Source organism: Macrotis lagotis, chromosome 3, assembly GCF_037893015.1.
Source record: "Macrotis lagotis isolate mMagLag1 chromosome 3, bilby.v1.9.chrom.fasta, whole genome shotgun sequence".
Lineage (NCBI taxonomy): Eukaryota > Metazoa > Chordata > Mammalia > Peramelemorphia > Peramelidae > Macrotis > Macrotis lagotis.
In genome coordinates this window covers 167,309,815-167,381,903 of record NC_133660.1, presented here as the reverse complement: position 1 = coordinate 167,381,903, position 72,089 = coordinate 167,309,815, and the positions used below count along the sequence as shown (strand labels likewise).

The 72,089-nt window shown below is 34.9% G+C and overlaps 1 protein-coding gene across 1 annotated transcript; it reads left to right on the top strand.

Annotated features, from left to right (window-relative positions):
- Positions 1 to 15,487: 15,487 nt before the first annotated feature.
- Positions 15,488 to 70,248, top strand: LOC141517953 (phospholipid-transporting ATPase VD-like). The gene is made up of 3 exons (XM_074229505.1): positions 15,488 to 15,673; positions 53,495 to 53,822; positions 66,649 to 70,248. Exons 2-3 carry the CDS (start codon positions 53,503 to 53,505, stop codon positions 66,845 to 66,847), a joined length of 519 nt encoding a protein of 172 aa, XP_074085606.1. The 5' UTR covers positions 15,488 to 15,673; positions 53,495 to 53,502; the 3' UTR covers positions 66,848 to 70,248.
- The last annotated feature ends 1,841 nt before the right edge of the window (positions 70,249 to 72,089 follow it).

Sequence of the window (72,089 nt, the reverse complement as noted above, 5' to 3'; positions counted from 1 at the left end):
CTTTACATTGTTTACATGCCTGCAAATATATGGAAGGGTGACTTTTTTTTAGGTTTTTGCAAGGCAGATGGGGTTAAGTGGCTTGCCCAAGGCCACACAGCTAGGTAATTATTAAGTGCCTGAGACCGGATTTGAACCCAGGTACTCCTGACTCCAGAGCCAGTGCTTTATCCACTGTGCCACCTAGCTGCCCCTGGAGGGTGACTTTTAATGAAAGAATCAGAGCAGCATCAAATATGATAGCTTTGACAACAAAAACTAAGAATTGAACAAATTTACAATTATTAAAAAAAGTCAAATAACAACACTCTAGTTAAGATACCAGAAGATAAAATATCAGCTAATTTTGTGAAGTTTAAAGGACATTAATCTAATTCGGGAACCTTTGCTATGACACATTATCCTTTCCTGCATTGCTCTATGTAGGGTGTTTTTATTTAAGTTTTGGAAATCCTATCTTTGACTTTCTGGAAGAACTTTTGCAATAGTCTCAAAGATAATAAATGGAAAAAGACGGAGTATCATAGGACATAACTTTTAAAGTATACTAATAATAGATAAGATGAACAAATGAGAAACTTAGCCAAGAATAGCTTTTCTATGTTGTTTTATTTTTATTAATAAATGCCTACAATGACTTAGGTGTACTTCAAATAATGAAAAGGCATTATGAAGCACATACTATATACTAGCCACTATACTAAATACAGAGAGACAAAAACCCGCAATATTCCCTCCCTTCAAGAAGCTTCTATTTTATTGGGGGGAGGGGGAGAAAGCATATAAGTAATATGAATATATTTATGGATGTCTATGGGTGTATGTGTAAGTATATGTAAGTATACACAATATTTTGAGGGGGTTGCAAGACAATGGGGTTAAGTGACTTGCCCAGGGTCACATAGCTAGGGCCAGTTCTCTATTCACTGTGCCACCTAGCTACCGCCACAATATTTTTTAAAATTAATTTAAAATAACTGGAGAGAGGGGCATCTGGGATACAAGGAGGCAGGAGACAATCATATTCTATGTTTTACTGCCTTCAAGGAAAACTAATCCTTATTTAGGGAAATGCAGGTGGGGCACACAGGTAAGATTGTGTTACCTTCTCCCTCTCACACTTCTCAAAAACCTCCATTGGTTTCCTTTTGCCTCCAGGATCTTATATAAAATTCTCTGTTTGGTTTCCTTTACTCCTTTCATGCTGTCCTGATACACAAAACAAAGAAAAATATCTTTCCTAAAAGACTGTACATGATGCAGAGAACTTTATGAACTTCCCCCTTCCTAACAGTCCAGTCTCCTTACACCTATCTCTAATCCTGTGATCCAATTATATTGACTTCCTTCCTCTCCCTCTAATAAGATACTTCATCCCTAGAATCCACGCATTTTCACTGTCTGTCTCCTATGGCTACAACTTTCTCCTTCCTCATTTCTGCCTCTTGGGTTTCCTAGTTTTCTTCAAGTCTCAGCTAAAGACTTATCCTCTCTAAGAAGATTTTTACCCACTTCTCCATCATGCTACAGTCTTTTCTTTGATATTATTTCCAATTATTCATGTATACATCCTGTCTATCTGCAGTTGTTTGCATGTTGTCTCCCCTGTTGGAACTTAGAACTGTGGGGGGGGGGGAGACTTTTTTTCTTTCTATATATCCCCATTACTTAGAATAGACATTTGGCAGTAATAAATGCTTATTGACATGACAAAATATTTTATCCTCTGGATATGCTCTATGGGTCAGATCATTAATTGTAAGGTTGGGTAGATTCCAAAGTTGATGATTAGCCAGATTAAAAGATGTCATTAATAGTTCAGTGACATTAATAGTTCCAATGACTGGAAGGTTGCAGAATCCTTAGGTATCTTAGCATCAAGTGATGTTTAACAATTTTGTCAATGACTTAGATAAAGGTAGCATGTTTGTCAAATATGCAGATAAAACAAAACTGGGAGTGAAACTCACATTATATGGGGAAAGTTAAAATTCAAAAAATCTTGATGAACTAGAACATTGAAACATATATATTAAGATGAAATTTCAAAGGGATTAATACAAATGTAATGGTATATAAATCAGCATCCCAAATACAACATGGCAGATCTGGATTTCAGTAAATTAAACAGTAAGCTCTGAATTAATCAGCAGTGTAAGACAACAACCATGCAATCTAAGGCTCTATTAAGTAATCTCCATGAAGGACTAAAATAATGACAGTCCCATGATCTTTGGGTCTGACTACTCTTGGGAGTTTTGGAGGGGTTATTTTTCCTCATATTGCTAGATATTCAACATTTTTATTTTATTTTTTCCAACTACATGCAAATGTAGTTTTCAACATTCATCCATTTGCAATTTTGCTGAGTTCCACATTTTTTCTACCACCCTCTCTTCCTTCACCCTCTCTATGGCAGCAAGCAATCTAGTAAATGTTGAATATGTAGTATTTTGTATAACATATTTCCATATTACTCATGTTGTGAAAGAAGGAGAAAAAATCATAAAAATGAAAGAAAAAACATAAAAGAAATTTTACAAAGTGAACTCAGTATACTTTTCTCCATATTCAGACTCCATAGTGTGTTTTGTTGGGAGGTTTTTATGGAATTGCCTGCCATTTTTCCCATAAGAGGTCTCTCAGAGTTGTCTTTGATCATTAACAGTTGAGAGAAGCTGAGTCCATCATAGTGATCCATCTCACAATGTAACTGTTAATGTGTTCAGTGTTCTCCCTACTCATTTCATTCAGCATTAGCTCATGCAAATCTTTTCAGCTTTTCTGAAGGCTGAATGCTTATGACTTCCTACAGAACAATAGTACTCCATAATATTGATATACCATGCCTTGTTCAGTTATCCTTCAATTGATGGGCATTCCTTCTATACTTGGGAGTTTTACTGCATATTTAATTCTCAACTTCCAGATAAACTGAAGAGTATCAGGGATATCAGTCAAAATAATAAAGAACATTGAGATCATGTCATATAAAGATTATTTGAAGCAAATGGTCATATTTTGCCTCAAAAATAAAAAATATCTCTGGAGGTATAAGACTGGGGGATGTGACAGCCATTTTCAAGAGTTGGAAGGTTGATTTAGAAGAGAGAGACTAGACTTCCTTTGCTTGACCAACTCAACAGAGACACCTAGTAGTATTTGTTAGAATTTGAAAATGCCAAGTTTAGATTTAATTGATCTATCAGTCAAGTCCTCAACAAGTACTGAATAAATGGTCACTACATGCTTGACTTTTTGTTAAGAGCCAAGAATCAAAAAACAAAAATGAAACAATTGAAGGCAGAAATCCAGGAATCTAAGAAGCAAAAATGAATAGGAAGAGTGTTCTAGACATGAAGAACAGCCAATAAAAAAGCTCAGAGATGGGAAATGAAATATCATTTTCAAGAAGGTCAGTGTCACTGAATTACAGAACCTATGTGAAAGGGAAGAGATTCGAGAACACCAGAAAGGTAAAAAGGAATCCAATTATGAGGGGCTTTTAAAGTCAAACAGAGAATTTTATATTTAGTTTTATAGGTAATGGGGAGCTAGTGGAATTTATTGTATGCAGGAGGTATGATATGGTCAGATCTTTATTTTAGGAAGATCAACTTGATAGTTGAGTGGTGATGACAATGTCAAATGAGAAAGAGGGGCATAAAAAGAGATATCATGAAGAGGGAAACAATAGGATTTGACCAATGATTAGATATTAACAGTGAGTAAGGAATCAAGGATGACAATCAGATTGTGACTCTGGTTGATTGGTAGGATAGTGGTGTCTTTAACAATAATGTAGAACATTGTTGGTGGAGCTGTGAACTCATCAAACCTTTCTGGAGAGCAATTTGTAATTATGCCCAAAGGGCAACAAAAATGTGTATACCCTTTGATCTAGCAATACTACTACTGGGTCTATACTCTGAAGAGATTAAGAAAAAGGGTAAAAACATCACTTGTACAAAAATATTCATAGCAGACCTGTTTGTGGTGGCAAAGAATTGGAAATTAAGTAAATGTCCTTCAATTGGGGAATAGTTTAACAAATTGTAGTATATGTATGTCATGGAACACTGTTGTTCTATTGAAACTTGGAGGGATGGGAATTCAAGGAAGCCTGGAAGGATTTGCATGAACTGATGTTGAGTGAGATAAGCAGAACCAGAAGAACATTGTACACCCTGTTAGGGTATTAGGGTGTGTTGCTGTTAGCAACATGGGGGGTGATGTTCATCCTTGATGGACTTGCTCATTCCATCAGTGCAACAACCAGGGACAATTTTGGGCTATCTGTGATAGAGAATACCATCTGTATCCAGAGAAAGAATTGTGAAGTTTGAACTATTACTTTTAATTTAGAAAAAAAACCTTTTATCTTATTATGTAATTTTGCTATCTCTTGTATTTTATTTTTCTTCCTTAAGGATATGATTTCTCTCTCATTACATTCTACTTAGATCAATGTATATACCATGGAAACAATGTAAAAGACTAACAGACTGCCTTCTGTGGGGGGGGGTGGAGAGGGAAGAAAGATTAGGGGAAAAATTGTAAAACTCAAAATAAATAAATAAATATTTCTTAAAAACATAAAGTAGGAGTTAGAAAAAGGGTATGTTTTTGAAAGGAAAGTAATGACTTCAATTTTAGACATTGGGTTTAAGATGCTGTATTACATCCAGTTCAAGTTGTCTAAAAGGCAGTTGGAAATGTGAGACTAGGGGACCGGAGAAAGTAGATTTGAGGATTATCTGCATGGATATGATAATTAAGATAATAGGAGCTGATGAGATCACCAAGCAACAAAATACAAAGCATGGGTATCCAACCTTTTATCTCTTCCAGGCTGCATCACTCAACAAAAAATTGTCAAGGCCACACATAGAATTTAATATTTATTTACAACTTAATTGTAACCCATTTTACCAATGATTATAATAAAATATGACAATGACATAAAGTATAACAAAATATAATAAACTATAATAATAATAAAAATGAGTATAATAATAAATCATTTACTTATTAAACAAAAAATAAAAAGATGCCATTTTTAATGTGAACACGTAGTCTGCTCTTTTAATACCAGTGCTGGTTTGATAGATACTCATCTGAAATTTTTGTTTCATTTTTACTTTTTGTATGTTTAGTATTCCCTAAAAGAAAAATCATGAACAGGGTATGTTTATGAAATATCAGATATTTTTCTTTAGGCACAACTTATAAAAGTCCAGTAAAGATACTTGAATAAATTTTTCTTTAAGTTACATATCTGATTGCAGTTCTATATATTCTATTTGCAAGTTTGTAGACAATGTGTTGATGTCAACTGAGAATGGAGTAGCAAATATACTAAAATGTTTACTAAAATGCAGTTAGTGTTTTCTAAAATCTTGACATCTATTTTCAATGTCCTATGACAAAATAGTAATTAATGCTGCAAGCATTAGAAGACTCATCAAAATTATAGCAAATAGCTATCTGAAGACAGGGAAAGATTAAAAGCAAATGAGGATGACTATCAGGTCACATTAGAAACAAAGTGGACTAGACATTTTCTGATCCTCATAACTTCTCACATAAATTATGTGCCCCCCAAAAATCAACTTGAGCTCTAGCCTAGCTAGAATCCAAAATATGTTTTAAAAAACCAACTAGTAATCTTCATCTATGCTGAGCTCATTTAACTCCTTTCCACTATTTCACAAAGTAGTGAGGCTACATGGACACAACATGTTAACCCTCAAAACTCACTTCCATATTTCAGTTCCCCCATCTTATTTCCCATGCATGCCATGGAGACAACAGGCTATATAAAACTATGCCCTGGTCATGACCAACCGACAGTATGACCACAGTCCTTCAGGAACAAAAAGCCTGTCAGGGGTCACAAGGCCATAATGCCAGCACTACAGAGCTCTGAACTGCTGGGGTTAGTGGAAAGGGAGAGGGAAGAAGAGAGAACTCTACTTGATTGACCAAGAGGAGAAAAAGTGGGAGGGGGGAAGAATTATATAAAATCATATAAAATGAGAAGGGGGGGAAGGAACCAATAAGCAAAATTCTAAAGGGAAATGAATAACAAATGAGAGTAGAAGGATGAGGGGGTGAAGAGAAGCATAGTACTGAGAAGAGGACTACCTTATTAAAAAAAGAGTAAAGTAAGGAAAGGGAAAGAAGATAGTACTGTGTATATATCAGAAGATGGAAAAATCATAACTTGAAAAATAAATTAGAGATAGAAGAAAATATAAACCTAACCCTCATAACTTTAAATATGAATGGATTTTTTTAAAAATTCAATAAAATGAAAAAGAATACCAGGTTGTAGAAGAAAATAAAAACCTAATCCTCATAACTTTAAATATGAATAGATTTTTAAAAAATTCAATAAAATGAAACTGAATAGCAGATTGCAGAAGAAAATAAAAACCTGTGATCTGTGGCTTATAAGAAAAACATTTAAAAAAACAGGGACATACATAAAATAAAATTGAGGGAATGAGAGAAATTTTTAATATGTATTAAGTGAATCCAGAAAAGCAAGAGTTTCCATCATGCTGTCTGACAAAACAAAAAAAGAAACATTAAAAAATAAAAAGGATAAGCAAGGAAATTGTATTATGTTGAGCATCAATAATAAACTTATATCATTAATTAATATATACTCTAATTACCTTAGTATACAAATTCATAAAGGGAAGACATAGTGACAGGAGACCAATATTCCAAACAGAAAGATAAACAAAAGAAATAAATAGAATAGAACAAATTACTTACAGAAACTAAAGCTAAAAGACTTATTGCACCTTTCAAATGGGGGTAGCAAAAGAATATACTATTTTTCCCATTATACAGAGCTACTTCTCAAAAGATTCTGTTGTATTTCTGACATAAAAGGGAAGGGCAGAGCCAGCAACCCAAGGTTTGTGAAGACTTGTAGCATTTACTACATTCTCTCATCTAGTAAAAATTTTACTGTTCCCACAAATTACAACAGGTACAGATATAGAGTTTACCTGCATTACAAATGGTTTACATATTGTCCAACATTAATGATCCGTATATAACATGATTATTTACAGACAGTAAAACAAATGTAAACCCTTAAAAATGAAGAAGTTAGAGATGATAGAGGAGTTAATCTTTTGGAATGGAATAGAATGAAATAATTTGTACATAAGAGTGGTTTGCCTTGGCAAGAAGAAAGGGTACCTTTTCATATGAAATAGTGGTAGAAGATAGTTGAGTAATGTGAGGTTAAAAACTTGAGAAGAGAGAAAATGGCCTCAATTTTTCAGTAAAATATGAGACAAAATTCTTAACTAAGAAGTCAGGTTAAAGAGGTGCTGTGGGAGGTTTGAGGTAGGATGAAAAACTTGAAAAAGTCACTATGATGAGTGGGAGTAGTGATTCAATTAGGGAGAAGTAAAAAGATTGACGCACTGCAATGGGGGTCCAGTAGAGATTATATGACCTGGACTTGTAACCTACTCAGTCAGTAAAGCTTCTTGATTTTTTTCCATCTTGATTTAGCAGCATATAAATAGGATAAAGGCATTAGATGGTGGGAGTAATCAAAGGCTGGGATTTAAAAGGAAAAGCTATAGGAAGAAGGGAAAGGGAATTCAAGAGAAGAGGACTCCGATAGCTGAAGTCAACATGGGGAAGGAAAGAGAGAGCATAATCAGAATTGGGATGGTGACCTGTGAAAGAACTGAGGGTTTGAGGGATTAAAGATTCCCTTAGTATGATGAAGGTTTAGATTTGCAAGGCAGAGAGAGGGGTAAACTGACAACAGATTATGATCAGATAAAGGAATTTCATAGTTTAGGAACATGGATGTGGATCATTTGTGGATTATGGACCAGTCAAGGGTATCACTCTGTGTGTGTGTGTGTGTGTGTGTGTGTGTGTGTGTGTAACTGTGGTAGGATGGAAAAGCAAGGCAGGGGAAATAAATTGAAGAATAAAGAAGTTAGGGTATCTGAGAGACCATCAACGTTGATAACATTTGTATGTTGAAATCCCCTAGTACAAGGGATGCTAGTTAAGGGGAAAAATTATAAACCATGTATTAAACCAATTGAAAAATTAAGGAGAGAGACCTGGAGATCTCTAGACAATAGCTACTGTGTCTTGATTGTTTGATAAATATGTATTAAATGAACTTCAAAGAAGAAGTCATGGTGGTAAAGGAAGAGGCTGAAAATGGCAATAGGAAGCAAGGAGTGTTTGAACTTCCCTACTTTAAAAAAAGGTTTGTCCTAACAGATATGTAAGTTTTATAAGTAATATTTATTTTAGTAATTAATTATTCTGTTTATTTGATTCATATAATTGCTGAGAATATGAATTTTTAGCTACTTTATTAAAAGAAATACAAACCTATAACCAACAATAGGTCATATCAGTGAATATTTTTATATTATGAGAATATTCACTTTGAACTTCAATGTGAGGCAATATCTTCTACTCATGCAGGCCTGCATCTTCTCTGCAATTTATAGATTTAGTTACCTAGAGCATTGAGATTTTGTTTTACCTAGGTTACAAAACCAGAATGTGTCAGAGTAAGACTTGAAACCCCAGTTTTCCAAACTCCAAGGTCAGCTCACTATTTATTTCTCCATAATGCCTCTCGCCAATTGTTCACTTTTCATGTAGTTTCTTTAGTGGACTTACATCATTCCATACTTTATTTGAAATTACAAATTGCAAGATGGTGCAATAGACCTACAGTCATGAAGCCTTGAGTTGAAATCACTAGCTTGTGACCCTGGTCAAGTTGTTTAGCCTCTAAATGCCTGTTACCTCTCTGTAAAATGAGGATTGTGAGAATCAAATGAGATGATATTTGTAAAGTACTCAGCACAGTACTTATTACATAGTTGATATTTAATAAATTTTTGTTCCCTTCCCTACTATTACTTTTTTTCCTATAATTTGGCACAATTATATTCCCATTGGGAAAATAAATAGGTGCTATTCTTTAAACATTTATCTATTCTCTCCTATTTCTGGGTAATTGTGTAGACTGTCCCCCAAATCTAGAATGTATACCCTCTTTATCTCAAGTCTTTCCAAAAAAAATCTCATTTTCTTCCAGGACACAGCTTAGGTGCTACCCCTTCCCTTTATAGTTATAGGTTCTCTCTCACCCATATTTTTCTTGAGCTCTTTGTATCTCAACCTTGTACTCATCATAATGGGTCCTGCATTATAGTTATTTTTGTACATCATAACAAATAAACTCTAGAGGACAGAGTTTATACCTTTTCCTTGGTAATGTTAGTGCCTACTCAATAAGCTTACATTCGGAACCAACTACTACTCCTCATAATATGCTAGGGGTTGCATAGGCTGATGCAAAAATGAACTTGCATTTCACTAGAAGAAAGCAAGGTGTTCAGAGATGAGCAAATATAGGTTATAAACAAAACAAAATTTATAGTGATTTGGAGTGAAGCTAACAACTTGGGAACTCAGGAAAGGACTCTTGAAATACATAGCTGAGGGTTAATAGGTCCTAAAGTTTCAAGAAGTACAGAGAAGAAGGGAGAGAATCCCAGACATGGGACTGAATAGGAGGAGGCAGCTTGTTCAAAGATACAGAAAAGGGGAATAGAGTGTAATGCATAGGGAACAACAGTGCATGAGAAAAAGTAATGTTTAATTAGCTTGGAATCAAATGGTAAGGGATTTTAAAAGCCAAAAAGGAATTTTACATTTGATCCTAAAGGTTATGGAGAGCTGCTGAAGCTTCTTGAGGAAGCGTTATCACATGATGGAGTCTGTACTTTAGAATTATCAATTAAACAATCAATTAAAATAATCAATTAAATGGAGGGTAGATTAGGTGGAAGGGAAGAACCAGAAACTAAATCCCAAATCAATATTCCTAAAGTGAAAGCCTCACAAAACCATTTCTTTTCTCAAGAAGCTTTAGTGGTTTTTTCATCACCATTTTAAGGGCTGTTTTAGTAATCCTGGCCAGTTTTGTGGAGTGTCTGGATTAGGAATATTGTGGTGTGACTAGAGAGGAGAAGACAGATCTAAGAGAGATTGAAATAGAATTAACAAGATCTGGCAATTGGTTGGATATGAGGAATGATGGAAAGTCAAATTGAGGATGACTTCCTGGATTTGGAACCTAGGTAAAGGAAAAAATAATGATGCTCATGAAAGAAATTTGGAAATTACGAGGAAGGGTAAGTTTCGATGAAAAAATTCTAACTTCTCTTAAATCAGAGGGTTAGATTTGATGCCCTAAAATATTTTCCAGTTCTGTCATCTAAATCTTCAATATTCTAATCCTGTTCTCCTTCAGAACATTCTGTCATAAAAGCAGTAGATGAAATATCATACAGATCAGTTTGGCTGAAACCTAGGGTACCATTGGAAGACTAATTTGAAATAAGTTTAGGGAGGTAGTTTGGGGCCATATGGAGAATGAATTTGAATCCTAGATTGTAAGAGGTTGAGAAGTCAGTGGTGTAGAAGAGGTAGAAGTATAAACAGTAATTTAAAAAAAAAGAAATCTAATAATGAAAGGTAAAGATAGAAATAAGACAAGAATTTGAAGGCTTGATACGATCAATTGAAGGAATTTGGGATTGGGGAAAGAAGAGCTCAGGGAGGGAAAGAAAGAAACTGTAAGGAACTTTAGAGGTAATCTTGTGCATCCTACTCATGTTCTTAGTGCGGTACGTGAAACACAGAGGCAGTGTATAAGTGGCTTGGATGACCTTACACAGTTAATAAGGGCAAGGTTAACAAGAAATCTAGCTCCTATATCTCCAAGTCTAGCATTTTTTCTACTATACCAATGTCTTGCCTTTTTTTTTTAACTGAGGTTTTAAGTCATAAAGTAGGGAAAGGCAGGAACTAAGGATGGAGGGCCTCTGTTTTCTAATGAATTCAATTCAACAAATACTTTTTTTGGCCATCTACTCACCTAGTGACAATTCATTGTGGTTGCTTTTTTCAAATGAGAGATCAACCACAAAAACAAACCTATCATCAATAATCAAAATCAATTTTTAATATAGAAATTTGGAAAAAAGAAAGGCAATTAACTCAATGATAGGTAATGGAGCACAATGGAAAGAACTGTATTTGAAATCAGATGACTTTCATTCAAATCCACACTACCTGTGTGACTTAACATAGGTCCCTGGGTCTCAGTTTCCTCATCTGTAAAATAATAATATCCCTTGAAGGCAATGCCCACCACCTGACACAGTATCTGGCATATAATAGGTAAAGGATTGATGCTTGTTAAGTTTCAATTTAATTGAATTCAATAGAACATCATCAGGCATGAAGAGGAATCTGGAAAGAAACCACTGGTAAATAAAAAGGTGTTTAAGCCAAGAGCGCTAAAATAATTTTTCAAGAAAGAAAGAATAAATTTTTCCTCATGAGCTTTTTGAGAGACTTCATGATAAAGCAGGGAAATAAAAAGCTAGCTAGGTTTGTGAATAACAAGAAGCTTAATGTGCTTTAAGTTTAGAATTCACTAGGACATACTTCAGGCATGCATGTCCTATATCCTTCGTGTGTTTTTTTTAAACTCAAGAAAAAGCTCTGCAGATAAATGGTGGATCTTAAAGGTGACAGAGGTCAAAACAAATCCACAATTACTTAAATGGAAAGAAAATCTGTGTTGGTGAGTGGCAGACATATTATATAGCTTTGGGAAATGTTTGGGGGGGAGAGGAATCCAGATCAGTGTTTCCAAAGGTATAGGGAAATCCTTGTAAGTAATAAAGGTGCTAGGTGGAGAGAGTGCTGGGCCTGAAAAATCAGAAAGATGCAACTTCCTGAATTCAAATCTGACCCCTGACACTTATTAATTATGTGATCCTGGGTAAGTCACTTAATCCTGTTTAGTTCAATTTCAACTATAAAATGAACTCTATCATAGAACATTATTGGAAGATAAAATAAAAATTTCAATTAAAAAAGTGAACTGTAGAAGGAAATGGCAAATTGGTCCAGTATCTTTGCCAAGAATACCTCAAATGGGATCAGGAAGAGTCAGATATGCCTGAATTTAATGAACACCAAAAATTTATAATAATAATAATAATAATAATAATAATAATAATAATAATAATAATAATAACAGCTAATATTAGTATAGCACCTACTATGTTTTAGACACTACTAAACCTTTATAATGATTATCTCATTTGAACAGTATAATGACTCTGGGAGGTAGATGCTGTTATCCCCATTTTACAGATGAGGAAACTGAAATAAACAGAGCAAGCCTAGAATCATATAGCTAGTAAGTGTCTGTGACCAGACTTGAACTTCCGGTCTCCAAGCTGTATACAATAATCTACTGTGCCACCTAACTGCCTCTACTATGTAGCTAAGACATCTGCTTTGCAACATATACTTTTTTTTAAAGTTTTTGCTAGGTAATGGGGTTAAGTGGCTTGCCCAAGGCCACACAGGTAATTATTAAGTGCCTGAGGCCAGATTTGAACTCAGGTACTCCTAACTCCAGGGCCAGTGCTCTATCCACTGCGCCACCTAGCCACCCCTCAACATATACTTTTAATGTTGCTTTGGACACAAAGTAATGAGCCTAGTCACACAGCTAGTATGCATCAGAAGCCGACTTTCTCTTTCCAGGATACCATGCTGCCTTTCGTTCATATAGTTAATAGATAATTTCCCCTATGTGTTTATTTAAAACATTGAATAAACAAAGAATGTCAATACCAATTTGAATGTCTTGGTACAAATTTCCCTTTATTCAAAAAAAGCAAAATATCGGTGTCAAGATATGACCTGTCTTAATAGGCAAACTGGGCCCAACATCAATGCTGACAATTTGATGGGCACAGAATTCTTCTGAAATTGGTCTCTACTAGGAAACTGGACTAGGGTGATCATGACAAATGAGAGACTGCTCTGCTCTGTAATGCTTATGCCTTTCTTCCACACCCTTAAAGCTTGTGAGTGGGTGTGGGGTATGACTAGGTTATTGAAGTTAGGTTTTGTCTTCAGAGAGAGGTTTTCTTAAGCTGGGATCTTGGGAGCCACACCCCAGAACTTGTTTCTTCTTACATAGAGGAGGCACCTCCTTAAATGCTAAAACTTGTTCTTCCTCTGTCATCTGATCTAAAAAAAGCCTTAAGAAGTGAAATGGAAATATTGAATCTGATTTGCTTGAAGGACATTAATGAGGCCACAATTGGAGTCACAATTTCACTGTATCAGGTCTCTTCTGTTTCACTGATAATGCACTGAAATATAGAATAATGAATGGATGCTCAAGATCATTTGACCTAAAATTTAGGGTGAATCAATTAACCTCTAAATAATTTGATATTCTTTCCATTGTAACTTTATTTTTTCTATTATATGACTGGACCAAAAAGTTTAGGCTTAAACTAATTGCAGAATTGGCAGCTTCACATCTGGCAAAAACAGATCAAGGTTTGTTCTATGGTGTTTGTTCCAAATAGCTCTTTCCCATACCAAGTAAGTCTAAATTGTTGTTGAGTCATTTTCTGTCACATCCAACTCTTCCTGAACCCATTTGGGGTTTTATTGGCAAAGACACTGGATTGATTTGTTATTTTCTTCTCCAACTCATTTTATAGATGAGGAAACTGAGACAAACAGAGTTAAGTGGCTTGCCCCAGGTTATTCAGCTAGCAAGTGTCTGAGAGCATATTTGAACTAAAGCTTTCCTCATTCCAGGCCTGGCATTCTATGCACTGTGCCATTTGACTGCCTCATCTAAATAAGCATTTCTGAAAAAAGGAAACTGACCAAGAGGTTTTGATAGAACAGAAAAAAACATCACAGAATCAAAAATTTAGAGCTAGAAGAACCCTCAGAAACTACCTAGTCCAACTTACTCATTTAACTCCAGAGATACAATGATTTGCCTAAATACACATAGATAATAGTTGACAGAAATAGAATTTGAGCATAATTTATCTGACTTCAAATCTAGGATTGCAAGAAATTGGAACTTGCTTAGGAATATAACTTTGACCTTTTTGAACTAGTGGACAGAATGTTAGACTTGGAGTTAGAAAGACCTGAGTTTAAATTCAGCTTCAGACACTAACCAAATGACTGGACTAGTCACTTAACCCTGTTTGCCTCAATTTCCTCATCTGTGAAATGAACTGGGGAAGGAAATGGCAAACCACTCCGGTATCCTTGCTAACAAAACCCCAAATGAGGCCACAACTGAAAAAAAAAACAACTAAACAACAAGAAGAGATTTACTAGTTGTGTGACCTTGGACAAGTCAACTGAGTTTCAGATTCCTCATCTGTAACACAGGAATAATACCTGTAGCATTCAATAAGATCACAAAAGAAACTATATGTAAAGTCTTAAAGTGTTACTGTTGTTATTATAATTATACTTTAGAAGCCTAATAGACACAAGCAGAGTCATAGGTGAGACAATGTTTTCAAAGAGCAGAAAAATAGGTCAAAGCAGCAAAATATAGTGGAAAGAATACTAATTCTGGAGAAAGAAAGACCTGGGTTCAAATCCTACCTATGATGATTGATGCTTGTTATTGTTTATTTGTGTCTGACTCTTTGTGATCCCCATTTGGGATTTTCTTGGCAAAGATACAAGAGTGGTTTACTATTTTCTTCTCCAGTTTATTTTGCAGATGAGAAACTAAGACAAACGGAGTTCAGTGATTTCCCAGAGTCACGTGGCAAATAAGTGCCCGAGGATAAGCTTGAACTGAAGAAGAGAAATGTTCCTGACTCCAGACCCAGTGCTCTATCTACCACATCACCAAACTGCCCTGGCTGCAGGTTGGGTTCTTGGGATCACGAGGACTATCTGCAGTCGTCCTGATTCATAGCTGGCCACTGGGCCCAGATGACTCTGGAGAAGAAAGTGAGGCCGGTGACTTAGCACACAAGCTCCTCACTCAAATCCAATTCATGGCCTTGTCATGGCATCACCTCCTTGATGTCGGTGGTCTTCTTCTAGAAGGAAGGACAAAAAAAAAATCATCAGATGAGGGGGCTCAAGTAAATTGGCCTCTGATGTTCCTGACACTTCCAGATCCATATCACTTAATGGCATGACTCAGAATGTTAATAACAATAGCTCACATTTGAAGAACAAAACAAACAAAACCCCCACATTTAAACTTGGAGATCTGACTGCTATATTCTCCTAGAATTGCTTGCTAAAGTGTTTAGATTTCTGGATTCCTCCAATTTAAAACCCCTGCAATTCCTAATAGTAAACACTCAGATCCGTGCTGACCTATAATTTCTTTTTTTTTCTGAGTCACTTCCACACTCCTGCTAAGCTGGCACTAGGCAGGTGTGTAGTTTTGGTCAAATGGGGACCAGAAGAAAGAGCCAGAGCTCAGGGGCTGGAAGGGACGTCAGACGAAGCGTACGTAGCTCCCCGGTGATTGGTTGTGAGTGGTGCCGGCGGCTCTCTCCAGTGAGGAGGAGGAGGGAGCCGAGGATTAGAGGCCGGGCAGGAGCTCTGCTAGCTGGCTGGCTGGAGCCGCTGAATTTGGGGGGAGGGAGCCCGGGACATGGCTGTCAGGGGAAGATGATCCCACCTGCACGCATGCCTGGCTGATTCCTGCCCCCCTGGGACCCGGGACCACGATGCAGTAATGTGGCAGAGGCAGGGACCGGTAAGAGCAAAAACCCTTGGGCTACTCCCCCCCCTCCACCTTCCTGTTTCTCCTTTGTGCTCTTTGCATGTCTAAGCCCAGGGGGAAGAAAAACTGACACATGAGGGGACTTTTCTAAAAAAAAGCTGTGATCTTGTTCGAATTGAATCCCGGCAATTTGGAGTTTAGGACGACTTCTTAAAAACGAAACATGCCCCCCCTAGCTCGCATTTACATTCAGGTACTGGTCGTAGGGCTGCCACTGCAGGTCCTACACCAGCTGAGTAACCTTGGACTGGTGACTTAATCACCCGGTGCCTCGGTTTCCCCATTTGTTAAATAATCTAATATTATTACTGGGAAGTAAAGCGCCTGTGAATGTTTGTTGTTGATTTTTCAAGATGCTACAAAATCTTAGCTGAGACTATGGAGGTAAGTAAACAAAATGTCTCAATTGTAAAACTGCACAACTTCACAAGTGTGTCGAAATGGAAAGAAGTTAAAATTTTACCAATCTCTGTCTGATGATTTGAAAGGGATACTACAGAGTGGCAACCACCTAATGTTTCGTTCACTACAGAGCATTTTGAAGTAGTCCCTCAAAATAATTTTGTAAAATTAATTTGATTTTGATAAAGACAGAGGTGATCATTCCATTGTACTATGCCCTTGTTGAAAAAAACTAACTTCATAGCTAAATTACACTTAGAGATGATCATGGTCCCAAATTCTCCTTCTGTAACTGTTTCTCTGGATCTCAATTTCCTATGTGTAACAAGGAGTTTATCTCTAAGGCCCCCAATGGAGTAACTTAAAAATCTGTGAATTTCCAATGAAGAAACAATTTATTAGCAAAGAGAAGGTTCTAATGAGTATATTTTCATAGAGGCCCTGTTCCCACTTAAGACCTCCATTTACACCTTGAAAGCATAAATTTAAACTCCTATTAAAAATTCATTCCGATGACTTACCTTAGAAAGCAGTACAAATGAAACAATGACTTTAGGTCTTAGTCTTTTTTGACTTAATAGTATTTTTTCTTCCATTTACATGCAAAGATACTTTTTTCAATAGTTGTTTTTGTAATATTTTGAGTTCTAAATTTTTCTCTTCCTCTCTTCACTTCCCTTTCCCTTGTACAGCAAATAATCTGATTTAAATGTTAAACATATTTACACATTAGTCATGTTGTGAAAGAAGAATCAGAACAAAAGGGAAAAACCATTAGAAAGAAAAAGCAAAAAAATCAACAAAAAGTGAAATAGTATGCTTTGTACTGCATTGACTCCATAGTTCTGTCTCTGAAGTTGTCTTGGATCATTTATTATTGAGAAGAGTGTATACTGAGTGAATCATGGTTGATCATTGCACAATGCAATGCTCTCCTGGTTCTGTGCTCACTTAACTCAATATCAATTCATGTAAGTTTTTCCAGGTTTTTCCTAAAATCTGCCAGCTCATCATTTCTTATTGCACAATAAGTATCCCAATTCATATATCACAACTTGTTTAGCCATTCTCCAATTCTTTGCCAATTTGGTTTCATTCTTAGGAAGACCAGATCATTATGCTCAGAAAACAAACACTTCCACAGCCACAGACTGATCCAAAACTCTTAAACTGTCATAGAAATATGTGCTGTTGTTTTCACAGGTGACACTTAGCAAGAAACTAAAGGATTCTGCAAAACCTTTACCATTATTAGTGATGATGATAGTTCAAGCTATAGCAAAATGTTTCTGAAGAAAGGCCCATTTGAAATTTGTGATATGATCTTTTTTAGATTCTATGCAAATATAAAAGGAAACCATTCTGATGATAACTACCTGTTTGTCCTTGGGCACTTGAATTAATCACTCTAAGTCATAAATATAAAATAAGGGTACTGTACTATAAGGTCTGTGAGGTACCTTCTAAATCTCTATGATCTTATATCCTATAATTAAAAATTTAGAGATTTTGATGTAATCTAGTCTATAACTATTGACTAGGATCTTTGACCTTAAAAAACATTTGGTGTCAACCAATTCTTTTTATTTTTTTTAAATTTTATTTATTTAAGGCAATGTGTTAAGTGACTTGTCCAAGGTCACACAGCTAGGCCATTAAGTGCCTGAAGCTGGATTTAAACTCGAGCTGCCCCCAATTTTTTTTTCCAAAAATTGTACAGCATTTAAATTGCTCTTAAGGAAAGAAAAGAAATTCTTCAGAAATACAATTGAAATTTTTGACCTGCGTTTTTAAATGGCTTTTTTTTTGTTCAGTTGTTTCAGTCATATTTGACTCTTTCTGACCCCATTCTGAGTTGTTTTTTTTTTTTAGGTTTTTGCAAGGAAAATGGGGTTAAGTGGCTTGCCCAAGGCCACACAGCTAGGTAATTATTAAGTGTCTGAGGTCATATTTGAACTCAGGTACTCCTAACTCCAAGGCCGGTGCTCTATCTACTGCACCACCTAGCTGCCCCCTGAGTTTTCTTAACAGAGTTGCTGAAGTGGTTTGCCTTTTCCTTTTCCAGCTCATTTTATGGAAGAGGTAACTCTTACCTAGGTCACATGCTAGTAAATTTCTGAGGCTGAATTTGAATTCGATCTCCCTGACTCTAGATTTGTTCTGTCTATTGCACCACTCAGCTACCTTTTTCTTATGGATTAGGTAGCAGAAAATATTCATATTTTGATATAAAATTAGAATTCTTAGTTAAATAGGTGAAACCTTTTCACATTTGACTAATTCCATATCTTCCTATCTTTTTTTTTTCCCTTTGAAGGTTTAAATTTCTAATAATAGGATGAAAGTCTATGGTATAATAGTTGATTGGGAGCCTGCCTTCACTTAACCTAAGAGTCAGGAAGACCTGCATTCAGCTCACCTTTGACTCATATTGGCTGTGTAACCCTGAGAAAGTTACTTAATCCCTCACCACCCCTGTATAACTTGTTGCTCTAAAACTTCTTGCTGAATATAGTTCATGATCTGCACTGATAAAAAGTTGCCTTAAAAAGAATTCTTAACACCAATGAAACTACAAGTCTAGACAAAAAATTTCAAGTTATAAAATTTGTACAATTTTGATAAAACCCTTGGTAATAGTGCCATTGTTCTACACTTTTCTAGAATATATTTCTGTTCTTGTTTCAGTATCATGCTTTAGGAAGAATTTAGACAGAAGTGTCTTTAAAGCAGGGACTTAATTTTTTTTAATTAAATTTTTTTTTCAATTTCCAATCTCTCCCTCCATCCACTACCTCCCACACCCATTGAGAAGGCAAGAAATATGATACATACTATACATATGAAAGCATGCAAAGCATGTTTCCACATTATCTATTGATATTTTTGGTACTACTACTGGTCATATACCTGAAGGAAGTCAGAGTGAAAAGTTTCATAGACCCCAAAATATTTATTTACAGTAATCCTTTTTTGCATTAACAATGAGCTGGAAGCAGTATTGGGGCAAATCAATTGGAAATGACTGAACCAATTGATTTCTTTTCAATTTAATGGAAATAAGTAGGAAAGTTTTGAAAAATATATTTCATTCTATATTGAGTTCATCAATTCTCTTTCTGGAGATGAATAGTATTTTTCATCATGAGTACTTTGAAATTGTCATGGATCTATGTATTGATCAGAGTAGCCAAGTCCTTCACAGCTGATCATCATTTCAGCATCATTTAGTTTTAGAGGAAGGATTCTTTTATTTTTTTAATTTTTTTTTAGGTTTTTGCAAGGCGAATGGGGTTAAGTGGCTTGCCTAAGGCCACACAGCTAGGTAAATTATTAAGTGTCTGAGACCGGATTTGAATCCAGGTACTCCTGACTCCAGGGCCGGTGCTTTATCCACTGTGCCACCTAGCCACCCTAGAGGAAGGATTCTTAATCTTCAGTCTATTAACTTTTTTTGAAGAAATATTTTGGTAACTATTTCATTTTGATTGTTTACCTTTGTAATACTATGTAACTTATTTTATGCATTTAAACACATTTTTTTTGAGGAGTCTATAGGTCTCACCAGATTGTCAAAGTGGACTATTATACAAAAAATGTAAACCCCTGCTCTTGAAGTACTAGTTGAAAATATTAGGAATATCTGAGCTGACAAAGGGAAGTCTTAGTGTGGGGCAGGTGAGGAGTCATCAGATATTTGAAGAAGGCAGATCTAGGGGCTGTGAGCTGAAGTGACAGAGTTAGAGTTCTTGTCCATTATAACTTTTCAAAAGTTGATTGGAAGTAGCCTACTGCCTATTGTTGGGCTTCTAGGCTGTTTGTCTGAGTTGTTCTCCAGTTATCAGTTAACTAAATGCCTTCTGAGATCTCCTTCAACTTTAAGATAATGCTTTAAAAGTAGAAATGAAGCCTTCTCTTCAAAGTCAGAAGATGACTCTAATGCTATAAAAATAAGACTACTAAAAGCAAAATCTTGAGTGTTTTAAGGGATTCTTTTTTTGAGGTAGAGTTTTAAATGACAAAGAAAAAATATTGGTCATATTTAGAAAGAAGACGACATGCTCTCAGTTTGGGGCATCATTCATTCTGAACAATTTCAAGTGATATATAAGTTTTGCCCACTGATGTCATGCTGGACTCTGCATCAACTAGATGTTTTATCTAGTTTAAGACATTATAAGTCATCTATTCTGAAAGTTTTTTTTTAAAGTTTTTTTGCAAGGCAAACAGGGTTAAGTGGCTTGCCCAAGGCCACACAGCTAGGTAATTATTAAGTGTCTGAGACCAGATTTGAACCCAGGTACTCCTGACTTCAGGGACGGTGCTTTATCCACTATGCCACCTAGCTGCCCCTTTTCTGAAAGCTTCTTATAGCATTAGAAACACAAATATAAATATACACACTCACAGAGTCATTTTTTTCTATCTAAAATTTGTCAGCATAGCATAGCATTCTGGTACAAAGAGTGAACTTTAAATCGAACTAAAATCAATTTTACTACTATGATATTGTTTATTTATTTTAATTTTATTTATTTGAGGCAATGGGTTTAAGTGATTTGTCCAAGGTCACACAGCTAGGCAATTACATGTCTGAGGCTGGATTTGAACTCAGGTCCTCCTGACTCCAGGGTCAGTTTTCACTGTATGGTTTTTCACCTAGCAGACCCCCTCTCTACTATGATATTATGAAGAAAAATTATTTCACCTCAATACTTCTCAAAAATAATAACAGGTAGGAATAATTAGTGACTGAGGGAAGACATTAATTCCAATCCTTCTGCAAAATAGTTTTAAAATTATTGAGCTATTGATATTCTTTGATGTAGTGGTGGTACTACTACTGGTCATATACCTGAAGGATGTCAGACCCAAAAATATTTATTTACAGTAATCTTTTTTTCATTAACAAAGAGCTGGAAGCAATGTTGGGGCAAATCAATTAGAAATGACTGAACCAAATTGATATCTTTTCAGTTTAATGGATTGTTACTGCATTATAAGAAATGGCAAGTATGTAGGATTTAGAGAAACATGGAATTATGTGATACAAATTAGAATAAGTAAAACTATATGTGTAATAACTAAACTGCACCTCAGAGAAATGATGAAAAAATATAGTTTTCTCATGAAAGATTTGAGTGGAGAGGGGGAAATTTTGGATGATGGATATAGAATACAACCATATCAACTAGGTTTTTTGATTTTGCTTTGTTTTTCTTTTTTGCAAGGCACTGGGGTTAAGGGATTTGCCCGAGTTCACATAGCTATGTAATTATTAAGTGTCTGAGGCTGGGTTTGAACTCCCTGACTCCAGGGGTGGTTCCCTTATCTACTTCATCACCTAGCTGCCCCTATATCAACTGTTTTTGTTTTAATTTTTTCTTGGTTAAAAGAGGGTGTTCAGTAGTGAGGGTTGTTTTAGGTAAAATGACGATGGTACAAAAATAAAAGGTAAAAAGTAACCTAAAAATTGAGAGAATGGTAGTTGGCTTTTCCCATTTTATCAGTCTCAGCTTCCGTTAGAAATTGCCAATAGAAAAGGGAAATAAAAGTGAAACTAAAATAAAACCCAAATACTGTTTTTTGTTAGTAATTTTAAAATGTGATCATGATAAATGATTCTAATACTATAATAAACTTTTAAGTGAAATAAACTTTGAGGTTTTAATTTCTATTTTTCCCATTATGATTTGGAGCAGTTGTTTATGTGGTTGTTGGTTGCTGCAGTCCTCTTCAAATTATTTCTTCATGTCCTTTCACCATTTTTGGAGTATTTATAGGTATTTATGTCAATTCCCTTTGTCTTGGATGCCAGACCTATCTGCAATATCTGATACAGAAATGTTTTCCTTCTCAGTCTACCCTGTTATTGACGAAGGCAGAGCCTAGAAAACTAGTGAGTTTTGAGAATGAAGCACTGAAGAACAATTTCTTTCAATCTGTCATTCAAGAAGTAGACCAGTTTTAGAGAATCTCTTTATCAGATATATTTAGTCCTAGAATGACTATTTGGACCATGTTAATTCACCAATACTTTTTATTAAGTATAGAGGAGTCATGGCATGAGTTTGTAAAAAAAAACTCATCCATATGATTTAAAATTTTTGAATTATTAAAGCCAATACTTTAAGAATTTTAGAAGTGATGAACATCGATAAAAACTGATTGCAAAATAGTCTCAACAATTTTTGTCTTCAATATTCCAAAAGATCTGTTTCATTCTAAAAAATATTTCCTAGAATCTATTGTATACAAAGCATACTGATTGATACTGGGGGAATATACACATACACACACACACACACACACACATATAAAATGTGTCTGTGTATATACATATATATGCATATTTATTGACTTTATAGTCTAGAGGGGGATTAGATGCATTATATACTACTTCTTGAGAGGTACATTCAAAAAGGGGATATAAAGTCTGATTAGAGAAAGTTAATGACTAGGGAACTCAGGAATAGTTTCAAGGAGGAGCTGTTATTTGTGTTGGGTTTTAAAGGATGAAGAGGAATTCAATAAGCAGAGGGAAGCAGAAGACAGAAGAAAAGTTTGGACAGTATAGGATACTTACAAGACATTCAAGAATCTAGATGAACTAGATCAGAGAGTATGTGGGGGAAAATAATACAAGATTAGAAAAGTATGGTATTGCCAGATTGTGGAGGGTCTTCGTATCAGGGGAAAGAATATGGTTTTCACTGTATAAGGAATAGGCAATCTGTGAAGGGTTTTGACCACAAGAATGACATGACAAGATAAATTATATAAATCTGACAGTTATGTGAGGAATATATTATATAAGGGAAGAAATTAAGAAAGGGGGAAGACTTGTTGGAAAATTATTGTAATCCAGATGCCTAGAAGTAAGAGAATGAACTAAACTGATGCTGTTGGGAATAGATATGAATAAGAGAGGTATTATGAAGCCACATATATATGGGATTTGAGAACTGTATAGATATAAGAGATGAAAGAGAAGAGTGTAGGATATGGATGAAAGGGTGCTACCAATGACAACATACTCTTAAGGGGGTAGGGGGAGTTTGTAAAGTAAGCTCAGTTTCACACATGTTAAGTTCATAAGACATTAAGGTAGAATTGTCTTATAAGCAACTAGAGATGTGTGTATCTGAATCTCAAAAGAGCAGTTAGGATTAGAGATTTGTGACATTTACACTGTATAAAGGTGGCAGAGTTTTAAACCTGAAGGAGGGAAAGAGCTAAGGAAGAGAGTCTAGGTTTTAAAGAAAACTCAAGGATAGAACTCTGAGGAATAATAACCCTGTGGCATAAGAAAATGAAAAGTCAGTAAAGAAGACTGTGAAGAGAGAAGACTGTGTTAGAGAGAAGAAAACTGAGAGGGTAATATCTTTGAATAGAAGAAAAGAAAAAAGAATATTTAGTATTTGGTTAATAAATGTCAGATGTTTCCTAGGAGTTAATAAGGATGAATATTGAGAAAGAATGATCAGATATGATAATTAGGATAGTATATTGGTAACTTTGGAGGGAGTAGTTCAGTTAAATATGAGATCAGAAGTCAAATTGAAATGGTTAAGGAGGCAGTGATTAGGAAGAGAGTAGTAGCATATGTAGACAGTGTTTATGTAAGACAGTGTTTTTTTCCTAGAAGTTTGCCCTGGGGGGATAAACAACAACAGTAACTGAATGAATTGAAAGGGTCAAAGGAGTGATTTTAGACTTGAAATACAATAAATATGGTTGTTGTCAGAGGGACTACAAGCTTCAAAAGGATAGAGCTTATCTTTTATTTAAAATTTATATCTCCTCTATAATGTTCTACACCCAGTGGGTGCTTAATCTAGATTTAATGCTTGAATGTAAAAAACTCAATGGAGAAGGAGGGATTGAAGATACATGAGAGTTTGATGCAGCTAAACTGGAAATAATTTCTCTTCTGATTCTCTTTATTTATTTATTTATTTTTTAGAGTTTTCAAGGCAATGGGGTTAAGTGGTTTGCCCAAGGCCACACAGCTTTTTTTGCAAATTGTAAAGTAAATGTGTTTAGAAGACCTCTAAGGTCCTTTCCAAATCTAAATCTATCATACTATGTATCAGGGACACAGGTAAAAGGATGAGATTTTGAAAGACTATTTTCTTGCAGAGGGGAAGGAGGAGTAGATATTGATACAAAAAAAGTCTTGAGAAGGAAAATGAAGGGTACCTCAATTTTTCAGGATTCTTATTTACATATGTTATATATCTGAGACTGGAGTTAAACTCAGGTAGTGGGGACGGTAAAAAGAAGGAAGAGTGGGCAGAGAAAGAAGCACAACTAAAGGAGGTTGACTGAGAGCAAGATGATAATGGGATGTTGCTAACCATAGTTTGTCAAAGAATTAATGTTTAACAAGTTAGCCACTCCTAGTTTTCACTATTCTCTTTGATACAGAATAAAGCTTCATATTTGTTTTTTTCTCAATACAGAAATGATATAATGGTTATTTACTTTTAAAAAGGGACATGTTTGATTTTAGTTTATAGTTTTAAATGGAAAAAGCATTATGTTGAATATTCAATTCAATAGACATACATTAAGTGCCTAATATGAACTGAGCATTGTGCTAGCTTTTGAGAACACAAGTCTGGAAAATTTCATAGTTTCTGTAATCAAGAAGGACATAGAACATGTGCACTTGAGTATGATGTAAGAATAAAATGATTAGGGCAAATGAGAAATTCAATAAAAGTGCTATAAGAATATTTGAGGTGGAGGTGATCAATTTTGGTCACAATAACTGTCCCATGTTGACTAAAACATAGTATACATAAAGGAAATTATAAATTCTTTTTATCTGATTTAGATCCACAATATTATATTTTCTGTGATTTCAAGACCCAGTTCAAGCACCATCTTCTTCAGAAGCCTTCCTAATCTTAACTCAGATTCTCTGCTCTGTCTGTCTCTCCCACTCTGACTCTGTTCTTTCTGTCCCCAGTTTCTTTCTTTTCTAACTTTGTCTCTCTGGCTCTCTATCTTTGTGTCTCTGTGTCTTGTCTGTCTCTGTCACAAATACATATCTGTGTCTCTATGTCTCTCTCTGATACACAGGTGCGTGCGGGCACACACCTACACCTGCTGCCAAAGACTATTGATTTCATTTTTGCAACCTCTTTCCAATCCTCTACCTTCTCTTCTGACACTGGTGCAGATCTTTATCATCTTTACACCTAGACTTCCCATTCCAATCTAATTTCCATTCAACCACTAATGTTTTGATTTTCCTAAGCACAGGTCATCTTACTCAATAAACAACAGTGACTCCTTATTGCCTCTAAAATAAAATACAAAATCATCTGACATTCAAAGCCCCTCATAATTTAACCCCCTCTTCTCCAGTCTTCTTATACCTTACTCTGTGCCACATACTCTTCATTGTTCTTTCATGAACAAAATCTCCATCTCTCCACTTTGGGCATTTTCTTTGTCCCCTTCTCTCTGGAATGCTCTCCCTCCTTGTCTTTACCTATTGACCCTGCATTCTTTTAAGTCCCAGCTAAAATCCCATTTTCTCAGGAAGTCTTTCCTAATCCTTAATTCTTCTCTTCATCTTAAATCTCTCCCAACTAAAATCTGGCTCCTCCTCCTCACCTTCTCTGATGAAACAGCCTCCCTGACTATCCTTACCAGTCCTGGCTTCACTTTCATTCATTCCCCTTGGCTTACTGGTCAAGGTGAGGGAGTTAGAATATTACTTGCTCCCCATTGCCACTTTAGGTTCTCCCCCTTCTTCCTTCAATCTGTCACCTTTTTTTTTTTTTGAGGTCCAAGCTATTCATATCTACCATCCAATCAAATCCGGGTAGCTGTTGTCTACAGAATCCCAGGTCACTCTTTTTTCTTCCTTAATGAGTTAGATAACTGACTCACATTTTTTCTCTCATCCCCAAATCCTGACCTTATACTAAGGGGCTTCAATATTCTTATTGGTACTCCCTCAAACACTCTTAACCACTCAGTTCCTCAACCTATTCACCCCAATGAGCTACATCCTCCATCCCAATTATAATTATATCCTCAATTTTACCATCACCCACATATGTATCACCTCTGTGTGCAAGAATTCTGAAATCCCCTTATCTGACCATAATATATGGACTTTTTATCTCTCTCTCTCTCTCTCTCTCTCTCTCTCTCTCTCTCTCTCTCTCTCTCTCTCTCTCTCTGCCTTCCTTTACAAAACCCTCTCTTTCTCCACACTGTGACTTCTAATGCCTTAACCTTTCAATTCATTCCTGGGACATCTTCCCCTATACTAGCCAGTCTCTTCTTCTCCCCTCTTCTTGATCTCTTGGCAAACCATTTTACCTCTACATCATTCTACTTTCTTGAATCCCTAATCCCCTTATATCATCAATTATATCCATCCAAGTCTTAACCTTATATCACTCCCACCATTCATCATCTTGACTCCTATACACATATTCCTGAATGAAAGTACAGAAAAATCATGAAACCATTCTTACTGGATCTACTATAATTTGATGTTACATACTGGTTGCCAGATAATTCAACTATACATAGTTTATAGTTGGCTCTTCCATGTCATTCCTCTTCAATCCTGCCCCAGCCCCTACTCTCTCAGTTGAGAACCTTGCCTCATATTTTATGGGGGGGGGGGAGACCATTCTCTGTGACCTCTCTCTTCTCTCATTTTCCTAATCTCCTATCATTAAGGTACCTTATGCTTCTTTCTAATTCTTCATCCCTGTTTTACATGATGAAATGGCTTTTTGCCTTAACAAAGCTAACCTCTGTACTATTTGTTCAAGCAATCCCATTCCGAAACATCTCCTCCAATAAATTGTCCTTTTTTCACTCCCACATTTTCACTTATTTTCAATCTTTTCTTGTTTACTGGATATATTCTACTGTCTACAAGCATGCCCATGTCTCTCCCTTCCTTGATCTTTCCATTCTTTTTAATTATCATTTTTTTCTTATGCCAGATTCCTTAAAAAAGACCCTTTATCCTAGGTGCCTCCACTTTATTTTCTCTCACTCTCTTGTTAAGTCTTTATAATCTGATTTCCAGTATTATTATTATTATTATTATTATTAATTTAAGGCAGTGGGGTTAAGTGATTTGTCCAAAGTCACACAACTAGGCAATTATTAAGTATCTGAGTTCCAATTTGAACTCAGGTCCTCTTGACTCCAGGGCCAGGGCTCTATCTACTATACCACCTAGTTGCCCCCTAGTCTTATTATTTCACTGAAACTCCTCTTTCCAAAGTTATTAATGATCTCTTTGTTGTCAGATCCAACAGCCTTTTCTCAATCCTCTTTCTCCTTGACCTCTCTTTGGTTAATCATTATTTATCATTCTCTCCTCAGTATTCTCTTCTCTAGGTTTTTGGGATATTGCTTTCTCCTTGTTCTCATTCTGCTTACCCCTCCTCTGTATCCTTTGTTGGATCCTCTTCTGCATCATGCCCTCTGACCATAGATGTTTCTCAGGGCTTTCCTGGGCCCTCTTTTCTTTTCCTTATACCATTTCACTTAGTGATGTCATCAACTCCTATGCAACTAACATCTCTTTGCTGACAGTTCACAAATCTATCTTTCCTACTTCAGCTTCTCAGGTAACTTCCAATATCACCTCTCCGATTGCCTTTTGAATATCTCAACCTGAATGTCTTGTAGACATCTTTAACCCAAATATCTAAAATCAAAACTCTTTATGTTTCCTTTTCCTTTTAAATCTTGCCCCCCCCCATACACACACACCTTATCTATAACTGTAGAGAAAACCTCTATTCTCCCTTCCCTAAGGCTTGAAATCTAGGAATTATCCTAGAGGCCTTACTGTATCTCACTCCTAATATGCAATCTATTGCTAAGACTTGTGCAGCATCACTTGGTATATGTCCCTTTCTCTCAATACAGGCCTTTATCACTTTACATCTGTGATATTGCACATATTTCAATAGCCTATTATTGGTGGATCTGCCTGCCTCAAATCTCTTCCCACTCGAATTCATCCTGCATTCAGTCACTAAAGTGATTTTTCTAAAGCTCAAGTGTGATCATGTCACCATTCCACTTAAACTCTAGTGTCTTCTTGTTGCTCTAGGATATGTTACAGAATACTCTGACCTTCAAAGTTCTTCATAACTTCACCTGCTTCTGCCTTTTCAATTTCTTTATATCTTTACCTACCCTTAGTCTTTAATCCAGTGACAGTGGCCTCCTGGCTGTTCCACAAAGGCAATATTGTCTCTTGGGTCCAGTCATTTTTCTTTAACCAAAAATGCTTAGAATACTAGTGTTTTCTCTTCCCCCCTTTCCCCACTCTCTCCCTCTCCTTCCCACCTTCCCTCTCTTTCTCCATCCCACTCTTCTTCCCTCCTTATCCCTCCTTCTCTCTCTCTCTCTCTCTCTCTCTCTCTCTCTCCTTCCCTCTGGCCCCCTCAATTAAAACCCTTCTCCAAGAAGCCTTCTTAATTTCTATCTTCTCTAACCTTAAGCCCCACCTTCTTAAATCTAGTGTTTTCCTTCTGTTAATGATTTGCTATTTATCCCATATAAAGCTTGCTTATCCATATTTGTTTGCTGATTGTCTCTGCCATTACAGTGTAAGTTCCTTAGGGGCAAGAGACTGTCTTTTGTCTCTTTTTGGTACCCAGTAGTTAGTACACTGCTTATTGACTAACATATAGTACCCTCCCTCCCCCCACAATATCTTATATTAACTTTTATGCATTTGTGTATAATTATACATACTTTATATATCTCCATCCACTCCCACTGGAATGTAAATTTCTTGAGGTGAGGAAAAATTTAGCTTTTGCCTTATATCTTTAATACCTGGCCTACAATAGGTACTTAAATGATTATTAATTGATTTCATCTAGTTAATGCTCTTGCTACCCAAGACCTGCCCCAAATATATAGGCTTTACATTTTAAAAAGTTTCTGTAAAGAAGCCTTGGTCACTAAGATCATACATTATGAATTGGAAGGGATCCCAGAAGTGGTTTGAGTGAAGAGAAATGCCCTAAATCACACAGCTACTAAGTGAAAGAACCAGAATTTGAACCTATGTCCTACAATCCTATATCCAGCATTCTTTCAACTCGGCACTCTTTCAACTGTATCCAAAATTAAGTTTTGCAACAAAAACAAAATGAAAAAATTCTGTTATTTAAATAAAAAATAATGTTATAGTAAATAGAATATATAAATTTGGTTGAGCTGTACAATATTGTTCCAAAACCATTTTTATAAAAGCCAGCTAGTAAACAGAAAGTAAGTTTAACATTTTCTTTTATTTTGTCATGTAGCATTGCCTATGACTTTCAGAACAAAATTACTCTTTTCCAAGTCTTAACTGCTGGACCAAAAGATTTTCTTTCCTGAAAATTAACATTCTGGTCATGACATTAGATGGTGGACAGAGAGCAATCCGTCTCTCACCTAGCTAGCTGACATGTTTCATTTTAGTCCTTCTAGAGCTTGTACTGTGTTAGCTCAGACAGAGCTACATGTCTACATGGTGACACAGCATTACTGTAGAAATTAAATGGAAGATTTAACAATTTCTAAAAATCTGATGAGTGCAGATTCAAGTAGTCTTCTCTCTGAGCCAATAGCACTACATATAAACTAAAAACATACAAATACCTGTTTATATTTTTAATTTTTAATTTTTTTGCTTTTGCAAAGCAAAGTGACTGGCCCAAGGTCACATAGCTAAGTAATTATTAAGTGTCTGAGGCCAGATTTGAACTCAGACTCTCCTGACTCCAGGGCTGGTGTTCTATCTACTGTGCCACCTAGCTGCCCTTTTGTTTATTTTTTAAAAAAATTTTGAGAGGGCTTAGCTAGTGTTTACTTCTTTAATTTATGGAATAAAACAAGCATTTTCACAACACAGTTAAAAAGTTGACTGAGTGAAAAAAATTTACTATTCACAACTTACTATTCCTTTCAAATTAATAAATAAATAACAAAATTATCATTTAAGTTTCTTTTTTCTTCCTTTTTTTCTCCTCCCCCCCCAGAGATGGCTACCATTGGACATAAATTATACACACACATACATGCACACACATATACACACATACACACATATATTTATATATAGTATGTGTGTATATATACATATATATGTGACTATGCATAGATACACATATATATGTATGTATGTATATTATATATATGTAAAATTATCCTATACTTATTTCTGTTTATTGATTCTTTCTCTGTTTTGTTTTTAAAGGGCTGTTTTTGTTTCTGTAGAGCCTAGGGAAAGGAGATACCTCAAACTCTCTTGGGTGCTAGTTAGATCATTAGACTATAACCTCTGAGCTGACTATAAAACTCACAACTTAGCTTAATAAAGAAACAATATTCAATACCAAAAGCAAAGAACAAAGCCAGATTTAATTCAGATATATAAATGACTAGATCTTTTTTGTGTAGATTGACAAGATTCCCTTTTTAAAATAAACTGTTTCATCGGAGTTTTATGAATGAAGATTTTAAGAAGCATTTTTTTCATAGTATGATCATTTAAAATTTCCTTTCTGGGCAAAATATCAGTAGATGCTAAAAAAATCTCTTGGAAAAAATTCAAATTAGGAGCAGAGAAATAAATTGATTTTTTCTTAATTGGATAAATAATATTCATCTAAAATTAAGAGTCAATATTATATGTAATAGGGAAAATCTAGAGGTTTTTCCTGTAAGATCAGGTTTAAAGCAAGTATAGCCATTATTAGCACTATTATTGGATATAGTGCCAGAAATTTTAGCTATAATAATAAGATGGAAATAAAAGAAAATGGAGAATGAATATTAAGCAAAAAATTATTTTTTTTCTGAAATGATAGTTCATCTAGAAAATACTAAAAGTTTAATTAAAATTACTTGAAACAATAAATATTTAGAACATAAAATAGACCCACATAAATCATCAACATTTCAGTATTTTGCCAGGATTACCTAGGAGGAGAAGATAGAGTAATTTCATTTAAAATAACCACAGAATTTATTTGAAACTACCTACAAAGATGCCCCCGTGGAGTATATGACTACACCAACATACTTTATAGAAATAACAGGAGAAATATTAACTGCTCATGGTTAGTCCATTTTAAAACAATGAACATCAAAATACTATCTAAATAATTAACATAAATAAGTAAATACAGTAGCAACTTGATCATTTAAATCCAAAGACCCCCAACTATTAGATTAAGGACTCACTGTATTTGATTTAAAAAAATAAACTACTAGGGGAATTGGCAAGTAGTCTAGCAGAAATTTGGTGCAGGTTAAGATCTCACACCATATACCAAAATAGCCCACTAGACACACCATCTTTATATAAAAGGTCACATTAAAAAAATGGAGAAGAAAGGAAGAAAAATACCTAATGCAACTCAAGATAGAGGAAGAATACATGATCAAGAAGAGAATAGGAAGGAGCTTAGGTAATTTTGATTATATAAAATTGAGTTTTTACACAAATAGAAATAATGCTATTATAATTAGAATGGAGAGAAATAAGTGGGAAAATATTTTCAACAAGTTTTCCTGATAAAGGTCTAATGTCCAAGATATATAGGAAACTGATTCAAAAATATAGAATAAGAGCCATCCCTAATAGAAAAATGATCAAAGAATAGGAACAGGTTATTTTCAAAGGAAGAAAAGCAAGCTATCAAAAATCATATGAATAAATTCTACAATTACTATTAATTAGATAAAAGTAAATTAAAACATAACTGAAGTTGTTTTACCTATTCACACCCATTGTCAAAATTTGGCAGATGGGAAAAAAAGGAAAAATTACTGTTGGTGGGGGAGCTGCCAGAAAACACACACAAATGAACTATATTTTGTAAAACCGCAAACTGCTTGATTTTTTGGAAGGCAATTTAGAACAATGCTCTAAAATTCAGTAAAGTGTGTATACCCTTTGACTATAGGCTTTAACTCAGAGATAAAGGAACTCATATGTACAAAAACACATAGTACCTCTTTTTATACTGGCAAAGACCTAGAAACTAAAGTAATGTCCATCTATTGGAAAATGAACATATTATGGAATATAATCATGCAATAAAAAAGTGACAGAAGAACAGGTTTTTTGAGAAATTTGGGAAAGCTTGTATAAAATAATGGAGAGCCAAGTGAATGGAGTCTGAAGAACAATTTACAAGATAATAACTATAAAAGCAAACAATTTTGAAATACTTGAGAACTGTGAACCATACACTGACTGATTATGATTCCAAAGAAATTATGATGAAACATGCTACCCATTTCCTAACAGAGAAGTAAGTAGTAGAGCCAAGATCAAAATGATACATGCAGGCCATGTGAATTTGTTTTGTTTGTCTACAAATATTTCTCTTAAAGACTGTTTATTTTTTTTTCTCAGTGTAGTGGGTAGGTTTAGGGGGAAGTGATAGGATTGTAAAAATCAACAGAAAAGAGGATGATTGAAATATTTTTTTAACTGCACAGACAAGAATAGAAGGAAAACCAGAAGGAAATATATAAACAAGTTAACTTTTGAAAAGTTTGAGTTGAATTTATAATATTTTAAAAGAAAAAAACAAGCTGTATCTAATAAAGATTCTTAGTTTCAAGTACAATCTTTTTTAACTGTTCTACTTTGTATATGGAAATGCTCATTTTATTTGATGTGTAAGTTCTAAGTAAAGATGAATAAAATTTTAAAAGAAAATATCTTTATAAATAATAGGAAAATTACAAAAAAAAATTCCTTATAACTGTTAACTAAATACATGCTCTATTAGATTGAAATACACTATTTTCTCTCACCTTATTTTTCTTGAGGTTTCTATTTTTGTGGGGGAGAGGGGGAATTATATTCATTTTTACATGACTATTGTAATAATGTGAAAATAAATAATTAAAATAAAAATAGATTTTGTAATAATTTTTTTCTTACTGTGAGTTTAACTTTCTTTTGGTTTTAGAGGTCTGTGTTCTATAGGTTTGAGTTGCTCAACTAACACACATTTTTATTTTGTAATTAATGTTGACTCCACAAATTTATAGTTCACTCTTCAATGTAGTATATTTATTAGAACATCTGTGTCTGCAAAATAAGTTTATGTTTTGGGGATCTTAAATCACTAGATTTTGAAAACATTCCTTCTCCCCAATTAACTTGTTGATGGGAAAATATCTTTCTAGTTCTCTTAAGATGACTTTATAAGTAAATTCTATCCACTGACTGTATTGATAAATTTATCATTGTATTGGTAAAAATGAGCAAAAACCTTAGATTTGATTAAGTACAAGTATGTGATGTTCAGATCTACTAGATTATTTCTCTTAACTTCTCTGCATGCAGAAAAATGGAAATTGTATTTTTCAACTATCAACTATTAGGATGTTCTTTTGTTTGTTTTCCTTCATTCATCAAGTGTGTTATAGTAACACACTTACCTTTTGTATTGATTGTATCTCTAGGGAGGTAGTAATCAAATAGACTGCTAGCATGAAGTCAAGAAGATTGAGTTCAAATTTCATCTCTAATACTATCTAGCCTTGTGATCTTGTGCATGTCACTTCATGTGGCTTGGGAAACTAACTCCCTAGGACTTTATTACTAAGTTATATATAGAAGGATTATGATCTAAGTTGGTGAAAGGTATTCTACTGTAAGGACTTTCCTACAGTGAAGAAGTCAATTATATTCAGCATGTACTATATTAAGCAAATGCTATGATTAACAATGGGAATGCAAAGACAATACTACAACAGTCTCTTTCCTCAAAGAATTTAATTGGGATGGGGGAGGAGTTGATGGTTAGAATACAATATGAAATGCATTCAAATAAATAAATGTAATAAAAATAATTTCAAGAAGGGAAATGCTACTTGGGGATCAGGAAGGGGCTCTATAGGAAGTGAAATATTCATTGAATGAAGTCAGGAATTCTTCAAAAAATAATGGAGGTGGAAGAAAAAAAATCCCTGGGGCGGCTAGCTGGCTCAGTGGATAGAGCGCAGGCCCTGGAGTCAGGAGTCCCTGAGTTCAAATTTGACCGCAGACACTTAATAATTACCTAGCTGTGTGGTCTTGGGCAAGCCACTTAACTCCATTTGCCTTGCAAAAACTTGAAAAAAAAGAAAAAAAAGAAAAATACCTGATCCTTTACAAGTTACACTTATAAAGAGAGAGCTAATGCAAATTTTTCTCTAATGTAGAATGTCCTACTTACAGATTTGTCTCCGAATATGCTCTCTTCAGTGTAGGTGTGCTATAATTTCCCTGTATTATCATATTCTGCATTAAAAACAGCTGTGATTTTATTCTTTCCTTTTTTTATTGAGTAAACTTATATTAATATCATTTCTCCCTGTAGACATAAACCTTATGTACCCTTTTGTGTCAATGATACAAGACCCGTTTGAGAAAAAATGATTAAAGATCATGGAAGTAAAATATCAAGAATGCTTTGTCAAGTTGGCTTTCAGCATCCTTTTTACAGGAGACAGGAACATTTTTAATGTTACTAATTTTTACTGGGAAGTATTTTTTTTATTCAAATGTTGTTTTTCGAACTAAAAAGAACTATTATGGATGGTCTTTAGATCCAATCGGGAGAACTTAAATAACAAAACCCAATTCTGTTGAGTAGAATTTTAAACTTTTGCATCTATTAATACTAATCATCATTATTATGCAATGTTCGTTTCAGTAGGCATAATTATCCTATTTAAATTATACTTCATAAAGCTTGTAACATGTAATATATGTTTATAAAGGGATGTATATAAAAACATGTGATGCAGAAATATGTTTGTAATTCTGTATGGACATAAACAATGATAATAGGTGATATTTATATGGTGTTTTAAGAGTTGCAAAAGTACATTCATTATTCCATTTGATATAGTCCTGTGAGTGTTGAACTACAAAACATACCTCCATTTTATAAATGAGGACACTGAGTGAGTCCCTAGAGACTCAGCATTTTAGAGCTAAACGATAACCTCAAGGTTCAGTTTAAACTGTGTTCTTCTCAACTATGAGAGCCACTGGCCGATTGGAAAGAGCATCTCTTTTCAGACAGGATATAATGATTTATCAAATACAGGGAAAGCATCTCAGTGGGAATAATCCCTAGCCAGAGACCTGTCTAAATATTTAATGTTTTGTACTTTTTAGCCCTACTACCTAAATTTACCCAAGAACACTGTGGGACAGAACCTCCTTACACTACTCGAAATAACTCATTTAAAATCTAGACAGTGAATAAATGGACAAATGAAAAAACATTTATCAAGAACTTCTATTTGTGAGAAGCACTGTCTTTTCACTAGGGATTCTAGTTCAAAAGTCAAGACAATTATTGCCTTCCAGGACTTTGCATTTTAATAGAAAAATTTTACAGTGATAAGGCTTAGTGGCCCTGGGAGAAGCACTTTGATCCAGAAATTTACCTGAATAACAAATGGGGTCATGGGTGGTAGATTAACAATTTTATTCTAGGAATACTCACAAAGTTCAATTGATCATATTTCCATAATTGGAAGGGTAGAAAAGGGAAAGGCTATTGTTATTATCAAGGTGACTGTAGAGAAGATGGCTTGAGAGCAGGGAAAGAAGTGAATCATGACTAGAAACTCCCTGAAATAATGCACCAAGTTAGTCAATCATTGATTAAAATGGGAAGAGTTCTAGGATCAATATTCTGGATGAAAATGAAAAAAGTTGAAATCTCTTGGGTATCACTTCTGATCTGGGTGGTAAGGTGGTTGGTATGACTGTTAAGAATATTGAGAATATAAGAACTTCAAAAGAACAGAATCACTTTGGCTAGAAGCAAAGGTGAAGATATTTCAAAGGGTGACTCTATATCCCATTCAGACATCAGTCTAACCATTAATCTAATTTTATCGCTATGCTTCATCACTGAAAGGGAAGGGAATAAGTAGTCATATAATATATATTATGTTCCAGACACTGTGATAAGTACTTTACAAATATATCACTTGATCCTCACAAAACCTCTGAGAGAAAGGTGCTGTTATTATCTGATTCTTCAAATGAGGAACCTGAGACAAACAGGTTAAGTGACTTGCTCAGAGTCATAAATCTTAGCATCTGAGGTTAGACTTGGACTTAAGTCTTCTCAGCCACAGCACACTGTTCTATCCACCATACCACCTAGCCACTTCCTATAAGTCTTCTATGTTCATTAATTTCTTTTCCTCTTCACTGGTTATTTATTAAATATCTCCTGTAATATATGAACATTAATTAGTTCCATGAAAACATATATTTAAGAATAAATGTGATGAGTTGCATTAAGGCTAATAGTTCATTCCAATGGAAGAATGTTATATATGGTATAATGGCTGGGGAGGAGGGGTAGGCATAGTACTGAGCCTAACAATTAAAATCAGGGAGTTAGAACTACTCTTACATTCTGGAGGGGCTGAGCTGAGCAAAGTAGATAGGATAGGCAGCCTCAGAAATCAGGAGTAAAGGACAACCCCAGGAATAACAGAGGGTATACAAGCAGGACAAAATAAAATACCAAATGACCAGAGGCACTGGAGAGGCCAACTTAAACAGCTCAAGCTTATTGAATTGTGCTGATGTTGGGGTGGGAGTGGAAAAGAAAGAATGTCAGACTGAGCCCAGTCACTCTGGGAGAAGAATGCCTTAACAGAGCTATCTAGAAGCAGAGGTTGAGGGCATATTGGAATAGGGCTATGCTGGGAACTTTGGGCCACTAGAGCCCTGGGTTTAGTTGAATGAGATCATTAGTGTGGCCTTAGATTAGGGGAATTCTGGAAAGAACCAGAAGTGAGGCAGATCTGGTAGAGAAAACTGACTACTAGGGTTTAGGCTCCAGACAGGAAGCAACTATAGTGCCCTTAGGGACACTGAAGGCAAATGGGGGAAGCATGGATTGATCTGAACAAATTAGGGATGAAAAACACAGAATTAGTATGCAGCAGTTAATTGATGGATAAGTTTGGGTTTTGATGGGTTTTGTCAATTTACAGGAGTAATTTAGTTTTAATATATTTGTTGTTATAAAAATATCCCTGGCCAACTTCATGTAGGTTATGTCCATGATGCTAGCAGCATATAGTAGATTATATCCAGTTGATATTATAAAAAGAAGGATGGCACGTAATTATAAATGAGTCTAGACAGAATGAAGTCTAACATTTCAAAATTCTTTATCAATGTACTATAGGACACTGGTTTAAATACTTCATGGTTGTAATTCAATAAGAGGATAGTAGAAGTAGCACTAGACTCCTTTACTGCATCAGATCACTGTTAGGTTAATCAGAGGGGCTTCATCTGTGGAAAATAGGGCAAGTCAAGAGACCAAATTCAAATGACCCTCCTCCACAAAGATTGAGATTGAGTCTAGGATAGAAAGTGGATAAATCTTTTGATCTCTTTCACTTTAATTTTTCTTATCTATAAAATGGAAATGATTCTAATTGTGATTGTCATTTTGTATAGCCTTCCTGGTTCTTAGTTCACCATGCATCATTTCATATGTCATCATGCTTTTCTTTGTTCTTCATACTCATTTCCTATGGCATGTAATATAAATTGTTTATCTGTTTCCCAATTAATTGTTTCCAGTTTTTCACTAATATGTGAAATATTTTAGTGAATATTTAAATCTTTTATAAATGTCAGAATTTTCATCATCTTTAAAAATGGGGACGATGCCTCCTAATTCATAATATTGTTTCTAGAATCAAATGGGATAATGTATAAAATGCCTTGTTATCTTTAAGTCCTCTGGAAACATTTTCTGTATTCAAGTATGATAATATTTGCTGCCATACCTATTGATGGATGCACAATGAAGTTTTTCTTATATCTCCCATTCTAGTTGTGATGAAATCATTGGTTTTTTTGCAAGGCAATTGGGGTTAAGTGACTTGCCCAAGGTCACACAGCTAAGTAATTAATAAGTGTCTGAGGTCAGATTTGAACTCAGATCCTTCTGACTCTAGGGCCAGCACTCTATCCACTATGCCACTTAGTTGCCACTAGTTATAATGAAATCTAACTTCCCCTCAAATCTGAGTCTTTAACTGCCAGGACAGAACTGTTCACCAAAAAGTTTAATGAAGGAAAACTTCAACTAAAGATAACAGAACTCAGTTTGTCAAAACAATAGCTAGTTTACTTTCCTTTATAACTGAAAGACAATTCAGTTCATGGAAATTTAAGCTTATTCAGGGATTAAGGGATTTGGGCATCTCAATTGAGGTAACTGTCCTTGGGGCCAAAGTATTATTTATAATTGATCCCTTGCTATTATCGTTCTCACACACATTTAGTGTAGTAAACAGTTTTCAAACTTTGTACTGAGCAAGAAATTGGCTACCCGAACTCCTTTGTTGAATTGCTATTTTTAGAATTTGCTAATTTGCCTCAGTCTGACCTAATGCTCTAGTAATAAAGATAATTGAGTTGGAGACTCAAGTACTAGGATGCCATTGGAGGGAGGGGAATGAAAGTTAGGAATAATAATAATAATAATATTTGTCCTCTTTCTTTCTTTCTTTCTTTCTTTCTTTCTTTCTTTCTTTCTTTCTTTCTTTCTTTCTTTCTTTCTTTCTTTTTGGTTTTTGGAAGGCAATGGGGTTAAGTGACTTGCCCAATGTCACAGAGCTAAGTGTCTGAGGTCACATTTGAATTCAGGTCCTCCTGACTCCAGGTCCAGTGCTCTATACACTGTGCCACCTAGCTGCCCCTTATCCTTCATCTTCGAAAAAGACCAGGACATCAGGGGATATGCCAAGGGGGTGCTGTGCTAAGTCACCAGTCTCACTTTCTCTTCCAGAACCTTCTGGGTCCAGTGGCCAGATATTAATAAGGATGACTGGAGATGTCCCTGGATACAAGGAAATCAGTGTTAAGTGACTTGCCCAAGGTCACACAGCTAGTGAGAGTCAAGTGACTAAGGCAGGATTTGAACTCCCATTCTCCTGACTCCATGACCAGTGCTCTATCTTCTGTGGCCCAGTCGTCAGGTGGCCCAGTCATCACCATAAAATATTGAAATTGGAATTTGAAACTTTTAAATCTTATATTTTGGCAATTTTTAACATATTTAGAATTAAGTTGTGGACTAAATGCTGCCAGATTACTTAGATGTCAGAAATTTAACCATTCTTAAACCAATTGATTAGTATTTATTTATTCATTTATGGAATTATATTGATGTCTTTTTTTAAAATATCACATTCATTTTCTAATAACCTTCCCATCTCCATTAAATCCTCCTATTATGTCAAGGGGAAGAATTTTTCCCCCCACTAAATTAGGGAGAGAGATGATCCTTTAAGATAAAATTTACAATTTTGGTCACATAGAACTGAAAAGCTTCTACCCAAATAGAATACATTTGGGACCAGAAGGAAGCAATTAACTTGGAACAATCCTTCACAGTAAACTTCTCCAATAGAAGTTTAGTATTAAAATGCATAAAGAATAGTTATAAATATATAAAAATAAGAGCAATTTCCAATAGATAAGTGGTCAAAGAATGTGAACAGGCAGTTCTCAAATGAATAAATACAAGCTTGCAGTAGCAATAGGCAGAAAAATGTTACACATCACTAAGAATAAGAAAAATGCAATTAAAATGATCCTGAGGTTCTATATCATACTTAGCAAGTTGATAAAAATGACATAAAAGGAGAGTGCCTATTGTTGGAGAGGGGTTGGGAAAATGGGCACACTAATGCATTATTGGTGAACCTATGAATTGATGAAACATTAAGGAAAATACTTTGGAACCATGCTTCAAAAGTCACCCTCAGAAATAATATTACAAGGTATTTACCCAAAGAGGTTAGACAAAGGATGTAGATCTATATAATCAAGGATCTTTATGAAAGTCCTTTTTACTACACAATATGGCAAAGAACTGGAAAAAAAATTGCTGCCTAACAATTGAGAAATGACTGAACAAATTACAGCAAAGATGATTTTATCATATCATAGGGATTCAATTTAATAAACATTTATTAAGTAACTACTGGTACCAGGTACTACCAGGTACTATCCTAAGTGCTGGAAACAAATGAGGGGAAAAAAGACAACCCCTTGTGGTGGGGAGGAAGAAAACACAAAAAGAGGCTGGGAAGGAGAGAGAAACACCAGGGCTATCCAGCATGGAGGCATCTTGTTCTGTGAAGTTAAAGCCAGGCAGAGCTGCAAGATGCAAAGTTGAGTAAGAAATAAGAAATATGACAGATTCTGAGAAATATGAAAAAAAACTTTTCTGAACTGATGTAAAGCAAAATGAACAGAACTAAGAGGACAATATACATGATGACCGCAATTCACTGATAGGAAACAATTCTGAAAAACCTTAGAATTTTAACTAAAGTCGTGACAAATCTTGTCTTTAAAAGACTGAGCTTGAAGCAAATTTTAAACATTTTGGTACAATGGTAATGAATAGAGGTCTAGATTCAGATATGCATTCTCAGAGAAGGCTAGTCTTTTGATTTGTTTTGCTTGACTATGCATATTTGCTAAAATTGAGAACTTCTTAGATATTGGGGATAAAGAGATGAATTATTGTACACTGATATGTATGGGGTATAGGATAGAACCTTCCCTAAAGCATTTTAAAAGTTGTACAGAGGAAAAAAGAGGGTAATCTAAGGAAGGGATCAAAAAGAGTCATTATTGCTACCTGAAGTAGAAGAAAAATTCATTATGGGCACCAATTTATGAGAAAAAAAGATTAAATTCTAATTTAAATTTTATTAAATTCTAAACTTCTCTGGTTAGAGATGGAGAGAAATGTAAGGGGATGCAAGGTTGATCTTGCTTTTGAAAATTTGCCTGTCCAAACCACTTCCTGTTTACATCTAATAGAGTTCAAAGTAAAAATCAAAAATAAAATTTCATAATTAAGATGAAAGAGTAGTATATAAGTTTTGTTTCATCAAATAGATATTTCCAGGCAGTGTAACCAGAAGGAATGAGACAGAGAGTTTAATTGCCTCTGTGCCACTCCTTCAGATGTAGCATGGTAGCTGGGAACAATAGAATTTGCCCAGTTTATGGCTATATATGCTGCAAGAATTTCAATTAAAAAAACACTAAAAAGAAGTTCATACATGGTAGGAGGAGATGGAAGTTGGGAAAAATCTAACCCACCTTTATCCTTTCCTTTGCCTTATGTCATACTTCTAAATAAGGAGAGAACTGAACCTAATATAGGAATATTTGCATAAAAATTAGCTTATCATTAACCTACAGGGCCAAATACTGAAAACCTTTGAGTTCTTAGGCACCCCACCCCAAAAGAGGTATCAACACTGCAGAAATCTATTCAATTGGTCAGTGGAAGGAGATCTGAATCAAGACCTGGGTACATGTAAAGTCTTTTTTTTAAACTTTGACTGTGACCATAGATGAATGACTTAATCTGATTGAAATTGAGTTTCCTCATGTATAAAATTGGTATAATAGTATCAACTCTATGAATTAAAAAATAAAAAACAAAAAAAAACCTCTTCATTGAAACATAGAAAAACCTATTAAGAAAACCTACCAACAGTGAATGCAGGATATATAACATTCTGGATCTTTAGTCCCCCATTTTTCTACCAAGGGAAGGAAAGTGCCTTTCATCATCTATTCTCCAAGGTCAACACTGGTCAAATAATTAATCAGAATTTGATTGCTGTGTTTGTTTACATTATGGCAGACATTGTGTACATTGTCCTCTTGATTTTATTCAGCATCAGTTCATACAGATATTTTCCCATGCTTTGCTGAATTTCTCGTATTTGTCATTTTTTATTGTGATCAGACATGATTCCATCCATATGTGGAATTTCCCCTACCATTTCATGTCAGCATGGTCTTGGCAATTTATGGTCCTGGAAAGTTGCCTAGAGTACTTGGAGTCCAAATGACTTGCCCATGGTCACACAACTAGTTTGTGACAGAAGCATATGTCCAAAAAAATCACATATTACTAGGCATAGCTTCAGAAGAAGCTACACTTAATATCAATTAGCAAAAAACACAACTTAAGATAGTGTTATTATTTTTGGATTTTGAGTAACCCCCTTATGCTAGCAAAAATCAATTTCTGTATGTTTCTTCTGATTTAGAAAAGTTTGAGTATGGACCCTAATAGCAGAATTTAGGCAGCTAGGCAGCACAGTGGATATAGACTGTTGGGTCTGGAGTCAGAAAGACTCATCTTCCTGAGTTCAGATCTGATCTCAGATACTTACTAGTTATATGACTGTGCAAATCACTTAACCCTATTTGCCTTAGTTTCTTCCTCTGTAAAATGAGCTAAAGAAGAAAATGGCAAAACTACTCGAATACCTTTGCCAAAAAAAAAAAAGTGAGGTCATAAAAAATTAGACACAATAATAGTAACAGCAACAACAGTTCTGTGCAGTGAATAGAAAGCCAGAAAGACCTGGGTTTAAACAAATTCTGTCTCTGAAACATACTACCTGTGATTTTTCTTGACTATGAATGTGATCATGTCACTCCCTTTTACCCCCAAGATCAAATATAAATTATGTTACATAAAAGAGAATACCCACTGGAGGATTCTTGAAATATTTACTCTGACAAATCAAGATATCTTTGACAAGTGGGTAAATTGGGGTGTAGATTCCTGAATGTCCCTTTTGTACTGAAGATTTTAGGGGTTGCCATTAGACAACCATGTGATGCCTTAAATATTACTAATTGCATCAAGCAAATTTCTAGTGAAATGGCATGGAAAGGATGGAAAAAAAAATACCTATGAGATATTTGTCTTCATTATGAGACCAAAAGCTTAAAAGGGCAATGTAGGTGAGTTTAATTTATATTCAGGATTGAGATATATAAAAAGAATGACATGGTCATTTATGTTTTCATTGGTTTATATTTTTATGATTTGCTACCAATAATATAGGAAAATAGCAAATCACAAGGGGAATCCTTATCCTTGTATCACTTGAATAGATGTCTGTAGCATCTCCAGTACCCAAGATACCATATCATGAAATATTAGGGGTACATTAAGAGTGATAATGACTCATCACACTCAATTTGGATCAATGTACAACATGGAAACAAAGTAACGACCAATAGATTGCTCTCTGTGGGGGGGGGGAGGGAAGTAAGATGGGGGAAAAATTGTAAAACTCAAATAATATCTTTAATAAAAAAAAGTGATAATGACTGCTATAGCTCTTGGAAGACTCACAGAGATTGTTTTTTAAACTAGCCCTTGAACAATTTTAATCATCGATCCACATATCTCTTGAATTACCTGGCTAAATTCAACTGATTATTTGGGTATGTCTTTGTTCTTTAGACTCATGTCTGATGAGGAAAATTTAAAAGGCCCAAGTTGGTAGTATTTTTGCCCTAAGAAGTGTAAATAATGAAACAGGAATGGCTAATGATTATCCTTCCAGGTGGAAAGTGAAAACTATTTAACTCTAGGCTGGGAGTTAGGATCCCAGTCTTGCATTAGAAAAGCTCATTCTGGGGCAGCTAGGTAGTGCAGTGGGTAGAGCACTGGCCCCGGTAGGTGGAGGACCTGAGTTCAAATGCAGCCTCTGACACTTAATAATTACCTAGCTGTATAACCTTGGAGGAGTCACTTAACCCCTCCTCCCCTACTCCTGCAAAAACCAAAAAAAAAAAAAAAACTCATTCTTTCCTTTGTGATTCCTAGAGCCTCTGGTCTTAAAGTCAAAGCTTTTTGTTTGCTTGTTTTTGTTATTATTCAGTTATAGACAACTCTTCTTAACCCCATTTGGGGTTTTCTTGGCAAAGATACTAAAGTGGTTTCCCCCTCTGGCATATTTGCAGATGAAGAAACTGAGCTAAACAGTGTTAACTGACTTGCCCAGTTTCATACAGCTCATAAGTGTCTGAAGCCAGATTTGAACTCCTGGGAATGAGTCTTGATGACTTCAGGTCAAAGACTCTTTCTACCATATCACCTAATGACCTCATGAAGGAAGGTACACAAAGAAACCCAAGGACAGGATCAGATAGAAATATTTATTAGGAATAAGATTAGATCAATCAGATTCAGAATATAAGAACACTCAGAAATGCATGTCAAGTCACACTAATCTGAAGAGTAAGCTGCTATTGAGGGAAGGGGGGAGAGAAGTGTGGTTATAGGATATTTGGTTTTTTTAGCACTCCAAGCATCTGTTCAAACATATGCCCATGAGAAAGTGGGAGGGAGGGAGAGTGTGAAAGAGAAAAATTAATATCTATATTTAATTATATATATATATATATATATATATATATATATCCACTTATCTGTTTAGAGTTTATCTCTTGTGGTCTTCATTGAGCTTTGGATTAGAACTAAGGAACTGTAGATGTCATTACCACTATTTCAGTTCAACTCAGTAAACATTAAACATCTTTTCTGTGCCAAACATTATGCTGGGGAAACAAATAAAGAGGGGGTTAGGGGAAGGGAGACAGTCCTTTCACTCACCTTGCTTGCAATCTAATGGGAGAAGTTAACATACACAAGGAAGCTAGAAAGGAGAGAGACATCAGAGGCTACCCAGTGTGGAGCCTCTTGTTCCATTGAGTTGAAACCTGATTGAGGTGTAGATGCAAAAATGGAGTGAGCTTGAATTCTGATTTCTGCCCTCTGTATAAGAAGGCTTTGAGAGGCATAGAGTCAGAGGTTGAAGGAAGTGTTATTTCCAAGGCTTGAGTTAGTGGCAAGATGCTGAAATTTAAGATGATGAGCTTAACCTGGGAGGGATATCTTGACCAGGCAGAGCTACAGATGCAAATACTGCCACAGCCTCACTTCTGGTCCATGTGTCTGTCCAGGAAGAACCTACCATTTCACCTTTTTCTGGTATCTTTTCTCCATTCTTTCCTCTTCTCCTTAAAAACTCTGACTATAAAGGTAAATTTCACCCTCTAGTTATCTTCCCTCACTGGGAAGAAGTAGAACTAGTAGGATCCTTTATGACGCAGGTATTCTTACATGCTGAGGACTGAAATACTTGGCTGTTGAAAGCGTTTCCATCCTAGTCAGTTATGAATTTTTTGTGATATATTCTGAAATCCTCTTGTCCAACCATAATCTATTGGCTTTTTACCTCTCCCTCTGCCTTCCCATTAAAAAAAAAAACCTTGCTCTCCATCCATACAGAATCTCCAATCCCTTGACACTTCAAATGTCTTCCAGTCAATCTCCCCTACACTAGCCACTTCTGTGCTCCCTATCTTGAACTCTTGGTCTTTTTTTTTTTGGCCTCATGGTCTTTAAATCCTATCAGAGCAGGCTCTCATTACTTCCTGTCTTATTGCATTAGCCTGATGATGAGTCTATCTCCCTACTCTGATTCATTCCCCATTCAGACACAAAAGTGGTTTTCCTAAATACAGGTCTGATCCCATTTCTCTCTCTCTCTCTCTCTCTCTCTCTCTCTCTCTCTCTCTCTCTCTCTCACACACACACACACACACACACACACACACACACACACACACACAAAACCACTTAATAAACTTCCAGGAACAAATACAAAATGTTCTTTTTGTGTTCTTTTTGCCCTTTAGAAGCCCTTTATAACCTGGCCTCTCACCTTGCTGGCCATCAGAGTCAATACTCTGATCTAGTGATAGCCCCTCTCACTTCCTGACTGTTCCCCACATAAGACAGTCCATCTCTTGACTGGATATTTTCTCTGACTGTCCCCATGTCTGTAACTCTATCTCTTCATCTACTCTATTAAACTCCTGGACTTCTTTAACCAAACCAAAATCCCATCTTCTAGGAAGCTTTTCCTAACTCCCTCTTCATTCTAGTATTTACATTAGTTAATTATTTCCTATTTATCCTGCATATACTTTTCTTTATATATTGCTTCCACTATTAGATTGTAAACTCCTTGAGGGCAGGACTCCCCTTTATCTCTTTTTGTATTATTAATGCTTAGCACAGTACTTGGTTAATATATGTTTACTGAATGAATGAATGAATCAATGTGTTAAGACTTTGATTCATCAGATACTGACTCCCATACACAATTCTTTAGCTCAAGTAGTATACAAAGACAACAGTCAAGGGGTTTAACTAAAGAAGGGGCTCCTAATATGTGCCAGACACTGTGCTAAGTTTACAGTTCTGAGAGGTGGGTATTGTTATTTCCATTTTGCAACTGAGGAAATTGAGGTAAGTAGAGGTTGAGTGACATAGTTGGGGTCATACAGCTCATAAGTGTCTGAGGCCACATTTGAACTTAGCTCTTTCTAGTTCTAATATTCTTTAATTTAATTTAATAATTTATTAATAATTTAATATTTTCAGTTTTAATATTCTTTATTATGTACTGCTAGCTACCTCTGAGAAAGGGAGTAACTAGGAGAGAGAGAATAATAATAATTGATAAAATATGGGGGTGGAGAAAAGGCATATAAGGAGGCACAGAACTTTGAAAGAAATGGGGGTTTCTGAGTGGCAGAGATAAGGACGGACTCATCCATTAGAAGAAAAGGGAAAGGCTAAGGACAGCTCAAAATAGGATTCAGAAGGACAAGTAAATCAATTTAATAAGCTTGAATTTTGAGTTTATGAAGAAGAATATATGAAATACAGTAATTCTGGAAAGGTGATGGGTTCTAGGTTGTAGAAACCTTTAAATGTTCTTTTGAAAGTAAAAGCCCCTAAATTATATATAGTGTAGATTTTTGTTGTTGTGTTGTTACTCTTCATGACCCCATTTGAGGTTTTCTTGACAAAGGTACTGGAATCTTTTTGCATTTCCTTCTCCAGTTCAATTTAGAGATGAGACTGAGACAAATAGTGAGGTGCTCGGGTTCACACAGCTAGTACCCATCTGAGGCTAGATTTGAACTCCGGGCCTTCTTGAGTCCAGGCCTAGCCTACTATACACTTGCACCATCTAGTTGGTCAAATAAGTGATAATGATGTACAAAATAAGTAAGGAAATAGCACTGCCTCTGGTGAATTCAATTCAACTGGCACAGATAAACTCCATTTTTGAGTTCTGAAAGAACTGGTAGGAATGATCTCCATCAGTGATATTTGAAAGAGTGTAAAGAATGATATTGGAATAAGTCCCAGTTTTCAGACCTGAGAAGACAAAGGTAACTGAAATACAGTACCCAAATGCTAGAGTTTTATTCCTGGCAAAATCAATAACGGGTTGTCTAGTAAAACTCAAGAAAAAAGAACCAGGGATCACAAAGAAGCACCACAACTTGATCAAGAACAAAGCTCTACTAGTTTAATGAGAGTGATACTAAACTGATAAGAGTTTATTTCAGTCACCTCCCTTGTTCAGGTCTTCATTACTTTTTTCCTTGAGGATTGTGATAGTGGATACCATGCTATGAAAATGGTGCTCCCTACCTATCCAGTCTGTTCACTCATTTGCCAAAAATGATTTTCCTAAAGCACTTGGTGATGTCACTCCCCTACTCAATAAATACAAGTGATTCTTTTTTTTTTTTAGATTTTTCAAGGCAATGGGGTTAAGTAGCTTGCCCAAGGCCACACAGCTAGGTAATTATTAAGTGTCTGAGACCAGATTTGAACTCAGGTACTGCTGACTCCAAGGCCAGTGCTCTATCCACTGCACCACCTAGAGATTCTTTTTATTTTTTAGAAAGATTTCATTTATTTTGAATTTTATGATTTTTCCCCTAATCTTGCTTCCCTCCCCCACCCCCCAGAGAAGGCAGTCTGTTAATCTTTACATTGTTTCCACAGTATTCATTGATCTAAGTTGAAAGTGATGAGAAAGAAATCATAACCTTAAGGAAGAAACATAAAGTGTGAGATATAGCAGAATTACATAACATTTTAAAAAAATTAAAGATGATAGTCTTTGGTCTTTGTTCAAACTCCACAATTCTTTCTCAGGCTACAAATGGCAGTTACCGCAAAATTGTACCTGATTGTTGCCCTGTTGGTATGAGCAAGTCCATTCAGGTTGATCATAGCAACTCTGTGGTGGTAAAGAATTGGAAACTGAGTGAATGTCCATCAATTGGGGAATGGCTTAATAAAATAATTAATACAAGTGATTCTTAAGTATCTCTAAAATCAAACCAAAAAAATCTCTTTTTCCTATTAAAGTTGTTCAAGCCCCAAAGCTACCTGTCAGGCCTCCTTCGCTCGCTCTTTGGTTGAGCCAAGCACATCTTCTTGCTGATCCTCTCACTCACGATTCTGTCTCCCATCTCTTGCCTTAATATTGGCTGTTCCCAGTGTCTCTGGAATTGTAATGCATTCCTTTCTCATCTCTGCCTTCTTGAATCCTCTGGATTTTTTAACACTTTGCTCAAGCAACACCTTCCACATGAAGCCTTTACTGATTTTAAAACTTCTTGTGCCCCTAATCCCAAATAACCTTGTCTTTGTTTTGTTTATATTCTGCATAAACTGTTTTAAGTACTAGGCATGTTTCCCAATGAAGCTCCTTGAAGCTCAAAGATTGCTTCATTATGGTCTCTGAATTCTTAGGGGTTTTTTTTTTAAGTTTTTGCAAGGCAATGGGGTTAAGTGGCTTGCCCAAGGCCACACAGCTAGGTAATTATTAAGTGTCTGAGGCCCCATATGAACTCAGGTACTTCTGACTCCAGGGCTGGTGCTCTATCCACTGCAACACCTAGCCGCCCCTGAATTCTTAGTTCTTAACACAATGTCTGCATATAAGTAGGTGCTTAAAAATACTTACTGATTGATATATCATCTCAGATTATTTTGAATTTGCCTTTAGAGAAATAGCCACTTCCAATTTGTGGTCTCATCTTGGATTCAAAATGGATCATTTCCTTTCTGCTAAAAATCATCTAAGAGGCATAATAATGTAATTTGTAGCACCTTTGGAGTGATACACAGAATTATTGAATTTTAGAATTGGACCTTAATTGCCATCTAATTCAACTTATATGCACAGCCTTACTTGGAAAATGCTACCCAGAGGTCAATGATTTACTATTATTCTGTTTATCTGGAACCATCTTTGATCCTGAAGGTATTATGATTATTCATTCATAGTTGTACATGAGTGTGTGCAAAAAAGCAGTACATTTTATTATTGCCCGTGAAATCACGTAAGTGGTGCATATATAGGCAGAATTAATCTTTTAATCAAAAGCTACACATATTGTTGGTAGAGGTTAAATTTTCCAAGTACCATTTTTGATTTAGATGATCCAAAATGTAATGGAGGAAATTTTATGCATGAATCTTAAAAATGATTTCCTATATGGAGACCAAACCAATAATCCTGAGGCTAACAGTGACACTCCCCCCTCCCCTCCCCTACTATTTATTCCCCCTACTAAATCTTTCTCAGTCTTGTGATTAAGAGGTCAGAGTTATTGAGGATTTGTGCAGCAGTAGAGGCCACATCTATGTCTTTTGTGAACAGGACAATGAATTCTCTCATAATTGGTCCCAATTATGCTTTTTGGTTAGAAAAATTTCTGCCTGAAATAAAAGAAAGATTGTTCATAATCCATCTGTATATGGCAGTGACTATATGAGGCTTTAGGACATTTTGAAATGAAACTGCGTCATATTAGTAGATTAACTTAAGGGTCTTGGTTTTATAACACTGTTAAATTATAGTTTATGAACTATTTTATATAACATTAGGAAATAGGAAACAGCTCCCAGATCCATTCAAAAAAAGGATAAAAAGGGAATGAACTTAAAAGCAATAGGCGAAATTAAGGTTAGGTAACTTTTGGATTAGAATACCCAAGCTATCAGTGCATCAGCTAAAGGCAAAGAGTCCTCAAAAGTATTGGTGATATCTTTCCTATAGGAAGATGAATGTAAATATGATGCATGTACAGATCCTAATTCAGATGAAAATTTAATACTTTTGGATCTCTGAATACTTTTTCCTTCTTGAGCATTAGTTTGCTTTTCAACCAAGGTATATTTCATCAAGCTTTATATATCTGTATACATATGTGATCATTTACCTACTTTTCAGGTTTCTTTTTTTATTCTATTGTCATACCTAAAACACTCATGGAAAATTAGATGGGGCAGGACTGGTGTCAGAAGAGTTAAAATCCATCTTCAGATTTTAGCTATTTGATCCTTGACAAGTCACTTAACTCTATTTGCCTCAGTTTCCTCATCTGTAAATTGAGCTGGAGAAGGAAGTGTCAAACTACTCTAGTATCTTTGCCAAGAAAATTCCAAAAGGTAACATTGTTGGACACCACTGAAAAATGACTTCACAACTACTTAGCAATCACCTTTCTTATTTTAATAGAGCATGTCCTAGTTGCCTTATTAAGAAATAAATATTATATAAATTAGTACAATATTTTATATAAAAGCAAAGGTTTGTAAAGAATGATATGTAAATCAGAAATAGTACATAGATGAACTGGGTCAAGGATCCAATATCAAACCTGAAAACTAGAAACAAGTTTCAAATGTAAGTAATCACTTATAGCCTTCTTTTACCTGCTTTTGTCTCCACTAAATATACACTTCTTGGCTGCCTAGAATGTATCAATTCTTTCAAACTAAGAAAGATTCTTCAAGGAAAGGAAGATATCTGGGGAAAAAGGAAGGCAAGGTAGGAGATGGAGTTATTAATAAACTTTGCAAGTGATTGTTGAACTCTGAGCAATTTGCAATTCGTTAGTCAAAAGGAATAAAAATATCCAATGCTAATGAGTGGTTGAGGTTGGCAGTAAAGCAACTGAACCACTCCCCCACCCCCCACCCCCAAGTACTGGCAAATTAAAGATGTCTCAGGCAGACCAGGAAGCCATAAAAGATGTATCTTTGGTAGTGAAATGGTCACACTTGACTTCTGTAAAAGAGGAAATATTCATGTGTATGTGTCTGTGTGTGTGTGTGAAGTGTATGTAGGTTATGTGTGGTGATTGAGGAGAACTGAAGATGCAAACTCAGACTTGTAATTTCTTCCTAGTATTTTTAAGTGATTCTCAAAATGGTAACCTGCAGTCCTCAGTGGAATCTGTGAGAGACTGAGAAACAACAGTAGAACCAGATGAATTTTAGAATCAATTTGTTCTTAAATATTTGCTCTATCAATTGTATTAACCTTTAGTAGGCTTTATGGTTCTTTAAGGCAGAGACTTTGCCTATTTACAAATATCTCTTTTTCCTCTCTAGATACATAAAACAAAGGAAAAATATTTATTGGCTTTAGGTACATGTACTCTAAAATAAATGATATTTTAGAAACTCCACAGACTTAATAAAATGTATAATCTCTATTCCTCTAGTATTCCTAATTTAACAGCCAACTTTCCATTGTAATTGAATTCCCATTTTTTTAAAAAGAAGTTTTTAGTGGTTCTAGGAATGTTTAAAACTAGATTATTAAAATCTCCTAAAGGCATGACCCTTGTTGTAATGTTGTACTTGCATTCATTAAAATAGATGAGACTCAGAAAGATATGACCACATAAAGTTTTAACATTTCTATTTTTTCTTATTATTTAAAAGTTATTAGTATTTTAGCTCTGCTAACTTTCACTCAAATCTTGAAAATATTTTGGAGCCAATAGCAAAAAATGCTTACATCATTTCTAAATTGTGAGTAGTTCTAATCTTTTAGTTCTAACCTACTCCCAATCTTACTCAAATGTATACCTTAAAATTTATAACTATAGTCACATGTGGGGCAGCTAAGTGGTGCAATGGATATAGAGTAGCAGGCCAAGATTCTTCTTCCTGAGTTCTAAATCTAGTCTTAGATTTTTACTACCTGTGTGACTCTGGGTAGATCATTTAATCCTGTTTGCATCAGCTTCCTCATCTGTAAAATGAGCTCAAGAAAGAAATGGCAAGCCACTCTAGTGTCTTTGCCAAGAAAATCCCCAGTGCATCAGTGCACAAGACTGAAGTGACTCCACAACAACAATATTACATATAGTTTATATCATATATCTCAAGCAATAGATCTATGAAATAACTGATCTATAATATATATTATATATAAACCTATATAATATATATATATATATGGATAGGTTTTAGCATAACATTGTATAGATTATAGCTAATTCCATAAACTATATGGAAGTCAAATTCATAAGGGGTCTTTCTAAATGGTGGTAGCTGTCATATATAGTTGCTCCAATATGCTGATACATAAAATCAGAGAATAAATAAATCTAGGTCTTGAAGGACATCTAAGACCATCAGTTCTAACATTTTACATATAAGGAAACTGCATCTTGTGGAGATTAAATGACTTGCCCAATGTCATAAAATGATTAAACTTTCAAGGTCAAAGGGGAACCCCAAGATCTCTGACTCTAGATTGACCTAATTCCCTTTCTTTAGTATGGTATTGACGTGTATGATTCTTATATTTTCTCTTCCCCCATCAAATTTGCATCATGTGTCCTTTCATTTTAATTCTTACATCTTGCTTAGTATGAGGTATTTTGGGTTTTCCTATTGTTTCACTTTTTTTCTTATAAAATCTTTCACAAAGCAAGAAATATTTAATCAGATAACTTAGATGATTCATGTATTTATGAAGGTGAGGAGGAAATATGTAATCTAATAACAATGGAAAATCTTTTTATAAACATAGGTTAGATTTGAAGACAAAATAATGAGATTAGACAGATTTATGGTACTTTCAGATGCTTGAGAAACTAATTATCAGTATTTGATTTTTAAATCTCTAAGAAAAAATGATTTTATACTTCTCTGTGGTAAGTAGGTATATCTGTGAATTGAACAGTGGAGTAGAGAGACCTGAGTTTGAATCCTGCCTCAGATACTTATTAGCTGTCTGACCCTTGAACATCCACTTAACTGCTCTCAGCCTCAGTTTCCTTATTTGTAAAATGGGAATAATAATAGCAACTCTATCTTAGAATTATTTTAATGACCAAAAGCATTTTATACAAAGCATTGTACATTGTACAAAGCAAGCCTTAAAGCTATATAATTTATTTCAGATTCCATAGCAGTTAAGAGATAAGATCTCATAGTACATATATATATATATATACGTACATATGTGTGTATATATATGTACAAATATATCAATGTGTATATGTGTATTTTGAATTTAGAAAAACAGAAGCACCATTAGAACTGAAACTTCTGTGTTTTTTTTTCAGTTTTTTCCTCTTAAGAAAGAATTGTAAAAAAGACACAGAATATGCCCAGTGTTACTTAGAATGCCAGTTCATTTATTAAAGGTTTTGGTGCATTATTGTTATTTCAGAAAGATTTGATAAAAAAAAGACAGGGTCAGAGTCTAGGACTTTCTGGTACACTGCCTTTGCAGACTTTTCATATTCTTACAGAATTCTTTTTGTTTGACTAGATTCGCTGATGCAAACTGGACTCCCAAGCCCCTCAGACATGACAGACCCTCTTCAGTGGGCCAGATTTCACTGGACTCGACTGATCTCTGGTACCAGCAGGAATGATGGCGAGAGGTTTTACAACTATTCCTCACTGCTTGTGTGTGGGAAGAAGCCCCCTGAGACACCAAAGCCCGCAGGAAAACATCGTGTGGTGATTCCACGAGCTCAGGGCTTCAGAGACGAGTATGAGAAAATCTGTGGAACATACATGAACAATCGAATTCGAACAACAAAGTATACTCTCCTGAATTTTGTGCCAAGGAACTTGTTTGAGCAGTTTCATAGGTAGTATATCTTACTCATGCTTAAAAAATCTCAGAATTACCATTATTCTCTTTGGTTTATGGTATTTATAATTTTTTAACCCACATTTAACCCATCAAGTCAGCTTTATCATCAGATTCGTTGAGATTTTTGTTGTGTAATGGGCATCTCTCGAATTCACATTATCATCTGATGGTAATATAGATGATCTTGGTCTGACAGAGATTATTGGGAAGCATAGCTGCATAATAAATGTGCTTCCCTCCTTCTGTCTTCCTTGTACTAGGAAAACCTTTACTATTTTGGTGGATTTAAAGGGGAGATGTTATTCTTTCCCAAGAATCACCTGCATTATATGAATAAGTAAATGTTCCTTCTCAGTCAGTTCCTGCCCTGGTACATCAGAATCAGTGTCTGATTCTTTCTGTTTTCTCTCCTTTGTTGATCTCAATCACCTTAACTTTCAGAGCTTTGAACTAGATGATTAAATGAACATTTCACACACACACACACACACACACACACACACACACATATATATATATATATATATAGAGAGAGAGAGAGAGAGAGAGAGAGATACAGAGAGAGATGTATGTAGGCATATATAGATATTTATATCTTTCTGTATACATACTTGTATATTTGCATATGTTTATATGTTATTGTTCACTTGTTTGGTCATGCCCAACTCTTTGTAGTCCTCTACCATATCACACATGTGTTAGACACCTTCTCACCTGAGGGATTCATCTTTCAATGCATTGTCTTTTACCATTTTTATGCTGTCCATAGGATTTTATTGGCAAAAGACACCAGGGTAAATTGCCATTTCCTTCTCCAGTGGATCATCGTTTTTTCAGTTCTCCACCCTGACCTATCCTTATAGCTCATAATTTTATTAAGCTTTTCAAGTTACAACAAGGTGGTGACACAATAGGGATTTGTTTATATGCATACATATATGTGTGCATGTACATATGTGTACCCTTAGAGAGGCCCTTATTACCATCTGGGAATATTGAATCTTCAGGATTGTATGGGACTGGAAAAATCAGTAAACTTTGAGTCTAGTGAACTTGGGTTCAAGTCTCACGTCTGTCACTGATTGTGACCTTGAACAAGTCACTTAAACTTTCTCAGCTTCAGTTTCCTTATCCTATAAAATACAAGGTGCATTTAAATACTTTAAATTTTCATCTAACTCTAAATCTATAACTTATAAATCACCTTCAGTTTCCTGATTCAGATTCCTGATCAATTCTTGATCAGTTTCCTGATTTCAAAGATTCCTGAAAATGAGGGTAACAATACTTGCATTTCATAGGACTATTTGTAACATCCAACATTTATATAATTCTTTCAGGTTTTACAAAGTGCTGTACAAATATTATCTCATTTTTTCCCTCAAAACAACCTAGGAGATGGATGCAATTAATCTCATTTTAGAGATGAGGAAACTGGGGTTGTGAGAGGTTAAATGTCTTTTTTGTTGTTGTTGTTGTTTTTTACAAGGCATTGGGGTTAAATGACTTGCCCAAGGGCACACAGCTAGGTAATTATTAAGTATCTGAGGTCAGATTTGAACTCAGGTCCTCCTGAATCCAGGGCTGGTGCTTTATCCACTGAGCCACCTAGCCGCCCCAGTGAGAGGTTAAATGACTTGACCAGAGTTATCTCTCTGGTGTCTGAGATGGAAATTAAACGAGTCTTCCTGACCTGAAATCTAGTATTCTATCCACTGAACCATAAACGTTTGTATCAGTGGACTCTACATTTTCTTCATTTCATCATGCATTGTTTTGACAAATTTATCTCCCTTCTAGATGTTATGCAAAACTGGTCATGAGACTAAAATTCAAAATCTTTATCCTTGAATTCAAGAACTTTCACAAAAAGTTCCAGAAGTATCCATCCTGATCATCTAAGGCAAAAGATCACTTACTGAGAAGGGAAACCCAGGATTGAGTACAAATTTCTCCTGAGATGGTTGTGGATAGAGAATAGGGCCATGGTGAGTCAATAAGTGAAATGGAGGCCTAGCCTTTATTTAAAAAAAGAACAAAACTTGAGCCTAAAGAGGCTAAGCATCTTGTTCAAGATGATATCAGTAGTTAAGAAGCAGATCTAAAAATCAGATTTAAAATCAGTTCTAAAATTCAAGTGCTCTGATTCCAAAAAAATACACTAATGTACATTATTTCATTTAATTCTCATTACAACTTTGTGAGGTAAACAATGTAGATATCATTCTTCTCATTTTAGAGGAGAACAAAGTGAGATTCAGGTGAGGTGGCTTGCCCAGAGCCACCCAACCATGTGTTTGAACTGTCTCCTGATTGTTCATGCTTTCTCAAAATACTTTGAGTCAAGGTGCTTTAACCAGTGCACCCCACACCATACTCAGAAAGGGTCCTCCCTGATCTGAAAACAAGTGAAATCACTGCCCAACAAACAAGAATGAGGTCTTTGTGTATTCCGTAAATTATTGTCCATAAGAGGCTCTGAGCTTTGATTCCAACTCAGCAACTTGAGAGAGCATAAAACAAATAGTTATGTACTAGAGAACTTTGGGGTATTAAAAATATGTGCATTCATAAAAATTATATTAAGAGATACTTCTTATTATGTCCTTAGGCAACTACTTATTTTGCCTGTCTCTAAAACTAGTGCAGCCTACTTGGAAGTCAGGTTATGAACTTTCACAAAAGACTTGCCATGAAGAATAGTTCATTTTATATGACTTTGCAAATTACAAAATGCTTTATATATGGTACAGTCCTCTCACTCTTACCATAAGTTAGGTATTCAAGGATATTTTGACTGAGTCTTAGAATTTTTAGAATTGGAAGAGATCTTAGTGGCTATTAATTGCCTAATAAACGTTTGTTGACTGCCTGAAGCTGCAAAGTGCTACACATGTAATTGTTCAGTATTTGCTTTAAAACATAGTCACCCTACTTCCTTTGATAGTTCATTCTATTTTTGGAATACCTTTAATTTTTATGAAGCTTCCTCTCTATTCTGACATCAAACATAAATTTGCTTCTTTGAACATCCAATCATTGTTTTCTTCTTTTGCACCCTAGACAAATGGAATAAATCCAGTCCTTCCTCTGACAACTCTGTGAAGTCAGTTATCATGCCCCCACTCTGTTTTCTCCTAGATTTGAGATCTCCAGTATTTCTGATATAGCATGATCTTGAATCCCTTCATCATCCCATTTTCTCTTTTCTGGATTCTGTTCCTTCACTTTTTCACTATCTCTCCTTAAATGTGATCCAATAGTCTTAAAATGGTCTGACCACAACAGAATACTTCGATTCAGTTTTCTTTTTTCTTAAATAATTATACTTGTCCTTCATTTTCAAAGAAGACCATCAGGGAAGTGATGCCATGACAAGCACATGAATTGAATTTGAGTGGGGGAGGGTGCTGTGCTAAGTCACCAGCCTCACTTTCTCCTCCAGGGCCATCTGGGTCCAGTGGCCAGATATGAATGACTGAATGCCAGGCAATCCAGGGTTAAGTGATTTGCCCAAAGTCATACAGCTAGTATGAGTCAAGGGTCTGAGTCAGGATTCAATTTCCTGTCCTCCTGACTCCAGGCTAGTGCTCTATCCACTGAACCACCTAGCTGCCCTTCCTATATTATAAGAGGCATACTATTATTTTCTAAGTAGTATGCCTCTCTTCATATAGTTTAAGATTACAAGTTTTCTTGTGGCTATATCATTCTGTTAACATAGGGATTACAGTTTGTGAACTCTCAGGTCTTTTTAAAGTAACTTCTGGTTTGGTGGATCTCCCCCATTTTGTATGAATCTGATTTTTTTAACCCAAGTATAAGAAAATCTAGCTAACTTCTCACCATCCTTTCCATAAGTATTATTTGAGAAAAGTTATCAGATGCTACCATTTGTATCTAATCTACAATAATCCTTTGACCTATTCATCTAGGCACTCTTGTCAAAAGAAAAGAGAGAAAATGAAGTTATTCTGGCATAACCTGTTCTTGGTGAAGCCATGCTGATATTTTGTAATCCTCATTTCCTTTTACAAGTGTTATTAGCCATTCATTTAATAACATGTTCTAGAATTTTTCCAGTAATTAAAGTCCTATACTCTTTAGACTCTGTTCTCTTTCTCTGGAGTGCCACTATCACATTTGTCCTTCTTCAATCCTGTTGTATCCCTAACATTTGCGAGGATTTTTCAAAATTCGATAGTGATTCATCAATCCCATCTGCCAGTTTTTCAGCATGCTACAATGATGTTTGCCTGCTCCAGAAAATTGAATTTGTTAAAGGCAGTTGATATTATCTCCTTATTTATCACAATATTAGCCATTTTTATTCTGTACTTTTCAGTTCAAAGAGTCTGCTCCTTGGCCAAGACAGCAAACTATAGTTGAGCATACTGTTCCATCTACCGTCTTTGATCTTTCTCTAGTCTTCAAAAATAGATTTTAAACCTATTTTGTTGTCCTTTACTCACAAGGCTTAGATCTTTGTGAAGTTTAGTCCTTCTGCCATTATGCTTATAGAAATATTGCACTTTTTTGTAGCAAAATCTAGTACATGTGCTATTTGTATTCTTTCTTCATTTCAAATTTCATGATACAATATCAACTTCCCTGAATAATTCTAGCATTTCCACTCCAGCAAATACTTTATTGGTACAAGATACAAGATAAAGTTCCCCCTTTTGTTCTTTAATCTCCTAAAGGATAAATAATCATCAAACTACAGCAAATTATCATTTTAGAAGAAAGAGTAGTCCAGTTGATGTCCTTATAATTGAAGTCACCATTACAGCTATAATGTGCTTCTGTGTGTAATTCAACATCTCTTTCTCAGATTCTTTAGCTGTTTTCACTTCAGGGCACGTAATCTGATGTAAAATGTTAGACATGGAGTTAGAGCTATTTTGTTGATGATTTAAATATCCTTTACTGATCTGAATAAGATATGCCCTTTCAGAGTCATCAGTATATCTCAAATTTACAAAATCAAATTCTGCTTCAGTAACTTAGTACTTGAGTGACCCTGGGAAAATCTTTTTAGAGTTTTGATTTCCATTTGAAGACATATATTTTTAGTGTGGTTGGACAGGATGTGATGATACTTTAATATTTTGAAAGTTAGCTATGAATATGTGAGTTTTAGAAATCTAAGAAAAAATTATTTTCATTTTGATGAGAACTAGATATAGTCAGAGAAGCCTGAGTTTCAGTTCTGCTTTGACTCTTGATAATTATGTGACTTTTGGCAAGTAAGTCACTTTAACCTCTCTCAACTTCCTCATCTATAAAAGAGGAAAATAACACATATATCATAGGAACAGTGTGAGGATATGAGATAATATTTATATTATGCATTACAAACTTTAAAGTGTTATACAAACCTTTTTTGTATGAACCTTTTTAGTGTAGTCTAGCAAAATATAATATAGGTACTGGACAATAACTGATTGTATTCTCTTTCTTCATTTCATTATTTCATGGTATGGTAGCAACTTCCCAGAATATTTCTAGCATTTCCACTCCAGCAAATATAGTTTCTTGTTACAAGATAAAGTTTCTCCTTTTGGTTTTTTAATCTCACAAAATTATTATTATTATTATTGTTAATATTATTATCATTCAGTGACAAGTTCACTTCTATTACAGTTTCTATTTATTTATATTTAACCACATACCATTCTGCTATGCTTTTTTGTTTTGTTTAGGGTTTTTTTTTTTTTTTTTGCAAGGCAAATGGAGTTAAGTGGCTTGCCCAAGGCCACATAGCTAGGTAATTATTAAATGTCTTGAGACTGGATTTGAACCCAGGTACTCCTGACTCCAAGGCATGTGCTTTATCCATTAGGCCACCTAGCCACCCAAAAAGGTTCTCAGTAAGTCATCTAGTCACAGGAGTAGTCAGCCAGTCTCTGCTTGAAGGCCTCCAATTATAGAGAATTTGCTTTGAAACAGCTCTCATTGTTTTTTTGTTTTGTTTTGTTTTGTTTTTTTGTTTTTGCAAGGCAAATGGAGTTAAGTGGCTTGCCCAAGGCCACACAGCTAGATAATTATTAAGTGTCTGAAACCGAATTGGAACACAGGCACTCCTGATTCCAAGGCCCGGTGCTTTATCCACTACGCCACCTAGCTGCCCCTCTGCCATCTTATAACTGGTTCCTTGATTTCCCACTGTGAATCTCTGTCTTCTTCATGTGCAGTATTACTCTAGCCAGTACAACCCCCTCCTTTACCTTTTCTATGAATTAACAAAAGAATCATTTATAGAGTATTATTATATGTAAAGAATTATTCTAAGCACTGAAGAGATAAATGGAAAAAGTCCTTGCTTTCAGCTAAATTATTTTCTAATACAGGGAGGCAATGTCTATAGAAGATTTCAGCTGCAAGCCAGATGTAAAACCCAGTGGTTCTTATAGATGTAGCAACAAGGCAGGACAAATGTCATAATTTTCATGAAACATTTTATAGGGAGAAAAACTTTGTTGGAAGGAACTTTCATTTCTGGATATTAAGTAGCTGTGGCTGCTGGGTAGACAAGGACTGCAAAACCCATAGGGGAAGTTTCCAGATCTCATAAGCGTAAAAGCTGTTTCCTTAGATGATCACTTCATGATTTAAATACATCATTTAGATTTGAATAAGAAATACCCTTCCAGAACCATATTTCAGTGATTGGTATAATTCCTCAAATTTCAGAGAGGTCAAATTTACCTCCTTGATTTACACTTGTTCAATTTCCTTTGTCATCCATATTTTATTCTTTTCAAAAAATAGACATAGTCCTTAATATTCAGAAATTCACAGGAGATAAGATCCAATCCTGTGAATTTCTGGATATTTCTTCTTCCTACATTATAGCTATCCTCTATACAACCAATCCTCTACAACTCAGTAGAAAGATATAGGTAGTTTTTGCTTTCCTTCTTTCTTCTCAATTAAAAGTCTTTCAATTAGATGTATAAGTCTCAGTTAGACAAACATCAGCCATGGTTAGATGCCCTTCATTCCTGTATAAGAACCTGTCATTTCTATATTTTAAACCATGATGCAAAAATCTAACCCCCTTTCTTACACATCTTCTTAAGGAATATTTTACTTCCCAAATCTATCTCTCAAAGTGCTTTCCTTTGGTTGGCATCAGTGAGGAAAACACTACTTAATGCTTCTATGATCTTAATCTTTTTGCTCAAGACTTCTGGAGTTTTAGTAATGTTTTCTGGTTTCCTCATGGTATCCTCATTTGTGCCAATATGAATCACCAGAAATTAATTGCAATCATCAGTTTGGACAAGTCTTGGGAGCGTCTCAGTCTTGTCCTAAATAATTGGCCAAGGAAGACAATAAGGTTTGCAATTGTTACTAGTTCAACATATTAGAAAGGAATCACATAGACCTTAAGACCAGACTGAATTTTTCTTTGTTTTATGAATTTCAGCAGGTAATCTACCTATGATGAGCCATTTTGTACTTTAGCTAAGTCAGCTTTCATAAGTCAGAAATAAGTTGGCTTATTGCTCAAAAGAAAAGGACTTATTACCACAAGCCACCCTTGGCTTCTTTAAGAATAATTCATGCCAGACTAGCCTCATTTCCTTTTTCGATAGATTTACCAAATTAATAAAAGCTAAAGTAGGGTAGCTAGGTGGTGCAGTGGATAGAACACCAGTCCTGGAGTCAGGAGGACTTGAGTTCAAAATCAGATGCAGACACTTAATGATTACCTAGCTGTGTGATCTTGGGCAAGTCACTTAACCCCCCATTGCCTTGCAAAAGTCAAAAAAATTAAAAAAAAATTAAAGGCCACTGCATCCAGGGCCATTTCTAGTTATCCTGATCTATATCTGGCCACAGGACCCAGATGACTTCAGAGGAAAAAATAAGGTTGGTGACAGCCCTCACTCTTAGCCAATTCTTTCCAGGTCATTACATCACCTTCCAGATATCATAGTCCCTTTTGAAAATGAAGGACAAACACCAGTTCAACAATTAGTTGCCTGCATTCCCTTAAATATATTTCCTAGTGAACTAAGTATTCAGTTATTTTTATTTTACCTTTTCTCTTAGTCATGTTCTTTTATTGTATGACCTCTTGACCCAGAGCAGATTTCTCTTCTTCTGCCTTTCCATATTATTATTATTTCTTGTTTGTTTTCACATACAATTATCCCATTTCTTTTTTTAAAAAATGAGTATTTTTATGTTCTCTAATAGACTGGAGAGAGAGAAGTGTTATAAGATTCCTTTTATCTACTTTTCTAGATATGAGACCAGCCTATATTAAAGCATAAGTAACAGCCTTACCTCACATTTAGTATGACTTATAAACATTTTCATTGAAACATTTTAATTATATATATATATATATGTATGTATGTATGTATAATTTTTTATTGGAAAAGCAACATGATATGGTTAAGAGCCAGCCTTATAGTTTCAGAAGACTTAGGTGCAAATCCTACTTCTTGACATCTACTGGCAAGTCAACTAACTTCCCAGGTTGATCTTTATTGGATAAAGGACTTCCTCACCAGAGTTCTCTTCACCAGTGCAATCCATTGTTTCAGTCAAATAATGATGCTAAATTATTATTATCTTCCCTCAAGTATTAAACTAGCCAACAAAATAGTTGCTTGTTATTGCTTTTAGTCATTTTTTTTCAGGCATGTCTGACACTTCATGACCCCTTTTGGGATTTTCTTGGCAGAGATACTGAGTGATTTGCCATTTTCTTCTCCAGTTCATTTTAGAGATGAGGAAACTGAGTCAAATAAGATTAAGTGACATGACCAGGATCACACAGCTAGTTTCAGAGGCCAGATTTGAACTCAGGAAGTTGAATTTACCTAACTCTGGGTCTGGTACTCTATCTACTACCACCTAACTGTCTAACAAAGTAGAAGAGATATTTTTATTCTATAATTTTAGAAGCTAATATTTAAATTTCAATTTTTCTGCCATTGCATATAGTGAATTTGATTATAATTTTGGACTAGGTATTCTTCTATATGAAAGATCTCAGCTATATTAGGTAAAGACATTATATGGAAACTTTAAATGACAATTTACATACTTCTTCATTTAACATATATTGATAGAGTACTAACTATGCATTTAAAAGGTACTATTTATTTATTTTTAGGTTTTTTGTAAGGTAAACATGGTTAAGTGGCTTGCCCAAGGCCACACAGCTAGGTAATTATTAAATGTCTGAGGTTGGATTTGAACTCAGGTACTTCTGACTCCAGGGCCAGTGCTTTATTCACTGTGCCACCTAGCCACCCCATAAAAGGTACTATTTAAAGATAGATGCTGTCCTTATATCCTTATGTATGCCAGACAGCAGCTTTCATCTTAATAGCCATTAAATTTGACCAATAAGATAATTTTTTAAATAACTTCATTTATTAAGTTCCTGATATCCATGTCATCAGTTAGGGTTAGTTTTTAAAATGATCTTTTCTTTCTCTCTCAAATCTGATAGCCTTGAAGCACAGCAATTTTGTTTCCTGGTTGTGAGTAATAACAATAATAATACATATGCTGGGACTGCTGTGTTTCTGAAGGGAAGAGAGAAAATCAATCCTTTTAACTTACAGGTTAATACTTTTAGCATAGAATCTGAAAGGGAAATAGCTTGGAAATTATAGCTTTTCTGGAATCATATCTAACTTGATTTGCCCTATTTCTATAGTCTAGAATTTATGTTTAATTGGAAAACTATAATATAAATCTTTTGGAGGAAAGACAATTTTTCCCCTAATTAGACCTTCTTTAACACCCTTAGTTTTGTTAGAAATTTATATAGTACAGAGTTTTATTTGACACTTTTTATTTTTTATTGACTTCATTTGCTCCTGATTTCCCCTGTCCCCCAAAAAAGTGTCCGTTTCTAAATTTTCTATTGTTTAATCTTTTTAAAATTTTTTTTATTGTTTTTCAAAGCAAATGGGGTTAAGTGGCTTGCCCAAGGCCACACAGCCAGGTAATTATTAAGTGTCTGAGATCGGATTTGAACCCAGGTACTCCTGGCTCCAGGGCTGGTGCTTTATCCACTGTGCCACCTAGCCACCCCTATTGTTAAATCTTTAAAAGAACTGTTATGTTTAAAAAAAGGTGACTGTATTTCTTATGCCCTAGTCTATTACCTTCTCACTCTAGAGTAAGGAAGATCTCAGTGTCTATTACTACAAAGTCATAAGCAAGGTGGAATTTAATTCAGCAAATATTTATTAAGTACCTATACTCTTCTGAGCACTTAGAGATATAAGGATAGGAAAGATAATTCCTGCTATTAAATAGTTTATAGTCTAATACAAACATCATCATAATAATAACTAATATTTATATAATGCTTTAAATTTTGCAAGGTGCTTTACATCCATTATTTGTATTCAGCCTCAAAACAACCTTATTCATTAGTTATAGTTTATATCATTAGATACAGATGTTAACTTCCCCATTTACATTTAAGAAACTTGAGTCTCAGTGGTTAAAGTATCTTTTTTCCTGTCAAACAATCTGTGTTGAAAATAGAATTTGAATCAAAGTTTTCATGAGTCCAAACCCACTCCTATCTGTGCTGCCTCACAAATGTGATACAAGGTAGAATGGAATAGGGAAATGGAGATAGGAAACAAAATGTTTTGGGAAAATTTTTCATTAAGAAGAAACCACTTTCAAATAGGTGTGGTAGTAATTTGGTGGGGGTGGGAATGGCAGAGCACAGAATTAGGAAATGTATTCAAGGGGAGGAGATGATTCATGTGAAGGTCTGACAAGAGAGTGTAGGACAAGATTAGAAAAAAAAAATAGTAGTTCTCCATGACAGGAATAGAGAAGAAGGATACTTCTATGATCTATCATTTATTCATCAACATCTATTGTAACCCAATGACTGTCATTTACTGTGGTTCACAGACTCCTTGTGGTTTCATGATTTAAAAAAAAAAGTCTTTAATGTTTCCTTAAGCAATAAATAATTGTCTAGTTATGTTACTATATATATAAATAATTAGCATAAAAGGTGTTGCTGAATTCTTTTATTATAGAATGTCTCACATAAAATATTTGTAATTATTTAATAATTAGCTTTAAATTTTAAAACAGTTTTGATTTTAAAACTTAGCTATGGAGAATAGCCTTTTGTTTTTTATAATTATAATTATAGAGACTTGAGCCTGTTTCACAGACAATAGTAAGAGATGAAGAAATTGGAGGAAGAAGAGAGATGGTCAGAGAGAGGGAGGGAGATTCACAGAACAAGTTAAGTCCAAGTGAAATCTTTCTAGTAATTTTTAATTAGCTTTTGGGGCAAAAGGTTTTATTATGGTAAACATTTATGAATAAATATAGAAGAATATTATGAGTGGTATATTAAATTGATTTGGGGTTCATAACATGCTTTATTATTGTTGTTGGATAGGGTTTGCAGAACAAAAATCAATGACCATCTTCCCACCTCTCAGACATCTTTCAAAACTTGTGTATATTTTTTTCTTCTGTATTCCTGCTTAGCTTTTTAACAAATGTCACCCACTTTATCACTCTTAAGGTCCCATGATCCTTATGTCAATGTTGTCTTTATTAAGTCATTTGACTGAGTTTAGAGACTGTCTACTTTGTTTCTTTTCTATTTAAGTAGATTGATTGTGCCCACAAGAATTATCATAGAGAACATATGTATCTAAGTAATCAAGGCCTAGAATATAATTTTGTTTTGTTTTTTTGGGGGGGCAAGGCAATGGGGTTAAGTGACTTTCCCAAGGTCACACGGCTAGGTAATTATTAAGTGTCTGAGGTCAAATTTGAACTCAGGTCCTCCTGACTCCAGGGCTGATGCTCTATCCACTGAGCCACTTAGCTGTCCCTAGAATTTAATGTAGAAAGAAGAGGAATACCTCATGGACTTTGCTTTACGAAATTTATAAAAAATGTGTTTACATAGGCTAAGGTTTGTAGCTTTTAATTATGGGTAAATTTAGGTCAACTCTCTAAGATAGCAATTCTCAGATTGTAAATTGGAGAGTAGGTGCCAATTTGCATTGGTAAAAGGAGTTTGTTTATTGAGGATTTTCCACAGAGATAAAATCACTGGCCATAAAATGAAACAAAAGTTTTGGTGCTTCAATTGCATTCTCTTAATGTTTATTTTTGGGGCGGCTAGGTGGCATAGTGGATAGAGAACTGGCCTTGGAGTCAGGAGGACCTGGGCTCAAATCCGACCTCACAGACACTTAATAATTACCTAGCCACTTAATAATTACCTAGCCATGTGGCCTTGGGCAAGCCACTTAACCCCATTGCCTTGAAAAAATAAAAAAAAATGTTTATTTTGCTACTTATTTTTGTAGGTCCTATTAAATGATCAAATATTAAAACTATTTTAATACTAAATTTAAAACTAATAGGAGAGGAAAGTAGATTTCTAGATTTCTATGTGAATGATAAAACTTTTAGTTGGATTTTTTTTTAGATTTTTTTTTTGCAAGGCAAACAGGGTTAAATGGCTTGCCCAAGGCCACACAGCTAGGCAATTATTAAGTGTCTGAGACCAGATTTGAACCCAGGTACTCCTGACTCCAGGACTGGTGCTTTATCCACTACACGACCTAGCTGCCCCCATTTTAGTTGGATTTTTAACAGTATCATTTTTTCCTGAATATTATATTTGTAGTACTAAATACCAAACCAAGTATAAAAGACTCTTAGAAAAAATGCTCTATAGATTTGTGATTAAAAATAAAACCTTTCAAATTGCAGTTAATACATCTTGATAACAATATCTCTTTAGAATATATATGTGTGTGTGTGTTTTTTTCCAGAGCTGCCAACTTGTATTTCCTCTTTTTAGTCGTCCTCAACTGGGTCCCTCTGGTAGAAGCTTTCCAAAAAGAAATTACTATGTTGCCTCTTGTGGTCGTTCTCACAATCATAGCAATTAAAGATGGTTTGGAAGATTACCGAAAATATAAAATAGATAAACAGATCAACAACTTAATAACAAAGGTATATAGTAGGTGAGTAAAGTATGTGTTTGTTTATTTAATACTTTTGAAACACCTTTATTGGAAGAAGTCTTTTCATGCATAAAATACTAAAATTCCTTTGAAGGCACTACCTTGGGTGTTGTAACTTTTTTAGCAAACCTTGAAGTTCCTCCTGTGTGTTAAACCAATGTGTTGGGTGCTGGGGAAAATGCAAAGATGCTTAATAATGATCCTAGTTCCCAAGAAGCCAACAACTCATAAGTCCAGGTTATTTACTTGGAGAATGTCAAGGAAAAGTAGGGAAGTTACATTTGACTAATATGAGAAAGTTTGCTTTTTTTCTTATTATATTTTATAAGCCTTTGCATCTTTTTCTGCAAAGTCAAGACTGTAAAGTACTCCTCCTCAAGTTCCTCATTGTTACCTTTCATATATTTTGAATAACACTCTGCCTTTCAAAAAAAAGAATTCTAAGTTATAGCCTTCGATTCAATATCAGAATTTGGATTTTTTTTCCTAATTATGTCCCAGAAAGAGGAGTGGAAGATATGTAGGTAGAGAAAGCTCCCAAAATAGTATTACAATATACTGTGCAATTGTTTAAAAATAAGAAAACTGTCAATTAGTATTTGCTTTCATATAAAATTGATGAAAGAGAAACTCTTTAGATTTCATGGAAGTTGGATAACAGATAACATGTGCTGGGAATAGTGGGTAAACCAGAAGTAAAACTGCAACCACAGCTCAAAGTTAAATTCTAGAAGGTCTAGAGTTTTAGAGTGAGGAATCTGGTCTTGAAGGTTTTTAAGAAGAGAATAGAATGATGAAAACATTGTTTTAGGGAGACAGATTTGGTAGGTTGGTAGAAAGGAAATGAAGTTGGAGGGTCTAAAGTGGTATCAGTAGGGATGGATACAAGAAGTAGAACTGGACTGATTATAAGCCTTTACTGGTCTGTGAAATAAAATTTAAAGAAGTATGAATCAGCTATTGAATTAATTATTGATTTAGTGTTTCTTTTTTGCCAGACATTCTGAAAATACGAAGATAAAAAGAAAAAAAAAGAAAAATTTCTACTATTGAGGGAGGTAGGATGGAGGTAGAGAAAATGTGTACTTACATATGCATATATTTATATACATATTGTATATTTATTATGCAAAATAAATAGAAATAGAGTAAACAAAATTAATCCAAGGTAGTTAAGTATACTTATGGAACGGAGGGCATTATTGATTGGGAAGGAAACAAGAAAGAACAGGAACAGGGAACCTTTTTTTCTGCCAAGGGCCAAAATTTAAAAATTAACCTTCTATATTTGGTCAAACATTTAATTATTTCACCCTTAAGAAGCTCCTAGATTTATTGAATTTTGAGTCCCACCTGCAGTTACTTTGGCAGCACCAGCCTAAATGATTTATAAAACTTGCTGAATGGGCATTCCCTATTCCTGATGTAGAAGGTGGTGTTTAAGATACATCTTGAAGCAAAGAGGGATTCGATGAGATGGGAATAAAGAGAGAATACATTGCCAACAGAAAAGGGGGAATACATTGCCAACAGGAAAATTTCTCTGTACTTAAGGAAAAGTTATGTGCGTGATGGATACAAGCAGGGGAACACTTAAGGCATAAGAAACAATGAGTGGGATATTAAAATATCTCAAGTAGAAGTATGATGAAGATGTGGTCTAAGATATTCTTTTAGATTAGAAACAATAGATGAATGCAAGAGATATAGTAGTGGTAGAAGTATCAAGATATTGTGATTATGAATCTGGGAGATTAAAAGAATGGTGGTACCCTAGTAAGAAATAGTACAGTTCAGCAGAGAGGAGTGTTAGTGGAGAAAGAGAATAGAGTCCATTTTGGACATGCACGAGAAAAAGACACTTAACAGACATTCAGTTTGAAAGGTCCAGATAGTTGATAATGCAAGACTAGTATTCAAGAAAGAGTAAAGAGCTGAGTATTTAAATCTGTGAATCAGAGGAATAGAGATGATAATTAAATTTTACTCTGATCCTTACCCTGAATTCTGGCCACCAAGTCCTAACATACCTAAGCTTCTATCACAGAAAACATAGAAGGAAAAGACAAGAAAATTAAAGGCACAATATGTATGATGAGCTATCAGAGGAGATTGAAAAAGCTGTTAAATAGGTAGGAGAAGACTTGGGAGACAGCAGTATTATGAAAATTCAAAGAGGGAGAGAGTATTCAAAAAGAAAGATGGTAGGTCAAGAAGGATGAAGACTGAGAAAAGATATCACATTTGACTAGTAAGAAATTGTTGCTAATTTAGAAGAGAACAATTTCAGTTGAGTGATCTCAGAAGCCAGACTGTAGGGGGCTGAGGATGGAGTGAGAGAAAGGAATTGGATTGAAGATGATATAAATCCCTTATTTCCATATAAGAATAGAAAACTAAAGCCTTAATTGTTATGCCAGTTGTTTTTTTCACATTTTTTCTATTTTTAAAAAGAAAGGAAAAAATAAGGCTATAATTTCTCCTATGTCAGAGAGATAAAATTATGAAATCATTATACAACACAGCAGAAATTTAATAAGAGCAGCAAAACATTCATCTTTGTTCCTCTTAAGGAAATGCTTGAGCAATTCTCTTATTATGCCAGTCTTTGTTCTCTTAATTGCTCTTTTGATTTTTATATTGTTCTAAAATTGATTTCAATGATAATATTATTTTCCCACTATTCCTCTTAAAGATATTATATAAATGTGTATCTATTTTTGTACATAGACATATAGACACATGTTTATACATATGAGATATGTTGTTAGATAAACAAAGAGATATTAGAAGGAAGAGAGTAATAATTTTTGATGGTATTATGCATGGTATAGCAATTATGTATAATGTGATTATTTGTCAGAGAGGATTGTTTTCTATTATCCTAAGTCTCTAAAGGCCAAGAGTATTTTCTTTGAATTTTGCTTTATATTATGTCAGTCATATGTGCACAATAAAGAAGTTTTATTAGATATTTTTGAGTGTGTTCAAATGAGGTACTATGAAAATTAATAGGTCCAATTACTGGAAAATGTTTTAAAAATTAATATAGTGATTATATCTTCAGAATAATAGACTATAATGTGTATTTACCTATGAAATATGTACATTCTACATCCTGTTCAAAACCCCAAATTATAGCTACTTTTAAGATAAACCACCAAACTAATCTCCAAAATTGTGATTTTTTTAGTAGATTATGCACATCAATGACAACATTTATTTTCAAAGTTGTTTGTTTAACAGGGAACTTCAGCTCAGAAAGTGATATAGTAATATTTGAGCTGTCAAGGACTATTGAGGAGGGGTGGCTAGGTGGTGCAGTGGATAAAGCACCAGCCCTGGAGTCAGGAGTACCTGGGTTCAAATCTGGTCTCAGACACTTAATAGTGACCTAGCTGTGTGGCCTTGGGCAAGCCATTTAACCCCATTTGCCTTGGAAAAAACCTAAAATATATATATATATATATATATATATATATATATATATATATATATATATATATATATATATACGTATGTATATACCAAGGGTATGTTATAACCTGCAAAGTACAAGGTTGGAAAAAGCCAGTTGTTCACTTTTCAGTGTGAGCATTGGAAATCCACCTTGGAAATCCACAAAGTAATCAGGGTTTGTTTTATTGTTTTAGACTTGTTTAGACTTAAGAAAGTGATGGCGAAGTGAGAATTGAATTTAAAAATTACAATTTTCAGAATCATTTGCTATGCCTATCCAAAAACTCTTTGGTATCACCCTCAGTTTTCAATACTAAAAGCTAATAGTCTCAGATGTTGTTAATATGCAGTGGTAATAACAAAAAGTTTTGTTTGCTTTTCTAGTTATCTCCAGTTTATTATGGCTAACTGGTTAACTAAATTCATTAACTGGAATCTGGATTTTAGCCAATAAATTAGTAAGCATTTATTGAATGCTGGCTCTCTGCCGGACACCATGCTAAGCACTAGGAATAGAAAGAAAATCAACAAACCACACTAAAAAGATAGGTAAGGTGAATGCAGAATAGTTAAAAGGTATCCTTAGAAAGAAATGATAGAAGCAGTTTGGGGGAGGGAGAGAACAGGAAAGGTCTTCTACAATAATTTGAACTTGAACTGAGTCTTTTAAAGAAGCCAAGAATTCTAAGACATGGAAATGGGAGGAAAAACATACCAGGCAGAATAGGCCAGTATGACTGGATTGTAGAGAGCATGGTGAGAAATAGAATGTAAGATGGGACATATATTAGAGATGTAAAAGAAAAGAAATTACAAGATTTGGTAACTGATTAGATAGGTGAATGAAAATAGTTGAGAAAACTAATATTATAAGCTTGGGGTGGCTAGGAAGATGGAGGTAGGGAAACTCAGAAGAGAGGAGGATTGAGGGAGAGCTGTAACAGATTTTCTCTTAGATATGTTGAGTTTAGATATTTACAAAATGCTCAAAAGATCTAACAGGCAATTCATGTTCTCTCTCAGGAGAGAAAAGAGGGCAGGATAAATAAACCTAGAAATTATCTGCATTGAAAAGATACTGAAATCCCATGGGAGCTAATGAGATCATCAAGTGACAAAATTTAAAGAGAAATGGGGAGACCAAGAGCATAGCCTTAGGAGACTCCCACAGTTAGTGTGTATTTGATAGATGAAGATGCAGCCAGAGTTCAGAAGGGTTATTCAAATAGGTAGGAAGAAAACCAGGAGAAACTGGTGTTGCAAAAATTCAATAAGGAAAGAGTATCCAGAAAGAGAAGATCATTAATGAGATTAAATACTACAAAGAGGTCAAAAAGGATGAGGGCTGAAAAGAGATAATTAGATATAGGGATAAAGAAATCATAGTTAACTTTGGGGAGAGCAGTTTTAATTGAATGATGAAGCTGAAGATGCTACCAATTTAGAACAAAATGAGAAGAAAGGAAATGGAGATGTTAATTAGAGATGACTTTTTAAAGGAATTTAGGTAAGGAGAAATCTAGGATGAAAGCTAATTAACATGTTAGCATCTAATGAAGGTTTTTTTTTACAAGAATAGAACACTCATTAATTTGAAAAACACATAAATCCCTATTATGTGCATAGTCCTGTAATTGCTGGTTCAATTTAGAATTTCTAGAGAAACAGCAAATCTACCACTAAATCCTGAAACTCATGACTCAAACCTATTTGTGATGTTATGTGTTTCTGAATCTATGGGGCAGTTACATGGCATAATGAATAGAGAGTTGTGCCTGCTTCCTGAT

Excerpts from the sequence above, each read along its gene's own strand:
- LOC141517953 (XM_074229505.1), top strand. The coding sequence starts at position 53,503 with ATGCAAACTGGACTCCCAAGCCCCTCAGACATGACAGACCCTCTTCAG. Across the intron at positions 53,823-66,648 it reads TTGTTTGAGCAGTTTCATAG|AGCTGCCAACTTGTATTTCC; the intron begins GTAGTATATCTT and ends GTTTTTTTCCAG.